The sequence below is a fragment of the Folsomia candida genome, unplaced genomic scaffold, assembly GCF_002217175.1.
Source record: "Folsomia candida strain VU population unplaced genomic scaffold, ASM221717v1 Fcan01_Sc020, whole genome shotgun sequence".
In the NCBI taxonomy this organism is placed as follows: Eukaryota; Metazoa; Arthropoda; class Collembola; order Entomobryomorpha; family Isotomidae; genus Folsomia; species Folsomia candida.
This window is the reverse complement of record NW_019091212.1, coordinates 3,191,612-3,243,534: the sequence shown is the minus strand read 5'-3', so window position 1 is coordinate 3,243,534 and position 51,923 is coordinate 3,191,612. Positions and strand designations below refer to the sequence as shown.

The following is a 51,923-nucleotide window of genomic DNA, read 5'->3' as shown; positions in this document are numbered from 1 at the left end:
ATCCTCCCGAATGGGTCGTTTGATTTCATCAGTGTTCACGTCCAGGCTAAAAATATTAGGACACTGGGTCCATTTTGCCCTCCTTACAGTTTCTTGCAGTATGTGAACTCTCTCCAGGGCGCTTGAAATAATATGTCGATTTGATACATACGTGAAGCCGTACCTCTCACCTCTCCCTGAAACTGAACCTCTGAATGAGTGAGCACAATGAAGAAATAACAAATGGGAAACTAAATGCCTGCATATTTAATCCAAAATCTACAAACTGACAAACAACTCTACCCTAGCTAAAAGTGTTCCCAGTCCAATTTGATACATGCAACGTGATAAGATTACATTTCAGTCGGGCTGCCTATTATTATTATGCTCGCACTCGGACGGGTATAGTTGGTCGGAGAGAGAGAGAGAGAAATCATGAAACCTTTTATCAATACGCACATCTCTTACGGGCGAGAGCTACGTACACAAAAAACTCAATTAATTCCTCCAGCCCGACTTAACTTTTACTACGTCTTGCATCATTCATGAGACGATAATAGCAACAAACAATTCGACCCCCGTGCAACAAAACAGGGAGAAACATAATATATAATAAAATGCAAATATGAAATATCCTCCTCCTTAATTCGTCCCCTCTGCAGCATCCAATTCATTACTGTGACAGAGAAGCGAGAAGAGGGATTCATCTGCCCCTCGGACGGATAATACCAGCAGAGCAAGGCCCGTTTGCCCGTTACTTATTTGAATCTGAATAATAGGAGTGTTTTACGGCGTGAAGGATGTGTTTTCTCGCTATTTTCGCCATCCTGGGATGGTAACAGACTACGCATGTGAGTGGTGGGTGAGCCAGCGCCTGAATTGACCCGAAATTCGGAAGGGGAGTTTGCCTCTCTTCTGGAGAATCTGCTGGAGAGTTAGTTGTCACTACTACTACTGACTATAGACACCTCACAGCACAGTCCGGGTAGCAGCAGGCCATACATATTTACAGCACGGCCAGATCATCATCAAATACCCATCACATTCTCATACCTGCCTCCAATCTGGCTTCAAATCCCTCTCCGTCGTCATAACTATTTACTCCGAGTCTATTTTCAGCCGTCTCAATTACACCCAATCAGCACACACATTTCCATATCGCGAATAACGAGAGACAACGATTTTATTACCCGAGCAATGAAGAATAATTGAGAAGAAAACCCAATTGCCGTCACACCTCTGTCTCACTGCCACTTATTACTATTTTACTACTCCGATTCCAATTAGTACTTCTCGTCACCAAGCGGTAATTGATTGTCTTGTCGCGTTAACTCGACTCCCATCCATCCATACCACTCAGTCCGTGGAAAGAAGCGGAGAGGAAAGGCTGAGGTGAATTGTGGATATTCACGTGGTGTGCATAGTAGCAGCAAAACTCGCTTAATTGCAGAAGTGCAGCAATAAAATAGAGACATTTGCACTCCCCATAACAAAAAGCAAAAGCCAAACCAGCAGCAGCACCACAACTGAACGCAACAAACAAAACAACACAAACATTGCTGACTGCTGCTGCTGCTTAATACATGTTTATGTACTTGTTAGTGTGGTGACGACTGCCTATGTTGCACTTCGACAACTTGGATGGACGAGATATTCCAAGAAATAAGAAGACCAAAAGTTGTAGTGAGTAAGCAGCAACGAGAGAGCGAGATACGAGACCAAGTTTTAGAAGTTAGTCAAACCTTGACTGAGACACAACTAACTGGCACTAAACAAAGTTGAACATTAAGAAAAAAGTTACCGCTTATGTTTCGTGTGTGTGCCTCGGTACGAATTAAGGAACTACATGTGAGGAAGAAATATAGTGAAAATACAGTGACTACCAATTTCTCTACAAGATTAATCCATTAAATGGAAATTGGTGGGCAATAAGTGTGAAAAAGGGTCAGCAAATTTAAAACCACGAGTAAACTATCGCCGAAAAGTGAGGGGGAAGAAATTCATAAGAATTAACTCTTCGTTTTTAGCGAAAACAATTAAACACAGATTAACCGAACGTGTATGTGACCAACCTGCGAATTAGGGACAATTTTGCTGTGGGTTGGGTACCATTATTAGTCGGTTTACTGTTCAATTGACCCTTATTCTCTTGAAGAGACCACTTATTCCGAGAAAAGCAGCACCACCAAAAACTTGGTTCTTTTAATAAGTGAAGCAAAATTAGACTTATTACAAGTCCAGAACGCTGCGAGGAGAAAGAAGGAGAAGACGACGATATGACCAGTTGGACACCAAAATTGTAACCGAGTGACACTCACCACTCTTGCAAAATGTTCAATTACTGTCCCCTCTTCAGATGAATGATATCGATTTTATAATTAGTTTCATTCAATTTGGCGAAATTTTTCACAATTGAGAATTAATTCGGTCCCATTTTAAGCAAGCCACACGTGTGGTTGTGGTGATACATAATCAAGCCAGGAAAACAATTATCAATCGATCTGTGTTTCTTGTGTCGCAGTATTTATTGGTTGGACACGGTGAGAAAGGGAAAGTGACATGAATGCATGCAAGACAAGAAGCCAATCAATTTATTTTCACCGAAACAGAGAATGAATGGCAAATTTGGGAATAATTTGAAAGCAGATAACATAAGTTATTAAGTCGACGGGACAAGTTGGAGGAATTGTTTGTATTAAACGACGTCGACGACGACGACAACGACGAAGCCACAGAGCATAATACGATCGATATACGTACGTGAAAGTCAAGTCACACACACACAGTTATTTTGTCTCATACATGAACTAACTACTCTCGTAGCTGGGTTTTTTTACTTTGCGGGTCTACTTTCACCAAGAGAGACGACTTTGCTTTGGTCGTCAGTTGACATCAGTTGACCACATTGGGAAAATCAGGTGTTGACGACGACGAGTATTAAACTTTCTCCACCGCGACTCAACTCCCACACCTCTTTCACTCGCCGGAAGTGATCTTCTTTATTATTACTCGCAAAGCCCAGTGGCGCAGTTCTTGTGCTGCTGTTCTTGTCCCGTTAAGATTGCGCTGTCCAGGATCACCCATCTGTGGCCCCTTATGAAAATGTCCAGCTCTGACTCGAAGGGGGCGTCGAGAGACAGAATGTCCAGTGAAGACATCGACATGGAGCTGGAGGACGAGGATCCCGAGACGTACATTGATACCTCAGACGAAGATATTGACGAAGAAGAGGAGGACGTCGATCTGGAAGATGACGGCAAATTGTTGCTCGAGCAGCAGCAGCAAAGACAACGCGAAGCTCTGCACCACCTCCACCAAACCAATCTTCTAAAGAACAATAAGACTGAGAAAAAATTATCCTTCAGTGTCGCATCCCTCTTGGGCCAGAAGGATGAGAAGGACAGTGATGACAGCAATACGGACAAAACTTCCTTGAGGTGAGATAAAAAATGTATCCAGTTTAAACTATTAAACGTATAAAAAAGTGACACATAATAATCCCACGTCTTCATCTAATCCAATCCAATGGCGACAAGCTGTGTAATCTTTTCACCCAAAAAGAACAGGGTGGAACATTACCTCCTTATAAATACATGCATGCATACATACATCCATAATAATATCATTCTTGGCAATCGTCACAATGGCGAGATTAAATCAACCCATTGTACACAAACATAGATCTTACATAGTAATCTCATCATCTAAACTTGATTTTTTCAAATTGACACTGCTCGAAAACTTATTTAGATTTCCGACTCGTTGAATCGGATAAAATGGGATTATTATGATTACGAGGGGGATGAATGGGTGGTGGAAAGTGGGGAGGAGGAATCGCTCCTCCTTCTTCTCAGTGTATCACATGATGGCCCATAGTGTGACTGATACAGGGTGTAATTCCATTATGGCATTTGCTATTCACAGTCCCATTCAGTCAATCCAGTCAAAAGCAAAGGTGTACCCTTGGTTGGGTCCCTTCCAGTCTGACAGGTATTGTCACCCGGCTCTCAATGTCAGGCAGGCAAAGAGCGACAATAATGGCAACATATGAACTGACTTTTATATACAGATGCCTCTGCATTGAGTTGACTTGACATTCACAAATATTTATTGCTCAGTCATCCCATGTTGGCATTGTTCCTTTTTGGTCGAGTTCGAGTAGCGCATATTACACAGGCAACGATACTCATGTACCTATACTGCCACCCTCTCCATTGTTCCTGAGGTGAGGTGACCGTAAATCGGGAAAAGATGATATCGACTTTATTATAATAAATGCAACAATGCGACCGAGGAGTCAACAGCTTGCCTCACTTCTTACTTGGCCCTTCAGCCAGATTATACATTTTCTTTAGTATAAATACGAAGAAAGGGTTCCATTACGTATATATGCCGACTGAATTATGATATTTTTTTCAAAATTACGATAATCACAATCTAATCATCAAGAATTTGTACTAATAAAAAGGTGATAAATTCATCATTTTTTTCCTTACCAGAAAATTCACTATCTCGCCCGTGATCTCATCACGTTATAACCTGTACTTATTTCCCCCCTTAATTCCAATATCCACTATTAAAAATGTTTACGTACCGAACTGCACGTCAGAATTGCACTCCTATTCAAACCCAATTTTATAGCGAGATAAAAATTGCTTATTCCCTTTTATAATAAAAAAATCCCTATCAGTCAGTCGGTCAAGTTATGTTGCGCATTGGTTTGTTATGTCGGGAAAAAAGGAATTAATGCAGAAAGCAGCAAGAAATTAAAGTCAGGAGACATGAATAATAAAACAGAAATAGTTATAACATGTCGATTGTCCTTTCGACAAAGGTAAAAAATAAGAAAGAGCAAAATTTTTGAGAATAAACTAATCAGATAAAGCTCGAGACAATTGGAAGTGGGTTGACTTTACTGCACCTATCGCATATCACATAATATGTACATATGTACGTCTCCAAATACCACGAGCCTTCTTGACTACAAATTCACTTGAACAACCAATAATGATTCAACCCAGTTCGGGGCTTCGTATTCCTTTTTTATTGAATAATCCAATTTCTTAATAATTAAATCAAACTAGGTAGTCAATGGGCTCGTATAATAATAAGTAAATAGTCCTTCAAAACTGGTGATGTACATCTAGGCTACTCGAACGAACTGCACAGGATCGATATTACCGATGCACATTTTATAATATTCAAAATAATAAGAAATTCAATTCAATATTTTCTCCTCCGCATTCGGGGCAGGATATGAGACAAGGCTGTTTATAGCTTTTTTAATAATTCGGCCGGGCCACGAGCGAGAATATTTAATACCGTCGTCTGACATGTATTCTCATCTTTGCTATTCCAGCCACGAAGAAAAACTTTTAGCCGCAGTTCGAAGAGCAAATTCCGCCTTCAGCTCAACTTCAGGGACTCCGGATCACAGTCCGACGTCGTCAAGGTCGTATTCGTCCCCAATTTCGCCTCTCACACCCACCTGGGCCCTTCCTCTACTCGGTTGGGGTTACACCTCGCAAGGAAGTAAGTTCAACTGTTCGTGTCACATTTTTTTAAAAAACAAGCTGTTGTACATAAAAAATTGCATATCCCCACCTTAAAAAATTATGAATGAAATCGCTCTCTCTCTGCTTCGCAATCTTTTAGATTTCGGTAGATTGCTAAACAATAAAATATGTACAAACAGTATCGCCAAAAGCCGCATAAAAATCTACTAAATATTTAGGAACTGCAAAAATAATAAAATAAAAATCATCTCCTACAACACAAGGTAGATAAATTAAATATTTATACTTTCACAGGCAACCCAGCAATAAGAGTGTGGGTACCTTTTGTTAGCAAAAATGTACCTGTATTATTATACATGCATGACAATTGTTAAAATCAGGACTTAGGAGCATCACCACCACCACCGTCGAGTTATGATTGGTCGCTGCGTAGTTGGTGAAACGGGATGAATGAATGAAATATAAATGTCCCATTGTTGTCGTCGCGCAGAATTATGAGACACTGAACTTTAATTGGGTAGCAGCAGTGTAAACAGCTCTTCATACTCGTACATATGCAAATATGTACATCGTATCCTACTTAAAATATGAGGTACACACACATTCGTGCGATTACGGAGACAGGGATGATGATCATTTAGCTCCCTGCACGAGATTCCATTATGCTGACTGACCAACACCATTTTAAATACTTTATTCAACATTTTGATGATTTGATTGTCACAAAATGCTCATAATTACACAAGTGGAAAAAATCCACTTGGCGTGCTCACATCTCATCCTTGACGGCATTATGTGTTCCCCCGATCATTATCACCTCTAGTAATTCTTATACCACGAAAAACTGTTGAAAAAGATTGATGCACACGTTTAGCAAGGAATATAAGAAGTAAAAAAAGTGAAAGAGAAAATAAGCACATCACAGAAAGAACGGAAAATCTTACTTAGCGGTTAATGATGATAAGTAGAAGATTCTTTTATATGAAATTATGATGACGTTTGACTGATCAAATTGTCAGAATGTTAAATATTACGATACGATATGGCTGGCACAGATTTCATGATAATGTTGTTGTTCCCCGTGTGAAAGAGAGAGAGAGAGCACTAAATTACGGAACGAATCACCCTTTCATGTTTCGACTGGTCCACTTAATAATATCGAGACGACGATTGTGTATACACAACATGGCATACAATTTAATTTGAGAAATTAAATGTAACAACAATCCCAATATTTCGTTCTTGTACTGATGAAGGTGAATGAACAATTGCTTCGAGAGAGGACATGGGCACAATTAAATTAAATATGTCCATTAAGTGGGCCAATCATGTTAATTACTAATTATTGTTCGACTTATTGCGAGCAATTATGTATTCAAGTGACCAAGATGAAAAATGCATTAATTACTCGAGTCGACAAGCCTTGGGCGTATATTTCTTGTTTGCACATACCTATGGGAAAAGCATACTCATTCAGTTTCTTGTCCCCTTTCTTGAACAGATGTCCTGCCACCAAGACTACCCGGTCCTGCTGTTCGGTGTCAGCTTCGTAAGCACAAACCGAATCGGAAACCTCGAACGCCGTTCACCACACAACAGGTTAATTTGAGAATAATTTTATATTTATAGCTTGAAAATCTGAAATACTTAATGACGCGATAAAAAATTTCGCAGTACAAATTAGGCTTAAATTAATGTTTTACTTTTTGCAGTTGTTAGCACTAGAGAAGAAATTCCGTGAAAAACAGTATTTATCGATTGCCGAGAGGGCCGAGTTCTCATCTTCACTTAATCTCACAGAAACGCAGGTGAGTGTTTTCATGACTTATCTTGATCAATATAAGAATTGGGATGAGTTTCTCAGCAATTTTAAAATCCAAAAAGTAATGATCTACCTTAAAGTAGTCTGACAAATAGGCTTCCGTCAATACGAAAGCAATCCCTCTGTCCCAATTAGTGCCCGTATTAATAAATAAATAAATACCTACACAAAGGTTTCCTGATAGACAGAGACAGAGACAAAACGATGCATACCTGTGATCCAATTGGGCAACAGTAGTTGCATATTAGTCAGCTAGCTCCTTAGTTTTGGGTATATGGATGGGATGTTGTGTTGTTTGAAACAGGAGGTATTAGTCATGACTGGTTATCTATCAAAATCTAGCTCTCATCCAGACACTGCTCATTTATCAGGAAGGCCAGTTTTTCATCTCGCTATTATACGTTCGTAGAAAGTGTCGGTATGCTCTTGATTAAATTTCCTTCATGGTGACGCGTCCCCACGTAAATAAAAATCGTCAACTGAAAATCTCGTCTCTCTCCCATTCGCAGTTCATGCAATTCATTTTCCGTTAAGTGGGTATTGTTGGTGGTAAAAAGCGATGAAAGAAAAGACGAAACACTTCGTATTCACGGCTACCTCACAACAGCACCGTTTTTCCAGTCGAAGAAGAAGAGACGATGCTGATAACACAATAAAGTCATCAACGACGTTACGTAAAGTTTATTTACATATGCACGAATTCTGAGGACGTGTCAAGTGGACAGCGTGGTGGTGGCGGTAGTCGATTGATAATCCTTCCTACTACCTGGTGAGGGAAGAAGTGATAACTTTGTCATTTTATTTAAGTCACACACATCTCTCTCTCTCTCTCTCTCAGCGTATGTATGTCCATGTCTAAATGAGTTAGCCGTGTCGTAACCACTCACGTTTACTTGGTCACGTCAAAATGATAAAACAATGGAAACATAAAGGTGTGGAGAAAAGACGGATGGTGTAATGTAATGGACCATTCATGCTTCTCTATTGGGCGCACTTTCTCGAGTAAATTATTGCTCACTTTATTTATTTATTTTTCCCTTATAACCAATCCACCATCCGAGATCAGCAACTTCATCTCCAACCGAGAATAATGTACAGTTCGGGCAGAATTAATAAGAAGAGGAAAAATAATATGTCACCGCTTTACCGTGAGCTTGTTCAACAACACATTTTAATTTAGGAGACTCAATGCAAACAAATTTATACGAATAGTATCAACGAGATTCTACTCGAGGTAGATAATCCCATTGAGGCGCAGTGTCACCATCATCCCTGTGTAGCTGTCAGGATGGAATGGAAAGAATGGCCACTTGAGAAACCAAACCACACATCATCCTTAATAAATAACAAGCACAACAAAAAGAGTAAACATTTTAGTATGCGAGTGAGCCAGGCTTTTGAACGTGACGGATCAATTATGTTGACAGATGTTGAATAATGTAATATGTAATATTGTTATTATTTGTGAGACCCACGAGTCGAGAGGCTTCGGAGATGCCAGCATTTTTTTCAAGGGACGGAATAAAATCTTCTTCTTGGCCTTTTCTTCCTCCTCCAAAAAGTATTATCTTTTTCCTCCATCACAATACGCGTGTCGTCGCGTTCTTGTCAACTTAAACGGCTCACTTCGCTTGACGCACAATTATTTCGATGTCAGCACGAGAAATGTACCCGCATTTGTGTGAAACTTGTCTGATTAAATTTTAATCATGTAAAAACTGCCAGTCAATCTTTTCATCAAGTTGGAAAATGGTGGGGATGATGATACGTTTTACATATGTGCATGCGTCCCTCTGAAGACGTGATTGCTCTTGACGTGAGTGCATATAAATAGGATAAATGTCACATTTTTAAATAGCACCACTCGAGATCTTCTTGTCCAAGACAGGGTTGAAATTTTAGTGAGAAATGTTATCTTAATTCGCTCCATTAGTGTAGAATACTTGAATATTTATTAGCCTTGTGTACCAACAAGCTTCTCGTAACAAAAGTACAAATTGTTGTATCAGAGAAAAACTTGGCTTAATTCACTCTGCATAACATCGTCAGTGGATAAATGGGAATGCATCATGTAATTTGTGGTGAGAGAGAGATAGCCTTCTTCTTCTCGACTCCTGGTCTGGTTTGGTTGGGTTTGGCTGTCAGTGAACAAGACAAGGTCCAATTGGAGATGACACAAATGGGAAATTATGGGGCACACTGCGTATCGAATTATGCAGTAGATTGATTAAATTGGATTGAACAAGAGAAAAAAATCTATTTTGCCCAGAGCTCTAAAATATTTGGAATGTTTTCTTTTTTTTTCTCCAGGTAAAAATTTGGTTTCAAAATCGTCGCGCCAAGGCCAAGAGGTTGCAAGAGGCGGAAATCGAGAAGCTGCGCCTGGCCGCGGCTCGACCCCTCCTGCCGCCATCCCTCGGAGGCCTCATGCCCCCCGTGGGACCGGCCGGAAGTCATTACGCCCTCCTCGCCCGGTCCGCGCATCTCAACGCAGCGTATAATCTCAACCAACTCCTCAACAACAAAATGTAGTCAGTTTACATTCATCATACATAAATGCAAATGTGGAGTGGAGGTTAATTTTTCTGGCATTATTATTACGTGGCCTACACGACCTACTTAGATACTACACATGATGACGATGACGATGACGACGACACATCATCATCATCATCATTCATCATCCACACATTAAATCCCCTCCTCCCCCAATGATTACCTGTCACGACCCCCTTAATTACTATTTATATTCTTGTGTGTCGTTCTTCGTGGCCGATTATTAAGTATTGATAACTGATCCTCCTCCCCCACTTCTTGTGCGATATGTGATTTTATTACTGCTACGATGAAAACTTTCTCAGTTCAGCCGACCCCTTCTTCCTCGTCCTCGCCTCTCCGTGATGCGATGATGCAGACAGTTCTCCTTATTGTCTCGTGTAATTATATTATTATTGCAGTTTTTAGTACAGCAAACATTTACCATTTAAATCTCAGTCACTCACTCAATAATAACTCGACACGCGTGGAAACTAAATCATCTCTCGGAGGATGACTTATTTAAAAAAATTAGTATATTTTACGCCTGTACCAAGAGCGTACCAAAAGAGTGGGGTTTGAAATAAATGCCAAATACAGTTAATTACTTAATTAATTAAATAAAACTCTACTCTCCTACGCTACGGTACGCTAAGTAATTTAGTGGGTAAAACTATTTTAGTCAGTATTTATTCTAACGAGTGTCGTAGATCAGGAGGAGGTATATAAATACTAAAATAATAATGTTATAATTGTTCAACCCACTCGGCAGGATTGTTTTTGTACGGAATGAAAAAGAAATATAGAGGGACACGTTTATTTTTTAAGAAAGGAATAACAAAATTCATGACGGGTTGTTATTCGTGTCATTTACTTTTATTTTACGGATCCCCCCAAAATGAGGGCCAGTCAGTCAGGATACATTCAGTCTTTTTTTTCGTGGTAGCCAAAATTCATTACAAACTAGGAACATATTTCAATAACGCGTATCAATTTGCCTCACCATCATCGTACTTGAATTGAGCACTCTGTGTCTCATGTTTCGATTGATTCCATACTATTTTTTCGTCAATTCAGTTTCTCCCCCAAAATTATAATATTTAGCAAAACTGTTCAGACTGTAAACTCCTCGACTTAAAAGAAATCTATGACGTATAATTATTAAGGCTATTAAATACTTATGAAGAAAGTTCCAATCCCACCCTATCCAATAATCTACCCACCCAACCAACCACCCACCCACCCACCAAGCATACTAAGAAATACCGTACCATGGCAAAGCAAGAGATGAAACCGTTTGAGATGTAGAACGAATAATAGCAAAAAAGTTGTTAAAATGGAAAATACCACAAGTACTACGCGCGCAATATTTATGTAGCAGGTCAGATATTATATGTAAGTATGATGAGGATGATTATTGTTATGATTCATGATGTGAAAATGAAGAGAAACCGTTTGTTTGTACGTTATGGAAATGTCGACGAGTTGTTGCAAAAATTTAAAAAGCAACAGAAAATAAAAGAGAAAGAATACCCAATGACATTTTTTGTATCCTGATTCATTCACTCATTTATTTATTGCAAAAAATTCGTACTTTATTTTTATTTTCGCACTTTTATCATCCACTTGAACATAGGAGACCAATTTGTTGTTTGGATTCATCTGCCTCATAAAAAAAACTTGATCATATCCACAAATCGATGATGTGAATGTGCTGATGGTGGGCTACTAAATATGCAAAAGTAGAATGACGAGGTGGAAGAGCTGACAGAATGGAATTATACTCCAATTAGTGATATATACGACTTAATTACCTTTCCGATACTTAAATCACTGCTCCCAAATTTCCACCAGTTTAACCACTTGTCATTAACGTGTCGTCGTTATTCGTTACTTTCTATAACTGGCTCAACTCCCGTGAAAATAAAAAATTATGCCAATTTTGTCGTGCAAATCGGCTGAAAAATAAGTATCTGGAAATTATGACATGTCTTTTTAAACCAACATCCCACAAGATTTGCTAAGTAAGCTCCTGTCAATGGTTGGTAGACATGAGGCCAATGTGTATTTGCTTACTACACTAAAAATGATTGGTCATTAATGCCTCAATTTAAATTATCCACTACACAGCTGCATCACCAACTCGTCCTGTGCAGTTTCTACCAATCTTTTCTTCAAAACTGTCAATTATCACGAAACAATAATTTTGGCAGCTTCTTCATCTTGTTCAATTTTTGTGTATGTATGCATTTAGTAGAACTGGCTGTGGGGAAATTACTCTCGTAGATATTTACTTATCTTGCTTATCAGACGGATCGCGTGTCCAATTCTGATCATTTTCCACTTTTGAATCAGACAGAGAATTTAAATAATAAAGTTTCAGTTTTAATTCATCGCAAATTATTGTTTCGTAGGTTCAATAAATAAGTTGGGTGTGGAACACGGCACAATTTACTTACTGTGAGAAGCATGCATGAGCAGGAGCAATTATTACTAATTTTTTTATAAATAGTTGCTCATCCCAATTCTACAGCAGGTAGATAATATGTACATGAGTTGCATTTGCATTTGCATTTAAATTCGCAAAAAAAGTTGGGTGATTATAATATTTTTTTAATTCGTGTAAAATATTATGCCCCACATTTTCCTTCTCTTTAGACTACCATTCAGCATTTACTATTATTCAGTTATTAATAAATGGCACTAAATCAGAGTTGATTTATCTACTTATTTATTATGATTCTAAATTTCTGTCTATAAATTTTGTTTCACTTTTGCATGAATTAAGGTTATAAATGGTTTGTCATTATCGTAAATATTATGGACACATTTATTGCATTGACTTGACTTTTGTGACCTCACAGCAAGTCAGGAAAGACTGATTATGATGGAAGGCAACGCACAACCACCACCACCACTGACTAAACATCAATTAAGACATCTGCTGCCGTTTCAAGTCACACACATCACAATGAAATGCGAAACATGTTTGACGTCTCGGGGTCTAAATTCGTAATAAATAAAATATTCCACGTTTTCACGACTCCATACAAAAAAATACATGGAATGGACATTATGTAAACTTTGTTGTATACATAATCCATATGACATCGGCGGGTGTCCAAATTTTGCTAATACTTGCAAAAAAATACTTTTGCGCAAAAAGAAATTCACCAAATATATTTTTTGCGTGTATTTAGATTGTCCCAATAAAATAGAGATGTTGGCATTTGAGTCAGTCAGCATATTTTATTTGGAAATTATTCACTTTTTCTGCAACTCGACAGACAGAGAGACAGGGGTTAAGATCAGATAATGAAATATGCATTTGTTCGGATGATAGATTGCAGTTGGGAAGAAAGGAGATGGAAAATCGCACTCCCATGTTCGATCAAGTTGTTTGTTGTCCTTAATGCTGCTGCAAAACTGGAAAGGAAATAACAAAACTGCTCCCGTGTTACTTCTCGTCTGCACTTCTTGCCCAGTTATAATAATTAGTTGATCAGTTTGTGCTCATTTTTTATGGACCAGAAGCCAAGACACCTCGGTTGTTGGATGGGCTGTCATCTCCAAGTCGAATCATTATTTGTACGCTTCTGTCTGTGTGTGAAAGACGCAGCGAGTTCCAAGTACGATAGCTATTATTATTATTTTGCTCCCATATATCAGGGCAGGGTGAATTGTGGATGGAGACAGGCTAGTTAAATGAGCATCTCACTTACTCTCCCAGTTTTTCTTGGGTTCTTTAAGTGCTGACTTTTCTGAGCTGATACGGTAGCACTGACACTGACTGCAAACAAGAAGCCTTATTCCTCCCCAAGAAGACCAAGACCAAGAAGAAATCCAATATTATATTATTATTGAGAAAAACCAGTTTGTTGAAAGGACATTCTTCTTACGCTGAATTTATTGCTTTTCGATTAACTACGCCAAATGACCACAACAAGCTACTTGAATTGAAAACCGTCTGTTGTCTCATGAAAGCATTTCCCAACTCAGTTTCTTCATCTCTTCTTCCTACATATCTTTATAGCCAGACAAATATGTATGCATATAATGGCGAGCAATCAAATTAATCCTCCGTGTGTAGTGGGACTTTGTATACGTATAGATGGACACGAATCAGTAAATTGTATACCTGCGAAACCAATACTCGTAAATTTCGAGAATATAAAATAAAATCTGATTGATAAAACTGGCCCAGGAGGGGTTAGCGATTTGGGTGGCTTAGTTTGATAAGTTTGACTTTTTTATGTCATTCCTCTTCACTGCAACATATTAAACAGAGGGAGAAGAAAAGGACCAGTCTCATCGTCAATTTGGAAATAAATTTGTTATTGAAACGCCCAATTGATTTACAGTATTGCATTCTTCAAATTATTATGTACACGTACGTACGTACATACGGATTCATGACCATAATTTAATTAGAGGACAAAGAGAAATTTAAACACGGATTTAATTAAGAGTCCTTTCCTGCAGGAATAATTATCATTCTGTCATGTGAAGAAAATGAGGCACGTCTCCTAATCAGGATCACAATGCGAGTGAATGATGATCTCACCCATTCGCGAATTCAGTACACTAATTAAGTTGTGATTTGTATAATGCACACTAATAAAAAAGAGAGAGATGCATAATATTTTACGTATACGTACCTCTTTGCAACCACTGAACGCTGTTATGTATGTGTACTTACACATACGTATTTATTATGCATGAGTAATGTCTACCTCGTCTAAATACAGATACTTTTGGGCTTGGTCTCAAATTCCCAATCATCCATCTTCCTAAATACCAAAACAACAACAGGCCTTTTCTTCGGAGGAGCAGCTCAACCTTAAAAGTTTTTCTCGTCTTGACGGGTGACTTCAATCAGCCAGGTAATTATACGTGTCAAGAACTGGCTGAATTTAGAGTCATGAATCGAATACCCACCTCATTCGTTGCACCACCTCTACCCTAATCAGCCATTTGTTACATAACCATTTGTGAGAAATAAAAAAGGCTAATGAATTTTCGTTGAAGTATAAATTCGAAAAGTTTTCATATTCATTAATAAAAGAAGGGGACATAAAATTAAATGTAGATCTGTAACCAATAAATTGATTTTATTTTATTTCGACCAGTTTGATAATATACAAGTGCCCATAATAATTCGAGTAGCGAGTGGAATTGTTAATTTGTCGCTTGTTTGTTTCAAGGTCAGTGTCTTCCTTATTCTTGCTCATTAAATTTTACAGCTTTGCCCCAAGTCCAAATAATAACTCGACACGTTAAATCAATAACTTGAATCACGAACCAATTATTATGAAAGCCAACGCCATTTTATTGTCTAGTTAACCTGCCAAGGTATATGCACAAAACCAGTAAGAGCTGTCACGCCTGTTCCATCTTTCGTATGAATGAAACCTCTCCTTTTCACGAGTGGGTGATATATGTACACAGTTGCATATTTAGCTTGTGGTGTATAGTATGCACATTTAATGTATTTGCATGCATATGGCTTCACTCAGCAGAGCAAATCATTAATTGGCAAATTAGTATTTAATTAATTTGACACATTTTGCAAGCCCCCGCAAAAAATAATAATTGCGGATGTCGTGTTTTGTGTGATGGTCAATTTAATATATTTATGCTTGAAGCTATATAAGTACGTAGGATGGAAACGAGTATACTTGTTCTTTAATCAAGTCTAACAGGATTCCAATATGGGAGGAATTTGTCATGTCAACCAAGAAAATGACACCACGAGAGGCGATGAACAAGTCTACTCGACTAAAACTGTCCGTCCATGGAGCTTATGTATGTGATGATGTGGTGGTCAATCATCCACCACTCATCGAGTGATTGATTCGTCTCCTCACCTGCATCGTCAACTCACCAGCAGTCAACAATCGACTGGTTATATAAGCGAGGATGGATGGCGAGTGAGTGGAAATAATAATAGTAATGCTGGTGGTGGGGATAGGACCTTAATTGCAAAATGATGTTGATCTAATTGGCCTGTTTAAAAGATAGGAGACAGAAAGAGCCGTGCTGCAAACTCGACTACATTACATCCATGTAATTCAAATCCAACTGCTACCGTATTACCCGTTCATTTTATTTTATCTCTTCTCCTTCTTTGTTGTTCGACTTCTCGTCACTCCAGTTCTGACTTCTTCTTGGTCGTGGTTGTCGTTAAGGGGTGGGAGCTACTTTATGTGAACAAGTTCTGGTTTGTCTGTCCGGCTGAGGTTTATCTTTCGAAGTTTATTTTTTTCGAATTCTATTTTCGGGAATTGACATATGGCCAATTTAGAAAGTGTTAATGTAGGTTACACCCCGCTTATCTAGGTGACCATACCGTCTATATAAACACTTCTTTTGACGAAATATCGGGCCAAAGGTCGAAAATTTATAAAATCAATAAAATTACGCAATAATTTAAGAAATTAAACGAAATTAAACATGTAATTCATAATTTGTATTGGATTTATCGGACGACATGGTTGTTGTGATAATGCAGATATTTATTCCTAGCTTTCGATACACACTAGTATCATCTTCAGGGACAATATTGGAAATCGAGAAAACAAGATTGATTTCACTCACAAAACTAATCATAAATTATTTTGTTATTCAAAAAACGGTATCGTTGTTAGGGGCGCTTGATCAGAGGTAACATTAGTGAAGACCAGATTGGATTGAGGTTCATGCCGTGGTCTTGATTCATGGCGTCAGAGGTTTTACGGATGTATAAACTTTCAAGAAATTTTCTGTGAAAATTTCGCCGTTCGGGTAGAATTAGACTTGCTGAGTCTTGGTTGATATCGTGGTTGGGATTCTCCATGATGTGTAGTGCCACCGCTGATTTTACATTTTTCTTCTTGACGTCATTTAGATGTTCTTTTACGCGTTGATTAAGCGGACGGCTTGTCTCACCTATATACATAGAGGGACAAGAGCATTTAATTTTATAAATTCCTACTTTATCGGGTGGTGGATTCTCCTTGTAGGAACATATTATTTGTTTCATCTTTTTTCCAGTTAAATATCCGAACTCGCAATTTAGGTTCTTGCGTAAGTAAGCCGTTAATCGGTGGGTGAGGTTAATCGGTGAATGTAATTCATAATTTTACATTTCCACTTCCGCTACTTTCTTCCACCCGTGTTAGCAAATGGTTTATTTAGGTTCACCACTTCCACACCAAGCCCATGCCTACGTATGTATGTACATGCATCCGTTTACATCTCTCACCTTTTTTTCTCGTGTCTATGTTCCTACAGTGGATTGAGAGATAATGGATAATAAAACTGTCTTTTTCCTCACTTTACCAGAGATGCACTTTGTTTTGACGTGAGGGGATTAGCTACACAATATGTGATCTCAAGTTTTTATATGGCATGAACCACTTTCTTCTCCCTCCTCGTTACTTTTTACGCGTTTCATTTCTAACCAGGAGATCATATCAGGTCCTTCGTTTGCAATTATTAATTGTCATTAGCTAATTGTCGGAAATATGATGGCTGAAGAAGACCCAAGCAAAGTTTGGGGTGTGGTAGGTGGGAGAGGCAGACATACAAACATGAGTGAGAATAAGGGTACCAGAAGCAGGGCAAAGTGAGAAGTACGAATGTACGTATGCAGGATGACGATTGTGCAAACAAAAGTCGGTGGTTGCTACATATTGCGTGGCGTGTGTGTGTCTGAAATGAGAGCAAGATGGCTTCTTCCTTTTCTGCCGCTACCATTCCGCCACTTCTTCATGCGGATGAAGTCTTGGCTGGGTGGCTGGAGTTGGCTGGAGTTTGTGGAGGCTGTGGAGTGGTGGAGAAAGTGAGTGAAAATTTTATGGAGGGACAGATTGAGCCATAAAATGGTGTGTGTGAGAGATAGGGCTCAATTGAAAAGGCGAGAGTTGGCAGGTCAGAGCAGACAAAACGGGCGGTGTTCATTTTTTACAAGGGAGCCACTGGGTATTGTCGAGGGTTGCAGAGGAATATCGTGATTTGGGAAGAGGTTCTAAACGATTTCCGATGATGAGCGTTTCCACAAAGTGCTTGTAAAGTGTTGGCTGAGAGAACCTCTATAAATTGGATATCAGCCTTGTGACAGTCGGAAATTGGACTTTCTAGACTTTTTCCCCGGGTGTGAGGAGGAAATGAGTCGAAACTCGGGTTTTTAAGCAATCCTTATCACCACACCCTCATCTCCCTCCTTCTGCCCTCCATCCACCACCACCACCATCACCCTCGTCCTCTCCACTATTCCACGTCTGTGTCACGCCACCATTACGCGACAAACTTCTTGATGAGCACATAATGACATAATAATACCCTTCAACCAACAACTTGGTCCGATGGTCCATCACCTCTTCCACTACGTCATACCTCTCCATTCACATGAGTTCCTCAGGACAGCGACGCCTCTCTGCCAGTCCCAAATAATTGTCATGTCTTCAAATTAATGCACACGCCACTCCTACCTCCTCCTCCTCCATCACGGCAATTGTGTCACTCACAAATTTAATTAGCAGCCACTCAAAATTCTCTCAAACCACAACAACAAGTAATAGCAATAATAATAATAATGTACCACCCGACAACAACAAACAACCTTTTTAAAGTCGCGTCTTCCTCTCTTTCACTCAAAATGATGACAACGACCACAAACTTTACTCGGAAACTCGTCATGATTGCAATTTTGCGGCCAAAATTTGGATCAAAGCCAGTCTCAGACTTAATAAATAAATACATAAATGAGAAACATGAGACGGAATAAAAGCAAAATGAGCACCACCACCACCATTAATTTTATTATTATATAAGAAGACGGGATCGACGACATCGACAAGGCACACACGTCTCCTCTGATGATCCATCCATCCACCCAAGTCCAAGTCAATAATAATTTTTCGTAATGAAATGATTGTTCTGTTTACATTTCCAGATGATCACGATGAAACGGTTCGTTACATTAGACATCAATATTTAGAATGTGATGCTGCATAAAAATCCACTTTGGTGGGCTGCACAATCCTGCGATAAATTTCATTAGGAGGAGAGCTAAATATGATAGCCGAAGCCCCCAGTGCGTCGCAGGGGTCCTATTATTGCCCAATCAGTCCGCCCCCCGCTGAACTCCAGTCCGGCAAGAAAGCTCAGACCCAGACCAAAATCCTCATCATCATCATCATCATCTGTGCCAGATTTATATAATAATAATAATATTTCCTTCGCTGTTAACGTTTTTATTTATCTTGTCCACTCTTAAATAAATGGCCAGCCAGCAGCAGCCGCAGCAGCCTCTCGCGCGTTCATCCCATACATTTTTTCATCTATGTACGTATCTATGCAGTTCTGACTATATGTTCACCCCTTACTTTTATATATCGTCGAGGGACATGTGTTGAATTAAGAAACGAATTAATTACTCTGTCCAATGAATGTAACATGTGACGTGATTCTTAAAAGTGAATAATCTCGAGTCATCCATCACTACAAAGCATAATAATAATAATAATAAATTGAGATGCGATGTGCCATTTTCATTCAAATATTGATTGCTAATTGTTTGAGAGTTAGAAAGTGACTGATATCAGGAATTGGTTGAGTGAAACAATAATAATTCGGCTGATTTCATAACGATAAATAATAAATTATTGTTGCCATTATTGCTTTTTCTCTCTCCTATACTCCTATCGTGAGTCAAATCTTGTCATGGGCATGATGATTCTGTATTTATATCGCTATCCATTCCTCGTTTATTTGTTAGTAAATTGTTACATTGAGACTAAAAACGTATGCACATACGCACGTATGCAATAATAAAGGTTGAGCATGACAGTGGGATTGGATTGGATAACTGCATCAGAGGCAGGGACGAGATTATCTTCTCCCCTTTTCCTGTGCTTCCTGTTAATCAAATTTTCGATTCCTGCCCTGATATTGCTCGACTCTTGCAAGTTAATCATTCCTTGCTTATTCATTTGCTTGGGTGGTTTGAAGTTACAAATGTTCCAGTCACAAAATCCACTCCGTCATCATTCCAATTTTCCGGCTAAACCAATCCTCCTCGACGACGACGACGACGACCTGGATTCGTATCATGTTGTTTTTGAAACAAATATATGTTGCAGCAAATAACCGATTATTGGAAAGATTACTGAAATTGAAACCAAATATGACGAGTGATGGGAATCGATGAGACAGAAAATTTAAGAATCATCCTTAAATCGTTAATTTGTCTGGAACAGATAGTCCGGCACGGATTTGTATAAATGTTGCGTGATGATACATTGCTTAATCAGGTAATTTATTTCCTATGCATATTGTGGGGAATCACAAGTGGGATTCCTTGTGCTATTGGCTGGAGTTAAATATTTGGATAAAATCAAACCACATTATTTGTCCGACATTGTTTAAATGAACGAGTCGGTGAAGAATGGGAGTAAATAATAAAAGAAGGAGTGGTGGTAAATAATGTATTGTAAATATGTATGCGTGCATTCGGCCGTATTAAAATGCAGATATTTTTTAATTAGCTGAGGGTATGGGACGTCTCCATTTCTATCCCCTCGGTTTGGTGACTCTTTTATTTATCACCACGTACTGTATTACCGTATAATACGGCAGACATTGTAAGTGCATACGGACTTCAACGTGGGTCTGTGAAGAAGCCAACGACGAGATAAAAACCAGACCTGGGGCAGATTCTAAAAAGCAATAAAATTCTGAGAACAAGTTCAATCAGAAATCTCATCATATTTTTTGATCATTGTGTGTGTACAGTGAAGGAGTAGTGAGCAAAGTGCCTTTTACCAGCTCAAGCCAGCTACCGGACTTTGGAAATGATTAACAAAGATTAAAAGATTGGATTGAATTCACTTCTCCTCCAAATTTGGTTAATTCGTAAATGAGTCGAAATTAAAATGATAAAGTGAGCGAGACTCGCATAATTGATTTCAAAGGGAGATGGAATTGATGGAATTCTCACAGAGGAATAATTAGCATGCACACTGAGTATTGGATTGATTGTTGATTTGATGAGGCTGTTGTGCTAAGAGGTCAGGCTGATAAGTTTTCGAGTAATGAGAGCCACGACGGTGTGCATTACATAATAATGCCATGGAAGGTACGAGTGGTGGTGGTGGTGGTGTTGATCGAGGTGCGAAAAGAGGTAGCCGATGATGGCAGTTATTACGTACATACGCACAGGAACGGTGGTGGCAGGGTCGAGAATAATTATTATTGAAGGGTCAGAATTGATATACATAATAACACGAATGGATTTTGAGCCTGGCCGTGGCGAGGTCGTAAAGCAGAGAGGCTGGAGTGTAGTGGAGGAATGCCAGAGTAATTGGGAGGCAAGAAGGGAAAGTCAAAGTGACCGCAGGCGATAAAAACGGCCCTAATCTGGACCATGGATCCAAACACACTCGAACGGAGAGTAGTATGGGCAGGTGTTAAGACCCAATTAGTAGTGAAATATTGCTCTGGATGAAACTGCCACAAAATGGAAAAATGCTACCGGTTTTCTTTCTGGAATGAATGTGGTGGACAAATTTTGAGTCGAGAGCCTGAGAAAAGGAGACATTTGGGGACCTCCGAGGAATCAGAGCTGCAGAGTTGAATTCAAATTGCTCAATTAAAGTCTTACGTGTGGCCTGAAGCCATGTCCTAGCTGACTGCCCAGTCAAATGAACATCATTTGTTATCAAAGTAGTTCCTCCACTCTGATAAGATCCATCTCGGCTCGTTATCCTACCTGACCAAGCCACCGAGAGGCTGAGGAGAGAGAGAGAAGTCGCATTTATTTATTTATTTATCTCGGGGGCAGTCCAATCCAGTCCGCTCGGATGGAGAGATGGATGAGGATTTGGATAACAGGTGATGTAGATCTAACGAACTGGATTTGTTTGTGTCTCATTTCATTCCTCTTCATGCATGCATTTCTTCTGCTCCCTTTCGACCTACTCGACTCAACATCATGTATATAAATCGAACCACTAATAAGAGTCGAAGCAGTCAATTTATTAGTGAAGTCGTCGTCTCTCCCTGCGCCAAGAATAATGAAAACTGATCAAAGTCAATTAATCTTCTTTTCTCGGAGAGAGAAGGAGGAGCAGGCGATCTAAATAAATACGACTTCTCCTCAACCTGACATACCTTGATGTTGCCGTATAAGGCGAGTGGCTAATTCGGACGTTATGACACTCAACATTACTGCTTCGCTCTTGGTCTTATTATAAGATTGGTTTGGATTATTGAGACGAGTCGGCCACCAGGGAGGGGATCTCCGGGAGGGATTCATGCTAAAATTTGCATCAGCCCATGTGGGGGTGTTGCGTTGGGGGTCAGTGTTAAAGTATGGGCCCAGGCTCGTTGACAGGCCCACCTTCGAGAGACCAGCGGGACCTCGGTAATCACAGGGAAAAGGATGAAAAATTGGGCAAGGGAGGAAGAAGAGTCGTGATCGCGGAAGAATTATTATGGTCGGCGGACAGGGCACGGCATGAGCTCATCTGCTCATACCTCGCATTCACCATCCTCGTCCTCGTCGTCGTCGTCTTAATAATAATGTTATCTTCCTCGTCGTCTTTATATAAGCAAAGTCAAACGGCACAAACTTTAGGTGGGCGCATGAGTCTGTGGCCGCGTGTGTGTGTGTGTCACCAAGCTCTAGCGAGTGGACCGAAATTCTTTTTCTTTTTTGGCTCCCCCGAGGAATGATGATCGTCTCTGAAATTGAGCTTCTCGCTTTTCTACAAGATCGGCGCAAAACTATATAAACTGGAAAAGAGAGAGCAGCAGCACTCCCCTTTTTATCTCCCTGTCTGCTTCACTGCGTATTCTATAGCGACAAAAGACCACCAATTTATTGATTCTAATCATTTAATTTTTCTAGGGTCGCAACATCCCAACGTCTGTCCAACACCCGTTCCGTTTGTCCTCATCGTTTATCCCACTTTATTATTGCGCTCTCTCTCTCACTCGTATCGGGCTGGTGGATCCTCTCCGATTTTTCTTCTCTCTCCCCCTCGATCATGCTCAATTTTTGTCACTTCTTTATTTACACCCCTCCACCACCACCACCAGCGAATAATATACACGCGTTTACAACGACATCATTCCCAATTCATTTCATAATTTAAAAAGAACATTTCAAAAAAAACATGACGGCTTAAAGACTTTCTCAACTTTCTTGAGCTGATTAATACAACGTGGGGCTCCATTCCAGCCAAAGAGAGAGAGAGGATGACGATGATGGACGTGAACCGAGGAGAAGGTGCTCATTACACGATCTCTCCTCAGAGGAGGTGGTCATAAATGATTCATTTCCTTGCCAAGATAATATAAAAGTAATCAATTGTGCTAATATGCTCAAGAGGTCAGCGCTAATGCCTTCACAATTTTCCCATGCGTCACTTGACAAGTTATCTTTACGTCGGTGATGAATGGCACTGCTTGAAGCATCCATTCACCACGAGAGATGAGATTTAATTGCTCATCTCCATATCGTCTCTATAAAACCTTATCCTCTCCTATGCCCACCTGACCTTTTGGCCTTAGCCATGAGAACGAGAGGGTAAAAAGGAAAGGATAAAACCGGAAAAAAACTCAGAGTGGATTGGTCTCTGGCGTGGCGGTGGTGCTGCGATCCCATCATCAAACACAATATTATTATTACTACATAAACCGAGTTTAGTCTGCTTCGCGTGGAACAAATTTTTATGATGATATTCTCAAATGCGCGGAGTCGGCCCTTACAATTAACCCCAAAGCAATTAGAGCTCCATCCATTCACTCACTCACGAGATTCCCATCGCACCACGGTCTCTCCTATTCGTGATGGTGGTCAATAATATAGCCAACCAAGATCTGAAACAGGTTTCACTCTCAAATGAAATTATGACATTAAGATAATGGATATCAACAATTCGGACGACTCAAAATCTTGGGGGGTGGTTCCGCCTCAACCGCTTTTCCACATCGTCGTCGTCTTCTTATTACGGTTCACTCGTGGAAAACTTGACTTTGATCTCGGAAAAGTAAGGAAAAAAATTAAGTTTCCACGTTTAATCTTTCCGATTATATTAAAATACCATCAAACAAATTAATAACGCTTTTTATTTATTTCTGGGATGATAACAATTTTGTACGTATGCATTTATTTGTTACAAGTTGTACAACCTTGTCATCTCCTCTCGTCAAAATTTGATGCCGCAATAATTTTCCATGATAAAATGACTCTGTCGGCATTTCCTCCTTCAAAAGAGATGTGGTGAAAGATGCACAAATTTCGTATTCCGACCAGGCTGAATTCGTGGACTCCTGCTGACGTGGAGAAATATGATTTTACACTAAATGAAATAAAATAAAAAGTTAATCCCCTCATAAATACGTATTTGTATGTGTACAGTGATACGTCATGAGAGGCATTCTCTCATCACTTGACACTCGTAGTAATAACGTACATACATACAACTAAATATGTACGTATTTACTACCACTACCACTCTTTTTCTCCTCCTTGGTTCTGCTGGCAGACGCCAAAAAAGATGATGAAAAAATAGAGAATGGTTCGCTCCTTGGTCGGAAGGATGGATGGATTCGAGAAGAAGAAGAAGAAGTAAAATACAAAAAAAGTTGAGAAAGCAAACCGCATAATAATATCCCAGCCTTAAAGAAGAAGCCAACAGTTGAGTCATACAGGGAGACTCATCATGTCAGAAAACACATTCTTTTCCTTGTGTGATCTTCATCTCGTGTCCCGCACCGTTCTTCTTCTCTTTTTTCCTCCTTTCTTTCATTCACTTGTCAGCACCTTTTCTCCATTCCTCCTTCCAGTCATCCATCAAAATTCTCTCTCTAGGTATATAGTTACATAGTTAGACTGCAAGTGGTGGTGCCCTATAGCGCATTCAAGTGGAAGAATTCCGCGAGGAAAAAAGTAAACCAAAACTTCAAAAGTTTGCTGTCTCTCTGGTGCAAATTACTGGTAAATACATACCGAAAAATCCTCCTTCTTCTCGGTTTCCCCTAAGTTTTGCACTTTTTCATATCCCTTCACATAATAAAAACGGTAATCTGCGCACACCCACTCCTACTTTTTTGAAAGCGTGTAACGAATTAATTATTGCCCTTATTTTGAACTGGTCTTGGTGATGGTGGGAACGCAACAATTATCCCAAACGGGGAAGGAATTAAGGATTTTATTTTGCCCATAAAAATAACAAACCCTTCAGAGAAGAAGAAGACGGGTTTCAAAAGTGATGATTGAATTTGTACAAAACGCCTACGTTTAATCCCTCTCGTAAAACTTGTCTCTCATTCTCGACGACTCGGTGGTGAGAGTTGACATATACACACAAGCAGAATTTCAGGTTTCATAAAATTAATGAATTCTGCCTTGCCTGCCTAATCATATTATTATTGGGAGACGGGTGACCATCCATCATGAAGGGTCCGTCCGTCCGTCGGTGGTTTGTTTTAGTGGAGACTCTCCACTGGAGAGGATACAAGCGTGGTGCCGTACTTTTCTTAGTCGTGGTCATGCTTGTTAAATTAGTTCATCGTTCTTCATACTACATAATCTGACCTGATGATACTTGAAGATTAGTTCACTTAATTTACTAATATTCCATTTTTTACCCGTCCATATTATCATCATCGTAATCATCATGTTTTCTTTTCAAACAACCAACAAACTGTAGGTTGGAACGTTACTGTTGTCAGATTGTGGAGACGGCGCACATAACTCTACTTCGCCAAGGTGGCACAGTAATTATGAGAACATCAACCCTCCTCTTCTTCCTCTCGCCCATAATCATAATCCTACAAAAACAACATTTTGAAAAAAATAAAGAAAAAGTCTTTTGCTAAATGCTAATTCATTTCCCTAATTTTACAAGATTTTTTCTCCTTCTCAGGATTTAAGCCCATTTCTCAGAAGAAGAAGGGATTCTTTACGGGTAAAGGTAAAAAAAAATCAGTGAATTATAAAGCTCATCTCATCTCATCTCATCTCACCCAGACCCACCCAGCAGTTGCATTTTGTCCTGATTAAATCTCACAAAAAACTAATTAAATCAGATTCACCACCCAACCCTGAATGTCAAAATAACATAATCTAGAGCAAATTTATGGCCAAGGATGAGTTATGCAGATTCAGTTCAACTTCTCGTTAGCAAAGTCTCACTTTATTACGCAGTTTGAGAGATGATATTATTTTATGTTGGTGTAATTAGCATAAATAATATATAAGGTACAACAAGAAATGATAATAAACTAATCGCAGGCCAGAACGAAATCATAACTAACGAGAAGACGAATACACACACATACGCGTTCGCGGAAAGGAATTATAATCTTTCAAATTGTTACGTTTTATTGTGACGTTGTATTCATAATTCATCCATTTATGACGTTAATTTCATTTAATATACATAATAAAACTGAGCCTGTTTGAATAATGATAAAACCATGGCACTTGTTGTGTATCTGCGCATGTAGATACACAATCTCTACCCATAATAATATCTAATATCCCGCCATACGTAGTTTTGCATAAGCTCATTTAGGTTAAATACAATTCATTACACAACAAAAGGGGTACAAGTTGTTATTAAATTATTAAATGATTCAAACAATGAATGCTAATTCAGGGAAAATTTAATAATGTTGTTGTTACGAAGATGTTTGGACGGACGGATCGTTACCCAACTTATTTCGAAAAGTTTGCATGATTAATTACATATTCTGCTAAATCATGCTGTACATAAAACAGGATCACACAGAATTTGCTACGCATTTACATATTTCGTTAAAATCGCATTTTCCAAACAATTTCTCACTTTACTTTCTTAATTGCTCTTAAAACCAAGGAGGGGACGATGGACATAATTTCTTTCGACATAGTTTACCCCGGAATTGCCTGCCAATTAGGCACATTGTTTGACACAAGAGAAAAGTGGGTGCTCAGGGAGATGCATGTAAAAGTGAGTGAGCATTTGTTTCCAAACTAATGGGACTTGTCATGCCGTGTCTCTCGAGATCTCTCAAGTGTTGAGGAATGATGAGGAGGTCAAAGGGTAAGCTAACATGTGTGAGAGAAGGAAGTACACAAGAGTCAGTGCATAAAAAAGAAGGAATGTCCACCACACCACCACCACCACCAAATCACCACTTAAATTTACCAGGCCTAAATTGGTCCTCATTTCCCCATCAATTTGAAAAAGACTATACGCAACTCTTTCTTCCCGTCTTTCCCTGGCGATGCGCAGGTGGATGGTGGGTCTGACTAATGAGGACGATTAGTAACTCCTCGTCCTTTCTCAGAGAAGAGCTGCTGCTTCTGCTGGAGAAGGAAATAGGGGAAAGAACAAATGAACCGGATCCCACGAAGAAAGAGCACGACGACGATGCTGCTGCCATTTTACACACATTATTATAAGCGTTTACGTAGTTGGTATGGTAGGAGACCACTTAGTGTGCCCAGTAGTGGCATCGTCATGTACGGCAGAGGAGGAGGAGGAGGAGGGTGGTGGTGTGGAAAGAGATGCGTGGGTTGAGATTTTCATCCTTAATAATATTCCATTTCCTTCCAGGGTAAAATTCGGGCTTTATTATACGACGACGTTGTCCTCCTTATAAGTAAGGGAGCAGCGAGAATGTGAAATATGTGGCCCGCTAATGACTTTCCTTCTGCCGTAACCAAAATATTTTCCTTGCCTACTCTCCTCTCAATTTTCACATGGGCCGGGAAACCATTTGACACGAAAGCAATTAGAGGCTTTTTTCTCATCTCTCTTTAAAGATTGGACAACAAAATGTCACATCGTTGAGAAAACATTGTCGTTTCTCCCAAGAAATGTGATAGGCTCCACACAAAAACTCATTAGCGACTCCTTTGACGTCAATTAGTTTTCGCTATATTAACGTAAATGCTCTCTCTCCTTCACCCCCACTGTTACGGAAACAAAGTCATTTCTCAATCTCAAACCTCTCACTCACATCACAACTCCAATTATCACTATAAATAAATACACCCCAAAAACGGGAAACTTATTCTTAAGTACGGAAACACGTTACGTCACACGAGATTGTCCTCTTTCTCCTCGTAATGCATGGCTGGCGGACGGAGAGCCATCCCCGAAACCATGCATCATTATCGGGTAAATACATAGCTATGTATTTTTAATTTACTTATTACGGTTATTTCGACTCATTAGCAACTAATCCACTTAAGCAAACTAACTAACCCTCCGTCATCATCATCATCCTCAACGGCTGAACTAATCTCGGGGTAAAATTAATTAAAAAACAAATGATAATATTTCCATCGTGCGCATTCCTAATCCATCTTCCTCTCTCGACGAACCACACACGTGCAGCAAAACCAATGGGAAAGAGGCAAACAATGCGTCGACTTTGTATGTATTTATCATGATGGCAATAAATCCAACATTACTTTTTCTCTCTCTCTCTCGGAGAATAAAATCTGTATGCATGAGTTTTACGTCCTCGTCGTGATTTATTTATTTGCACCAAAGCAAACAAACAAACAAACAATCTTGGGAATTGATTGTTTCTTATTCTTCGTCTTGTTGGTGAATAAATACTTGTTGACGTCTCACCCGTGTGTGTCTGGTACTTAATTTCGAAATAATACACATGTCCGTCCGTTCGTAATTTTTTATGGGTACGCACATGCATCGCCATGATTTCGAGAAGTGAGTAGTGGACGTGGTGGCGAAGGATGAATTACGCATTAGTCATACGAGGATATTGTGCTGCATGTGGTGATAAAGTGTCGCTGCTAACTAAATAAGATAAGCCTTTTTATTGTGACGCGTGCATTTTTCTTGCCGTGAGCTTCCTCTTTTTTAATAATCGTAAAGTAATAAAACCGGATTGATTGAGATATGAAGACTAATTGGTAATTAGCCAATTTATAACGTATGCAGTGTTTTGACCTTAATTTATAAAACGTACTGACAAAGTTGTGATGTTTTTAACGGGAAATTCTTTTCAACCACATTCTACTAGATGGTTGTTTTTTTCTCCTAATAATTTAAGAGGTTTTGGCTAAATCGTTGTTTGAGCTGTCATCGTAATTAATACCCAACAAAATCAGGATCAGTAGCAGGAGAGCAAAAGCAACTCAACAAATTCCTCTCCCTGGCCCAGAAACACTTTCCTAATTACTCGAGACATGTGATGATGATGATGATGATGCAGACAAACTATTATTAATACATGTTCCGTGCAAATTATCTGCTTTCTGGTTCACAAATTTCTGTCATGGGTCACCCACACGTTGCGTTGGCTAAAAGGAGTACGTTTTTGCTGCTAAAATCACACCCAAATCGCACTTTGAAGTCTACCCTAATTGAACCGTTCGTTTTGAAGAAGATGTTGACTTGACTTTTGGCTGTGACCCAAAACCGTTTTGGGAAGGAAACTGCGTGATTATCCACTTATTCCGTCTCACAGTCTACTCTGGTCAATTTCTCTGCCTCCTCCATGTCGAAAATAGATAGCACACACTTTATTAACTGCAACCTCCTACTAAAGAGCTGCTAATTGGTGCAATTAATTACGATATAGCCAGCCCAATCTGCACACATAGATATGTACGCCAGCTACGAAAACATTCCTTTCACTCGACTCCATTTCCTTAATACTTCGGTAGAGTTAGCCATGCTTTTGCATATTTTTTCTGAAACCCAAGACTGCCAAATATTCCCCACCCTCGTCCACCCTGCTAATAAGCGTTATGATGGGTGGTTTTGGATGATTGAGTGTCTCCGGTCTGAATGGAGGAGGAAAGGAGGAATCAATGAACAAGGGATAATGGGGGCGAGATAGATAAGAAGGCGAGATAGACTTAGCCAGAGAATGAGAAGAAGAAGGAGAGAAAGTTTACCAAAGAATCAGCAGAGACGTCGTTTTCCTCTCTCCTTTCCCTCGTCGCCCGTAGTAAATCCATCCTCACACCGAAAACCGTACAACCTTCTCATATTACTTTATTATATTAGAATGGCTTCTTAAGCAGCCTTGGAGTGAGAAGTTTTCACTTTTTGGTCCTGTACATGACTAAACTCGACTAAAAGTGGTGGTGGTTGGTGTGCTCGAGGTCTTTATTCTCTCTCCTGGTGATCATTTCCTCTCCTTTTTCCTTCCTCGCGAGTCGCCCGGGAGGAGGAGAGCTTATCAGCTTGAACAATAATTAAGTTGGAATAATAGCTTAATTTGCAAGTCGATTATATGCGGAGACGGAGAAAATCATAACCAGTTCTCTAGAATTCGGGATGAAAGGATCGGCTGAGGATCCTCCTCCTCCCAAAACTTTCCCCACGTTCACTTCCTCTCCAATCCTCCTCTCCCACTTTCAAATACCCACCAACCACCACCACCACCCCGATTAATGCTGTTCCTCACACTTCATGCCCAGATTTATTATGCAGTCATATTATTAGCTCTGGCTGGAAAAGCATATGTGCGTCCACACATTATTATTACTTATCTCTCCGTCATCATGCATCACGAGCGACGACGACTCGTTCCTGAAATGAATTTCCTAAATTCAAATCGTGAATTACATCTTCATTTCGTATCATTTTCCTGCCTCGCACCCACCCACACGTGAAATTAAATGAAACCTTGAGAGTATTACACTCTCTCCCACGCATAATAATTATGCACGTATTTTAATTCGCCTCGATAAAAAATTAATCTTAATACTTTTTCCATAATTTGTATAATTATACGTCCCAACTAATGAACGTTTTGTTTCAAATAAATTGTTTTTATGTAAAAAAAACTGGCAGATTAATTGATTCAGAGAAGAAGAAGGTCCTCATTTGAGCCGTGTGTGTGCAGTTGGTTCGCCATTATTCTTGTCCTTCTCTATCTCCTGGTTGGGAGGACGGGGGACAATATATTTGGTGCAGAGGAAGAAGATATTTGGTCTTTTGCTCGTTTGTTATCTTCTCTCTGCTGACTGACTGCGAGAGTGACGTGATGATGTGGCAACCATTTCTCTTGAGAGAGAGACGACGACGACTCTCTCTCTCTCTCCTGTGGTTTGGTTTGGCGTTGCATTCATATCGGATTACGAGAGTCAACTGACTGACGACTCTGGCACAATTTTATTGTCTCCATTGTCATTTTGATTTTAGATATTTGTATTATTCTTCTTCCCACCCCGGCAACAGCGTCAAATCATATAATCCAGTCTGCTGAGCCTGCCACCACCTCCTCAGCCTCCGCCGCTACTTTTCATTCATTATTATTGCACTGCATTGTTATCATTTCCCAGAGCAAGAATATTATTATTATTATTATTCTAATCGGCGATCTGCCCGAGTCGCAGATAAGCCGTTATTGGTTGGGTGGGGTATCTGTGGATAATATTGCACCCAACAGCACCCCAACCAAGCAACCACAGTTTCATTTATCTCATTTTTTGCCCCCAGCTCATAATAATGTCGATGAGAATGATGATCCCTTGCACGGGGCAGATATGTACATGTACTGGCTTAGGGAGAGCATAAATCGGGTAATTCCCTCATTTACATGAACATTGCTTAATTGCTTGATTTATCATGTTTTATTATTTCTCCGCACTGGTCGACATGGTGGGATTACGCTTGGGAAAATTCAATAACGTGTAATTTTTTTCGGTGCATGTCGTGAGATCCGTAATGGTGTTTGTATTGGCAGAAATGAAGCGTGGTAATGGTGAAAGTGTAGCGAGAGAGCTATTAGGCGACAAAGATGATGATGACTGACACCGGCAACTCATTAGGTGAGATTCCTCCCAGATTGGTTCGTCATTGGGTCATTACTTACTCGGTTTAGCTCCTGCACCGTGGTGATTGAGAACTGTTGAAATATTCGACATTATTATGACTCTTGTAAAGAGATGGATGAAGAAGAAGAAGAAGTCAGCTCTCAGAGTTTAGTTAAGTTTGACAGCTTTGTATTAAATATTATTGTAGCTGGATGGATGGAGTTTTAGCAGCAAGAAAAGACCAGCATTAGGAAAGTATCAAATTCGCTGAGACGGCATTATTACGAAAGTATTTAGAACTACTGCGTACCTATTTAGTACACATGCATATAGTGCATGAGAGGACATAAGCACTTCTAGCGGCATATAGGACAGCAACACCGTTCGTCGTCGTCGTCGTAAAGGAAGTGCAGTCAAGTGGCGGAGATAAAAAGATTGAGGAATGGTGATAAGCGCTGCCTGGTTTGGTTGCCTGGTGGGTATCGGTGCCAAAGCAGGGAATTAGATGACACCAACCACCACCGCCACGTAAACGACTTGTGAAAGGTCTAATGACTCTGAAGCATGTGAGGAATGTTTCTCCAACTCTCCCATCTGGGCAGAGGCATCATTAGTAATGGCTAACTAGCAAATATTTATGCCTAATTATCCACTCTTTCTCTCTCTCTGGGTAAGTATAAGGAGAATGAAACTGAACTCTTTCCCGTCCTAAATTAACATTTAGCTAACAAAGTAAACTTATAGGTTACAAAGTACTTGCAATCATCGCGACACAATGTCAACTGTCGAGAAGTACTTTACCCACACTTCCCAACCATCCATCCAGATCCAGAGAGGAGGGTAGATCCATAGCTGAGCATGCTTATTATTGAGAGCTCCCTCTCTTAAAAAGTGATGCGGAAGTCGTAAGAGAAGATTCGTACATATATTTTGACAGAGACGGATTGGATCAATTTCTGCAGTTTTATGCTTCAAAGTCCTTGATTATTCTGGTTCGCTTTCACCGTGGTGATCTTTTACCCGGTTGATCATCGTAATTACACAGATTTGCATCACGCTAGATTATTTATTCTCAACCCTCATTAAGTTTCATCTTTCTGTCCCATACTTTTCTGTTAAATGGAAATTAGCCAGCTAAAAAGGGCTCCATTTCGGCGAAGAAGGATCATCTCCTCTTTGACGAATTGGTTTTTGGTGGTGTGGCTGGTTTGGTCGAATGGCTCTTGAGCGGATGAAGATGAGCTGAACCAAGTGGAGTGTGCATGTGAAGGAGTTCATGCAAGTCGTAAAAGACGAACAAATGAGACACTTACCAACCATAACGTTTGCACGGATCATTTACTTTGGCCATTCTCACCACACCGAAAGAAGAGTTTGAACCAACAGAAGTCTGGCTGGTATTAAGGGTTTACTTTAATAATATGGGAGAGTAAGTGAGCACTGTGTAATGAAGAGCCATCATGGTCTCCCACTATGTACTATCTCCTGCGAGAGGTGAGTGAAATATTGGTAAGCTGTATTTCAAGATTGTGTAAATAAAAAGAGAGAAATCAAGTGAGAATTGACTGCTTTCGTTCCGTAGAGTTTTTTTTATAAGTGTTACGTAACTTTCCAATCCAGACAATTTTTTGTAGCTGAAGAGCAGTAAACTACCCACTGCATAAAATGGGGTTGTTACATAATAGGAAATAAAGACGTAAAATTCTGTTTAAAAAATGTTAATCGGTCAAACTCCTATATTTAGAGATCGATATGTACACATAGTTGTCAGAGAAATCGGAGGGAGACAAGGGTGACTCTACGATGTGAGACTTTCGCTTAAAGTGATCCGGTTAGAAGCCTAGCCCAGCACCCCAAAACCAAGGAAGGAACCGGGACGCAGCGCAGTGGTGGATATTTAAGCTTTCTTCCTACCAACTTTACCTCTCTGGTCCACAGAGCGTGCCCTCGTCAGCAAACTGGCTTTGGGGTACCGCAGTTGATGTATTTTAACAAATTTATACGCAATACGATAATATATTTTGAATAATTAAATAGTAGTGTCGACCTCCATAGTTTTGCGAGGTGACATTTATTCTGGCCAGGACATACATATAATTATGTAATAATTATTACGCATTTTAATCAAAATAGTCATACACGTCGTCATCATCACCGGTTTCTTCGTCAGATTCCAAGTATTCCCAAATAGCGTCATCCTCAGCTAAGTCGTCTCCTCGATCAATTCCTCCTCCACCACCTCCCCCTCCCCCTCCGCCATCCATATAGGTTCCATTTTTCAGAAGTGATGCAAAAAAGGCATTAGACGACGACGATATCATTCCACCAGTGATGCCGGAAGTAGGATGCTTGTTTACTATTATGGGTACATTGTACGGCGTCTGAACTTGACTGGCCAAGCTGACCATGTCAATCTCCTCCTCGTGATCGTCACAATTCCTTATCTGGCTGTATTTCAGGTGAAACCCAGACGTTAAATTCATCGCTTCCATTTTCTTCTTATACTCTTGATAAGGCGATGTCTTTATCCGCAGCGAGATAAGATTGGATCTGACCCGAGCTGAAAAATGTGGTCATATTTTTTAACTACAATTTGTACACTACTACAAAAAACTAATTGCTTAGCTCCTCACCAAAAACTGGTTTGTTCACAGTTTCTCCTCCGCTCGGGGATAACGTTCCTCCACAAAAACGATCCTGGGAATTCAAAAGTTCCAACTTTCTCTTATTCACAGCAGCAGCAACAGGCGAGCGACGTTTATTCGGCTTCGTCGTTGTGGCTGGGCGACGACGGCGAAATAGTAATCTCTTCTCGCGTAGATTTACAACCGTGGTGCCGTGTCCGTCGGGGATCATCACGAAATCCTGACCACACGCAGTCGTCCCGGCACCCGACCTGCCCGTATCATTCATATGCAGGTCAAAACTTTGCTCATTCATGGTGTTGAATAATAATGGAAATGAAGAAGCAAACCACAATGTACGAGCATCACCTCAACAGCATCTCCTTGGGGGCAGTTATACTCTTCTTTACCCGAAATTCTCCCGGGGCAGAGTCGTACCGAATGCCGCAAACTCCTTTTCCAGACCGGATACAAATCTGGTAGTTTTGTCCGTTGAGGTAGCGACCGCCTTCAAAGTTGAACGACTTTATTGTCCCAACTTCAGAGAGGAAGAATTGTGTACACCCCTCGGGAGCTGCAGTAGCGAGGAATATTAAATAAAAGAATGTTTGATCCACATACATAATTTGTGCACCAACCTTTCAGCACGTTAAAGGCGGCGCAGTCCATTTGTGTCAACCAGATTCCAAACCGGTACGGTTTCCCTTTCAGGACTGAGACAACTTTGAAGTCAATGAGGGACGTGTTGCCACCCCAGGGTTCCAAGTGCAGATAAACTAGAGGGTTAAAAATATAGAATATTAAAATGCATGTCCCACTTTCACCGTAAACTCTGTTAGGTTTTAAGCATTACAATGTTGATCGTTATTCACTCCACAAATTGGAGAAAGGCCAGTCGGCCAAAGTGCACCTTCCACGGTTAGCGTTTGGGACAAACATTCTCCTCTCGTGGGTGGGAGAAGCACTGTATCGACGAGGTCGACACGAACCTGAGCATTACATAATTGCACTTGCATTAATTAAACAGAAAAAATAACACATACTTTAAATTCTTTGAAATTTCACCAGAAATAATTTTTGTTTTATTTTATTTTGGCTTTATTTTACCTGACAAATATCATGGCTTTGGATGACCAAGCGGAAATTGCACTCGCCAGCAACCTCATCATCTCTGGGATACTGTTCGTTGACAAAGTTGATCACCATTTCCCTCCCAATGTCGCCACATCTGTAAACTAAGCCACTCGTCTCACGATTACAAACTTGAAAATAATTAATACTTATTAACACATATAACTCACACCTTTCGGACTAGGAAGTAACCGCCCACTCCTTTTTTGCACTTCTTGTTCTTGGTGTGTGACTCCTTTCGAGTTTTGTAAATTTGCACTTTTTAAGTCTTTTGGAACTCGAACTCTGACAACGTCCTCACCGCTCACAGAACTTTTTACATTATGGAAACTAACTAAAATGAAAATACGGATGGCAATATCAGAGTAAAGGTGAAACATGCGTCGCTGCATGTTACCCAATTTTTTTGAGAGAAAACACACCCTAAAAATTTTTAAAAGTAAACTTTTAGACAGAATTCTTCTACCATGTCAATCCGCAGTGTTGAAGTAATTGAATGAACACACACTCTAGAAAAGTGGGATGAACATCATTCTTCCCAGGATTGTTTTATTGTCGAGTCAAATCCTAGAAAATCTTGTTGTTCGAGTAAAACTGTAACAATGACATGTATGTAAATACGACGTGTGTATATGTATATGTACCCGACGGTGTATATATCGCGTCACGTTTCAAGTTGCATAACCCACTTTGTTCACACTTCTTGTGCAATATGTACATACTTTGAGCCGAATTAAGCCCGCATGTGGTCAACAAAGTGGAAATTTTGCATCCCTATTTATATTACTTTGCTTAACCAAACTAAATAAATTGTTACGAGTAGTCCTGGCTGGCTTTCTTGGTACTCGATGACATTGACTCTACGGTACTGCACATTTGCATAGAAATCTTCTCCTCTACGGTCTACGCTTCATGACTTTGAGACGACGGAAAATAAATAAAACCCAAAAAATCAGAGCAATTCTCTGTGGAACACAGGAAACCCATCACAATTACCTACGACGAGTCGAGTCTACTACTCGCACAAGTACGAGCATGCATTGTCGCCACGCTTTTTGTTACAGATACCGTTCGTTCTTCAAAGCAGTCCACCAACAACAATATGTGTCGGCCTGCCTGCACTACTCTTTTTCTCGTCCAATACCGGTAAACTATTCCGATCCATGCATCAAGTAGTAAAACACATAAAACGAATCAAGGCAATTTGAAATTCCCAATAATTTTTTGTGCAAAACTTTGTCTATATTTATTCTGTCTTGTTCCTTTTCATCTACCTAAATAAATATGTGTGTATAATTGTTACAAAGATATAAATCATTAAGTCGCTGTTTGATGTTGTGTAATTATTTGACTAGAGTATAGCAATCTCAAATTAAGTTAAAATCTCAATTATCACTATTATTCGTGACGGGGGATAAATAAATATCTACAATCCAGGGGTTTAGATTAGACTTATTTCAATAAGTACATATTAGGTATATGATGACTAGAGGCAACCAGAGTTTAAGGCGGTGATGACGCTGATTATTTTTACTGTAAGAACAATACAACCTTAATTAACTAATTATGTAAAGATTGTATTCATCACTCTTTTTATGAGTTAATAAGTTGTTCTCTTTTTTACAACTATTTAATTAATATTATCACTAATCATCGTAAGTACGTGAACATTTTTTCGTATGAATATTGAACAATAATATTCCACTAAGCTATGGACACACATTTTGATTCGATCCATGTGACCTTTTTACGAGCACCAGGATGGCAACAAATTTATATCATATTTCATTCCGGGGAAAAAAATACTGGATATTTATTCCTTCCAATTATTGATTTCCTCCAAACATTTACTTACTTCCTTAAAGTGAAATAAATATCATCATGGTTTTTCCAATGTTGCGCGAATTTTCGTATAAAAAATATAATAAAACATACAACGCATCGACTGCCGTAAATATACGAGTTTTATTTAGTGAGTATTTGGTATCATCTTCTCAGGCAGCACAAGTTGCATACAGTATGTAACAAAAGTATAGCTACGATGACATATTTTTTATCTCGACATGATGCCGTAATATTTCAACTTTGAAACTCCGTACGAAAATGTCAAAACTATCTGCCGACAAGTTCCTCGTCGCCGATTTTTAATTTCGCAGATAGGTCAAAGGTCAGGATTATTTTTCTGAAAAAATTTGAGGCGTCGAAAAAAAAACTTCGTGGATAATTTTTTTTGAAACTTGCAATATTTTTTACTGGATACGGCATGCGTTTTGAAGAATAATGAGCCTTGTTTGGACCGTGTACGATTTTTTTGACGCCCACAGGAATTTTTCGCCAAAAAGAGGTTGAAGGTCTAAAATCGCCGCCTTGGCGAAAATTCAAAAACTGAAATATACGTTTGCATATAGAGGGTCCGGATATGCAAACGTATATTTCAGTTTTTGAATTTTCGCCAAGGCGGCGATTTTAGACCTCCAACCTGTCCTGGGCGAAAAATTCCTGTGGGCGTCAAAAAAATCGTACACGGTCCAAACAAAGCTCATTATTCTTCAAAACGCATGCCGTATCCAGTAAAAAATATTGCAAGTTTCAAAAACAATTATCCACGAAGTTTTTTTTTCGACGCCTTGAATTTTTTTAGAAAAATAATCCTGACCTTTGACCTATCTGCGACATTAAAAATCGGCGACGAGGAACTTGTCGGCAGATAGTTTTGACATTTTCGTACGGAGTTTCAAAGTTGAAATATTACGGCATCATGTCGAGATAAAAAATATGTCATCGTAGCTATACTTTTGTTACATACTGTACGTAACACGGGAGGGGAAGGAGAGGTGTCAATTTGTTGATACATGATACGAATACACGTCGACTTTTGTCCCCATAAAAAAAAGATGGCAAACAAAATTCTACGAAATGGGTTTCACTTTTTGTGTACGCAGAACTGGGTCGTGTCGTCCTGCTGGGCACACAGCTTTTGCTACAAGCTGTGTGAATCTTGAGCCGATAAGGTTTTTGGTAAGACTGGCAGAAATAAACACCTCTCCTCCCTCATCCACGGTAAAAGAGACATTATTAGAAAAACAGTGCGTGCCGTATATGTGTAACACCATAGTTTTTATCTCGTTAAAATAACCCCACAACTAACAAAGCTAGACGGATGATTCGTAAATAATGATTTGAATAAGTCGTGGTTCATCCGATTCCACCATGTCGATGTCGAACTCGTCTTCATTTTCCCAAAACTTTTTCCAAATGCTGCCTTCCCGTTTCATCGCTTTCGAACTCATGGCCAGAGCTTTCTTCAACTCCTTCAGGTCTTGAAGCACGTTCACGTCCAGGTTTATATTGTCCCCGTATCTGGAGGGTGATCACATAATGAGATCAGTTATTAGAACCTTGATATGTCACGGGAGCTAAAAATAATAATGGATCAAAATCTACAAAAGCCTACCAACAAGTACTTATACTGAAGAAATGTTAGCAAAAGCTGGGAAATTAAATGCTCTAGATTAGTCGAGACTACCAAATGGAACTACGCACGACGACACAATTGTGTAACCAAACTGCCAAACCAAGAAAGCGCAACTAGATTTATGCCATTTGTAACAATAAAGACGCTTCTGCCAGCTCAAATCTTATTAAAAACTGTATTTTTAAGCACGTTTCTCCCAATAATGCACTGTTTTTACGAGTTCAGATTGACACAATGGTGTTAAAGCAGCAACAAAACTTCCCATTACGTCGAACTGTTGCCTCTGCTTATGCAACTTTGCGCTCACCACACTGCACCAATATCTTATTTAAAACAGGATTTAAGAATTCGGAAGAGCAGCTCGCCCATCATCATCATCGTCGTCATCATCTTTTACGCGAATCTGGTAAGCAGCGTGTCTACTGAGATACAATGAATTCTACTGTTTGTGACCATTTGTCGGGCTCGTTATCTTCATCAGCGTAATAAATAGGGTGCATTATTGCTCCATTTAATGTGCACTTATCTACTTTACGTACGAAGAAGGAGAAGGTTTGTATATTTGTGTAGCAGACAAGGATCAACGATACACCGGTTATTCCTCTGCTGCTACGAACTCATAAAATAAAATATAACTGAGCTAACTAAATAAGAGCTTGAATGAGTGAACAATGACAACAACCGTACATGGCTCGCCCAGTATTTCCTCCCATCCTAGAGAGAACATTAGTACAGATTTTTGACGTATTTAATCATGTGCAAAAATATTAGCAATATTTTTTTTAGTTATCACACATTGATAATGACAAGAACACTTATCGATAAATCGATATAAAAATATAATGAATTTCTTCAAAAAATGGGAAATTTACTTTTTAAGTGACTCCGCCAATGGTCCCGAAAGCCCTTGCAGACGAGAGGACAGTTCTCGCATCTTCTTCCAAGAGTCGGCATACTGGATTCGCACTAATTCAATGGCCGTCGACGTCAATGCGAGTCCGACCATGATGTATATCGTGCAAAGTAACATGTACGTCGTCTTTTCTGTGAAAAGGAAATGGAAAAGCAGGATTTCAAATTTATGAAAAAACCGAGATAAAACTACAAACCACAAAGAAAAGAGTGAACGAGTGGGTAAGAGAAAACACACATCATTTCGCAAAAGTGGGTCTAAATTGACCAATATCTCATCCCTTTTTTCTTTTGATGGTGAAACTATATGGAAATTTTTGGGAAAAGTTTCACGAGTTATTTCACATTGTTCTAGACACGGCTTTTGTCCGTCGTGTGTAAGGAATAAAAACATTGAGAAGATAGCCATATACATATTATGTGGGTTAGTTGGAGGGTTTCACGCCGGATATATTCATCCGCTTCTTGCTCCACTTTGGACCAAGAAGAGACTTGCACTTTCTCCTTCTGCTTGCCACTACTGACTCGGTTTTTTCTTTTACTTACACAAGAAAAAAACCGCTCCACAGGAGCAAGACTCAGACAAATAAAAGATTTTGCACAAAGTACAACCATACAGATTCATCGGTGGGTGCGATTTCCCATTCCATTCTGGCTGAAAACTTCAACTTTCCATGCAATACAAGGGTTGCATAAGCACCAGGCGGAGAGGAGATTTCTCCGAAAACTGCATCTAAAACCCGGTGCACGTCTGTACATAGGTAGTAATGCGCTAAAAAGTACTCTAGAAAACTGACCGGGGCGCCATGCAGGTACAGCATTTCGGCCGCTCTCATAACACATAAAATGTGTCATGCTCCATAGCTTCTCATATTTGTCATCATCCTGATTCAATAATCACGCAGAGCTGTCAGGGTCACTACTTCCGCTACTCTCGCAGGATTAGAGTAAGCTTATTACTGGCACGAAAACTGTTAGCCGGTTCGATCAACATGTAGAAATGTCGGCGGAGAGATAGAGAGAGAGAAAGTGACACAGAGTCACGTACGTGACATGAAAGTGGGATGAGTCGTAAGGAGAAGACGTAGACGAAGGAAAACAAACAGAGCTTCCGACCCAGACAGGAACTTACCAGGCACTAGATCTCCAAATCCAATCGTGGTCATTGTAATGAAACAGAAGTAAAATGAGTCAAAAAAGCTCCATTCTTCCCAAAGCTATCAATAGTACAAATTAACTTGAATTCCATTAAATTTATGTGTTTATTACGAGGGCGACTTACCGTGAAAAAGTATCCTCCTGCTGAAATGTATAGGAGCAACGACCCCACAGCGGCCCCCACGGTGGCAGATTTTCCTATACACAGCCACACCACGAGTTAATCTTGGAACGAGATTCAAATCCTTAAATTATCGAAACTTTTCCAACTACGATTACGACTACTACTTGCATTGCGTTGCATTGCAGAACGACTTGCACTACGACTACTACTTCAACAGCCATCATTACATTACTAAATAGTTTAATACGAAATACTGCACGGCACTACTACTTTCTCAAATAGTGCCAACGAAAGCCAGACTACGGAAACAATGAGAAATAATTATGCATATTGCGAGCAATGGGAATATCGTCAGCAGAATTGCTTGGGGAGAAAAAAAAGCCTGGCAGCTTTTTCAGGTATGATTGGCCCCATAAAGACAATAATATTTTGTAGTTTCGTAATCCTAACTCAACAAGAAGGAGGGGACCACAGAAAAATAATGGGTTTCCTTCTAGCATGAAATAAATATGTACATACGTGATGAAAAACAATGACTTCTTATGTAATCCAAAGTCTGAGCTGGATAAATGTCTTTATATTTTTTTCCTTTACTTTTTTGGTCTTTGTTCAGAGTACAAAACATTCATTTCGAAACAATAAAAACAAGAATGCAAGACCTCTCCATGAATCAAAATGAACAAAACCTGACGTACATACGTAAGTGTCTGCCATATTTAAACATAAGAAAGATGGATGTAAACCTAACGTGATACTTTCACCTCCACTGAAAACATGTAATAGTGACACCCTGCCGAGTAACGAATAACAAAAAAACCAACAAGTATCTGACTCTTCGAAGGTACATTTGTAATTAATAATTATTAAGAGAATTAGCTTACTACTTTACCACTACAAAAATTATGAGAGGCATGAGATGGGAAACAATAGGCTAATAAATAAATAGGCCTGCTGCTGGTGGAGGAATAAGAATAGAGCGGAAATGCCAGCAACATTTGTCATAATAAGAAGCACACAAGATATGGTCAATAAGGATACAAAGCAGCTGCTTCTACAGCCTAAAATTCAGCATACAGTTGAGAGAACTTTTTTACGTATTAAATGCAGCGAACGAACGAGCGAAAAAGAGAGAGCATTATTACAAAAGGGAAAAGAGATGACAAGAAAGAATCTCAATTTTAGTGTTGTCACCGGAAGGAATCTCTGCAATAGTGATATGAGCGAGCCCACCATCAAACATATCCAACCAACACCACTACCACCACCATCACGATGATGATTACTTGTTGTCGGGATGGACAAAAGAACAATTACTCTGTCAATGTCAACATTTTCTGATTTTTTTTTCTTTTTTTTCCTCGATTTTGTCGAGGATTAAGTATAGAAATTTATATAGAAATAGGAAAGCGAGTAAGAAGCACAACAATCATGCAAGATTTCGTACCACCGAATTTACTCAGTTTCGACGACGACTTGATGATTTCCTTGGGGAAGTGGCGACGACAACTTTTGTAGGAGGAGGAGACCGCGGAGGCCATCAATTTCCCGAGATCCGCTATCACGGTAAGAGTGAATGGAATTCCTATCAAGGCGAAGAAGATGCAGAAGACGCGACCCGAATGAGTCTTCGGAGCCATGTTTCCATACCCTGTCAAATAATGGGGACAACAACAACAACAATTATGCACTGCGGTATTATTACAAGTCATAAACACATAACAGTAACAACAGCAAGTGTGAAATACCGCCAGACCGACAAACCGACTAGACTGGGTCAGGTCAATCTCCTCACTTACTCATAAGTTTAGAAACTTGCGAAATCCACAAGCGCACACCCGCAGATTCACTTCTACATATCTCAGTATTTGCACAGCGAAAAATAACTGCTGCATTATTTAGAATCATGCAATGGAACCCTAGGTTAGAGGACAATTGAATTATGACGCGAATAATTCAGCGAATTATGACGACGACAATGCAACTGCGAGCGAGTATTGTCCGTATATTTAATCCTGACAGATTACCAGCCAACTCTGTACACATGAAAAATGCAGATATTTACTTTTGCCAGTGCAGCAACTGGGCCATTCTCATTTTCTTCCACCACTAATATACTTTACTATGTGGAAATAAATATATAATAAAAACTGGGACAAATTGTCATCATTTTTATTTCCATAATGTGCAAAAGCTGGCTGGTTATATGAAAAAAATATGGATTTGCTCAAGAGAATTTGTGCAAATTCTCGGACAGAGAAAGTTTTAAAACTTTTGTAAAGCAGGAAAGTTTATAAGATATGTGGGTCTGGATATGCATACAAATGGGGACCAGATTCCTGAATTACATCACAACCACAGAAACCACGAACCACCACTTTCACTTTTCCTCATTCTTATTATCCATCCATCCATTCTGCTGACTGGACGACGTACATATTCCTTTCACTGGTAATTTGTATACCCTTTAACCTGCTGACTTGGACCAAACTTTCTCCCCCGCGTGTACTTTGGTTGGTACAAGTCTCGTTTGCTTTTGGGCACCCACTTTCACGGCAATAACTCATTTCACTCAATTCAATATATCTCCACGGGAGCGTAGTGGCTGACTTGACTGGCTGCATGAATGACAATCAAATTCTGGTCTGTGTGTGTGGTGACGTAAAATGGGTAAGTAAATTGATTGTGGTGGCCTGGCTGGGTCAAAATATGCACGCGGGTGTCCCGTTCTATCGGTGTGGAATAATACCAATAAAATTATATCGCCTTCCACACTTAACCAAACCAAGCCACCAAACGGACTAATAATGAAATTTAGCTTGCTTTAACTGGTGGATAGAACGACATAATTTTATAATGTCCTTAACATTGATGATAATTAATCACACGAGCTGAAACTGAAAAGCACTTGCCTATTGTGGTGAGAACAGTGGAAGCAAAGAAGGCAGATTGAATGTAATCCCAGTCGGATTTCACTTCTGGATTAAGCACGGACATTCCCTCCGAAGTGACTTCTTCTATTATTTTATCGTAAGTTTCCAACGCCAGAGAGAAAGTGTAGTTTAAGTCGTCAGCCTGTTAATATTATTGGGGGAAAAAGGTGTTTCAGTTTTTTTCATGGAAATATGTAAGCAATAAGGAAGAAGGTAAACTTACCTCTAACGAACTACTTAAAACAGTGCGGGTAAAATTGGTCCGTCCTTCTAGCAGTAAATGTTTGAGGGTGGTCTTTCTATCAATCTCATAAGGGCCTTCCAACGTCTGGAACACCTGTGACCAATTAATCGTCCATATCTCAGACTAAATATGTACTTCCTGTCATAGGCATAACTTCAAAGAAATGTCACTCTCTCAAAATGCTGCCAACTTTGCTCGTGCTGTCGGAGTTGGGTTGTTCATTTACTCACATGCTCACGTAATAAATATCTACTTTACTGTACCTAGTAAACCCAACCAAAATCATGTTTCGGAACGAGGGGAGCTCTATTATGCCCAGTTTAATACTACCCACTACCGAATACTTCTGCTATTATTGTGCAAGCGTTTTAATATAACCAGGGTTCAAACTACTTGCTTAATATGAACATAAATTGTGCTATGAATTAACGCATTGTTTATACATTTATTATACATACATTAGCATAAAACAAATAGGCGACCTGCAGGTGTGAAACCAATATTGCGCATTCATTATTTCTGTGAAGTTGTGTAAGGATTTGAAATTACTTATTGACTGAATCTTTATATTAATGTCACTACAAGGATTAGAAAATTTAAACAGGCCAAAATATATTGCTTATCACTTGTACTTGAACAAGAAACTTGCAATTAAAATTATAGCGACGGATGAATTTTAGAATGGCGTACATTAAATACAGGTGACTGTTAAATGTGACTGAAAGCCAAAAAAGTAATATATTTACAGCTTTCACTTTTGTAAACTCGAAGAGCTCGGCTGACGAAAGAAACTTAGAAACCCTGGTCCCCACAGCATATCCTTTAATAAAGAGGAGCCAGGTGCAGCATGACTTTGTTATTTTTTTGCAAATTGCTCTTAAAGTAATGGATTCTGGTGAACCTTTTAAATTTCCGATATATTAGTTCACCTTGCAACATCAAGACTCGTAAAATTTGCCAAAACGAATGCCTTTATTTCCTCCCTTCATGAATATATAACGTAAATTGAGGAGTAGATGGATTATATTCTGCCGGAAAATCAGGGTGTGTCCCAAATGTTTCCGCTCTTCTCTACTTCTGTTGTTCCATCACCATTCACTTTTTAATCCACCCGGTTTTGCATTTTGTTTTGATTTAGCAGTGAAACCAACTTTGCAATAAATCGTTTCACTACATTCCCCTCCCTCCACCTTCTCGACTGATTTAGTCATTCAGCCCTCCACCAACATCGGCAGCTAATCCTTGTTTCGTGAAATTAATGAAGTATAATGTAAACCTAATTGGGCCATTGGCACGCCGATCCTGGGATGGAAAACATGCAACCATGCAGCAAAGTGCGTCGAGAATATACATACTTATTAATTGGGCTGCGATCAAGTTTCGAAATGAGTAATCACGCGACAAGCAAATTCTGATGGGATTATTAGTTTGATATTTTCCGTTTTACAGGATAAGGCATTGGATCCATGGGACGGGAAGGGATGTAGATAATTTTCAAAATTTATCACGGTCATCCCAACTGCGAGTCGTAAATACGTATTCATCTTTGTCTACGCAGTTTTTTTAGTAAAATGCCAATTTCCACTTGACCTAAATGATACTTTGTAAGCAAGAGAATGACGTTATATATATTCGCATACGCAAGTCGAACCATTTCCTACATATCAGTCGCCCATCCATCATCATAACTCTCAAGAAAAGTTTCCCATTAAATGAATCTAATGAGCGACAAAGACTTTCTTTCACTGAAAGCGGCGAACAAACTTTTTTCTCAGATTTTGTCACAAATGTTTTGCATCCTCAATTAATTTATTAGCCTACTAAATCCTGAGATTGGTGCAAATTGTAATTTCCCAATTTTTGTATTCGCTGCTTTTCTCGCTATTCTCCTCCAAATATTAAAACTAAACCAAGACTACGATCAGCACCAGCATCATCTCGACCAAACCCAATCCATCCAAGAATCAATTCCCTAATGGAAGCAGGAGCTATCTCACAATCCTAAAAAGAAGAGGAAATCTCTGGTCCAGTAGTAAAACAAGGCAGCACGCTCATTCCTTCATTTTTAGGTATCCACCCTCCTCTTTCCTCCTCTGGATGGATACTACTACACATCCGAGTGAGTACACAGTTAAAAAATTTGTATATTTCAGAGACAGTAAAAAATAAGGGAAACCTTCAATTTGTCGCAAGTATCAAAGCAGCCGATTTCTAATAAAGTTCGAGGAAATAAATCGGCAGCAGCAGCACTAGTTAAACCGTAACCTGGCACAGGGCCACATTTTCTCTTCACTACTATAACCATAGCCGACGGTAGTTTGTTGTGTGTGATGTCATCATCGTCATCACATCACCAATCCAAGAGTGGAAAATGTGTAGACAATGACGCAGCAACTCTGCATCTTCCGGATGAAGAATGAAAAAATATGACTCGGTTTCCTTCTAGGAATGAGGAAGCCAACAAATCACGTACAAATCTTGCTGCATACAAATGTCAACGAGGTGGTTTGGCATCGTCTCGTATTTCGTGGGTCTCATGCACCCCGACACTTTCTCTGTCGCTTTGCTTCGCCATGAGTGCGTTGCAGCACGGCACAACCTCTATTTTTATGTCATGTGCTAATAAAACTTCAATTGGACTCGTCCCAATTAACGACTCACTGGATGGATGCGGAACAAACCGACTCCCACAGCTGAGACGGTTTCAAGATGAAAGTCATTCTCTGCCTCCGCTAATAAAGTTGAGCACTGCGAGAAGGACGCGGAGGGAGATAGAGGCTGAATCTATAAATTCAATTGATTATGGGATGATTTTCTCTCAGCCGTGAATGCGAAGTGGATGAGTTCATAACCCAACTAGAGGAACCAACCAGGGTAAAATAATATTAAAACTTTCCGAGAATTGGACTGAAATCAAGTAAGTAGTAAATAACAAGAAGACGAAAAAACTACGCAGATTTTTTAGTTATAAATCTGTAGTGGAAACTTTTAAATGTTCTCAGAACTTAATTGAGCGCATCTGTGACAAGTGAAGTAGTAAAGTTAGCAAAATCAGGCCCATTCGCTAATTTTTTTCGAATTCTTACTACGCAATGCATAAGAAAACAGAATTTATAAATAGTACTAAATGCATTTTTATCCAAGTACAATCGCTGTTTTCGGTCACTCTACTACTGGATTATGCAACTAATTTGTTGTGTGCACGGAACAATACAAGTTACACAAAGTTGTAACCCTACGACCGACTTCAAAACCACCAAGCTCCAAACCAACCGTAGGGAAAAAATCTCATCGCGAATTTCTACTGCGGAAGTATGGCACAGAGCAGTAATTGCATCCATCTGCAATGAGCGGATGAACGAACCTCCTCCTGAGGGTGGCATTCCAGAAATACAGATTCCGTACGGAATGCGTTCTTCTTCAGTTTAGTTGTTCTTTATTATTCCTTAACGGAAACAAAGTGAACCAGCAGAAAATAAGGTTATCTGCACATGGATACATTCTTCTTCTTCGTGCTTTAAGCAGGGCGTAGTAGGTGTGGTATGTCGGAGCCAAATTCCCTGTTTCCTCCTTGATTTACACCGGAAATAAAACCATTTTAATGTATGCGCGGCACAAGTCAGACACGACACACACGAGGGAAGAGTGAAAGCATAATGTGTGGAAATGTGTTATCTCAGTCTTTATGCGGGTGCAAGAACTCATCAACGCTATAAATATTGTTTATGTGTTGTATTTATTTTGCAACATTCACTCTCCTCCCTCCTTAACCTTAACTCCATCTCGCCCTCTGACTCCTCTCTCTCGCTGTGTGCATTATCTAATCCCCAGCTATCAGTTCAGGGGTATCTCTCTCTTGAGAAAATCTGAGAAAATGTCGCAAAAAATCGGCTCCGTGGTGAAGGAAACCACACCAGCAGAGCCAGACCACATGTGTGTGTTTGTCTGGGTGTGGGTGAGATGCAGTTGGGGCGATTCGTCGTACTTATTATTGAAATTTCTGAAAAAAAGTGCATGAAAACTGCAATAATCTCGCTACGTATGAACCAATATTTCCGGGTGTTTCGTAACAACAACATGTGGGAAAACTGTTATGTGAAAAAGTATTTTGCGATGATCGAATTCTGACAAACAAAACCTCGAGACATCTTGCACTTTGTTATTTTTTGAACAAAATGTGCAGTTTTAGTCTTCAAACCAACCAAAAAGGAACCACAACTGGATCAAGCATCATTTTTTTTCTTTTCAGCTCACAAATTTTGCTTGAACTCATAAGAACGAATAATACAATGGAAATCCAAAGGTTGACAAATTTCTTTGAAAAGGCGGGCAAATGGGTAATAAATTTCTGTCGGTAAATTCCATAAAAAATATATCTAATCAGTCCAATCACTTTGACTTCCGTGAATTTTTTCTCCCCGTTAAAAATAGCTTTGAAAAATAGACTCCCACCTCCAAAACTGTGTGCACATTGGTACATAATGCCGGCTTAAAATAGATGATAAATTATGCATGTCCCTCGTCAACAAGGAGTAAAAGCGACCGGAGACGAGACAAAAAATCTGCTGCTGCTGCATCCCTACGAAGAAGAAGAAGATAAAACGAGATAAAGCCATAAAACCAATCCTTACATATGCCAAAGTGCGATGATATGTATAATTACGTCACCCGTTCCATCGTCGTTGCATGGGTCGTGGTGTGAAGCCTTGTAAAATAATTCCCCTGCAATATTGTGCCGATAGATACCCCACCACATTTCATTCCTGACATGTTTAATGTCTTCATTTCACAACAAACGAAGCAGTTCTCCCTCCAAAAAACCAACCAACCTGTCCGCATGTTTATTTCGACACAGTCTTCAACAACGTGATGAATGGCTTGATAAATTAATGCTTTGCATTCACTCGCCCCATTTTTCTGGCATGTCGTATGCAAAAGTAACCATGTTTCCTAGCCTTCAATTGGTTTTATTTCGTTTTATTACCAATCTCACAATCTTAATTGAACTGGGTGGAGCTTTAAGGTATGAGGATTGAGAAGAAATGTATAACAATTTGGTAAGAATAATCATTTGTGGCATGACATGCAGACCGCAGGCCAGAACTTGCATGAAGAAAGCGGAAACAAGACTGGAAGGATTTAATCATGGTGTTTAGACTGGTTGGAAATATGTGCTCAGTATTAAAACATGATCGTTTTATCAAAGTTGCAAGTAATATTGATAGTCATTCGCGTCTAGGATGCATGCGAGGACCGCATGACTGAGAACATTGACATTTCCCGACACTTCCACCTGGTTTACAAGTCGATCTTCTTCCATAGCACTCGAGTGACAAGCCATTACTAAAAAATGGATCATAATACTGCGAGAAAAGTTGGCCATCCACTCTCGGGAAGGCATCCTGCCTGACTCTGAGACTGCATGGTTATTGTCATCGTAAAGTGTCACGACACTCTTAATTGACATTTTCTTTGCCAAGTGACATCATTGTCTTGACTGGCTACACAAATCTATCCTTAATTGGGTCGAACTACTAGAATTTTTAATATCGTGCCTACCACCAACTAAAAGCTACATTCCATTAAGAAATATTACATGAAGTGTCAAGTATTCTCTTAAAGTCCGATAAGTACTTAACGACTAGTTCCACTTGCCAATCTAATTCCACCCGTCATCAAAATCGTGTAATAAAGTTCAGCCCCAGGATATCAGCCATTTCCACAATCGAATTTTGGTCAGAGTTTGGTTAGAGAAACGGAATAAAAGTGTGTTAAAGGGTGTAAAAATGTGTAAAAAAAACAGTTGATAAAAGTTGGAAATGTACTTAATTCTCTAGGTTAAAAGGAATTTTGTTTTACAAATCTACACAGATTTGCAATGCGGCACCGTGAAATAAATAAAAGAGCTCTAGAGCTCCGCAAACAGTAAGAATGGACTACATCAAACCACCACAAAAGATTACCCATGCTCCAATTCCAGTGTAAATGATAAGGGCCACAAAGAGTCCGAAATGGCCAACAAATACTTTGATACGATTGAAGAAATGTTTTGTTGAGCCCGGTCTGACTTTCACTTGCTTTCTCCCGTCCAGCTTCTCATCGCCGTCTCCCATGTCGACCTTTCACTCGCTCTCCCCACTTCAATCACTTTCTCTCCACACTGCTTGCACAAATCGCTTACGGCACCGACCACTACCAACACCACCACCAAGACCGCTGCCCGACTGGGTGAGTGATAAGATTAGCCAGCTTTCCACTTTATTCTACCAGCAATGAGGACCAAAAGGCATAATAATTTGGATTAAGGCTTCTCCGGTTGAACCTCCACCACACTCAAGTCCACCACTCAACTCTTGTACTCAACTATCACCCCAACTAGTAATAAGACACTTGGTAACTCAAAAATTCATGAAACGGGAAAAGAACTCTCTCTGGATTTCAGAACTCGACGACGAAGGGATATGTACGTTCCTCCGTTTGAGTTGGTTGGATGGAGGCGGAAACGATACGAGTTTCTTGTTCTTCTTGTTCTTCTCCTCCTTTGGTAATGAGCGTGGTTGTCCTTGTCCTCCTCGTCGTGAGCAAGACTGCATTCGTCGAGATAAATGACTTGTTCCACTGCAAGAAGAAGAAGAAGGAGGAGGCGGCAGTGGTGTAATCACAATTGTGGTTATCACGACCATGAAACAAACGCCAAAGTGGAGAGAAATATACGAATCTGAGAATAGCGGTGACAGAGTGGTGTCGGAACTGCGAGGGTAAATTTGGTGACACTGACTGTGTGATGATGATCTTCTCCTCAGCAGTGGCAGCAGCGGTATGAGACCAATGGGTCGGACCGATCTGCTGGGAAAATCGGGAGGAAACTGTTGCAAAACCAAACTGAGAAATCTGTCTCACAAGAAAGAGCAAGTTTCTACCCTGATATTTCCACCCGTCTCGTCTTCTCCTTCCCGTCTCAATTCTCAAACGTTCGCCTCTCCTCCTCCTCCTACGAATACAAGGATGCTTGCACGTGCTCCAGAGAGTAGAACACTAGTAGCGAGGAGGAAAAACCAGCAACAGAATTTCATACTCGGAAACATTTACTCTCCAGTAGAGAAGAAATTTTGCAAACGGACTCTGCTGCCTGGCGCATGCACGATCTTCTCATTATTACACATTACACAGTGAAAGAGTTTGCAATTCTTTAGCTCGTACTGAATGCCCTGCTACCAAGAATGTAGTGGCAAACTCGTAGGCATGAAGATAGAATGAATGAATTTCTTTATTGCGGTAAGGCCTGTCGAGTTACAAAAATAGGTAGAAATTTATAACAACAATAACAATTTGAGTTCCGTTGTTAGTGGTTTTAGCTAATGTGTTCAAAAATTTTACAAAATTTTTCGCAATAATTTGCACATAATGTAGTGTTTACAATATAGTATTTAGATAAACATAGTCATAAATACATAGGGAGGAGAACGAAATTTTGGTGATTTTTATATGAATTTCCTAGCAGACAATTCAGGAATCCATTCAATATTCCTCAGGTTCTTCATTCCTTATTAATGTCCTGCTTTTATAGCTTCTACCATGAAGGAGGTCATGTCCTTCTGAAGATAGACAATATGTTGCAATGCATATACAACGCTTGGACAAATTTGTAAGCGGGTCAAAATTTTTGCATGTCAGTGATGTGCTTTTTTG

General features: G+C 39.6%; 3 protein-coding genes across 5 annotated transcripts; 1 reads left to right on the top strand and 2 right to left on the bottom strand.

Annotated features, from left to right (window-relative positions):
• Window positions 1–910: 910 nt before the first annotated feature.
• LOC110858238 (homeobox protein MSX-2) lies at window positions 911–11,392 on the top strand. Its single transcript, XM_022106919.2, has 5 exons — window positions 911–3,416; window positions 5,339–5,511; window positions 6,997–7,094; window positions 7,208–7,303; window positions 9,628–11,392. Exons 1-5 carry the CDS (start codon window positions 3,076–3,078, stop codon window positions 9,847–9,849), a joined length of 930 nt encoding a protein of 309 aa, XP_021962611.2. The 5' UTR covers window positions 911–3,075; the 3' UTR covers window positions 9,850–11,392.
• Window positions 11,393–33,653: 22,261 nt separating this feature from the next.
• On the bottom strand, window positions 33,654–37,470 carry LOC118438397. Its single transcript, XM_035858589.1, has 7 exons — window positions 35,564–37,470; window positions 35,368–35,495; window positions 35,114–35,249; window positions 34,899–35,036; window positions 34,630–34,834; window positions 34,270–34,532; window positions 33,654–34,196 (listed from the first exon to the last, which is right to left on the bottom strand). The coding sequence occupies exons 1-7, from the start codon at window positions 35,781–35,783 to the stop codon at window positions 33,757–33,759; spliced, it is 1,530 nt and encodes a 509-aa protein (XP_035714482.1). The 5' UTR covers window positions 35,784–37,470; the 3' UTR covers window positions 33,654–33,756.
• Window positions 37,471–38,119: 649 nt separating this feature from the next.
• LOC110858101 (TWiK family of potassium channels protein 9) lies at window positions 38,120–51,263 on the bottom strand. Of its 3 annotated transcripts, none has more exons than XM_035858545.1 (9): window positions 50,198–51,263; window positions 44,214–44,327; window positions 43,970–44,132; window positions 42,517–42,708; window positions 41,061–41,134; window positions 40,911–40,995; window positions 39,739–39,910; window positions 39,554–39,580; window positions 38,120–38,751 (listed from the first exon to the last, which is right to left on the bottom strand). In XM_035858545.1, exons 1-9 carry the CDS (start codon window positions 50,345–50,347, stop codon window positions 38,544–38,546), a joined length of 1,185 nt encoding a protein of 394 aa, XP_035714438.1. In that variant the 5' UTR covers window positions 50,348–51,263; the 3' UTR covers window positions 38,120–38,543. The 3 variants fall into 3 exon arrangements, with proteins under 3 accessions (XP_035714438.1, XP_035714437.1, XP_021962457.1); XM_035858544.1 differs by having other exon boundaries at window positions 42,505–42,708; window positions 50,198–51,261; XM_022106765.2 differs by lacking the exon at window positions 39,554–39,580 and having other exon boundaries at window positions 42,505–42,708; window positions 50,198–51,254.
• Between the last annotated feature and the right edge of the window lie 660 nt (window positions 51,264–51,923).

Coding starts and splice junctions, on each gene's coding strand:
- LOC110858238 (XM_022106919.2), top strand. CDS start 3,076: ATGAAAATGTCCAGCTCTGACTCGAAGGGGGCGTCGAGAGACAGAATG. Junction 3,417..5,338: donor ACGGACAAAACTTCCTTGAG/GTGAGATAAAAA, acceptor TTGCTATTCCAG/CCACGAAGAAAAACTTTTAG. Junction 5,512..6,996: donor GGGTTACACCTCGCAAGGAA/GTAAGTTCAACT, acceptor TTTCTTGAACAG/ATGTCCTGCCACCAAGACTA.
- LOC118438397 (XM_035858589.1), bottom strand. CDS start 35,783: ATGCAGCGACGCATGTTTCACCTTTACTCTGATATTGCCATCCGTATT. Junction 35,037..35,113: donor AGTGAATAACGATCAACATT/GTAATGCTTAAA, acceptor TTAACCCTCTAG/TTTATCTGCACTTGGAACCC. Junction 34,197..34,269: donor TGTGAACAAACCAGTTTTTG/GTGAGGAGCTAA, acceptor CACATTTTTCAG/CTCGGGTCAGATCCAATCTT.
- LOC110858101 (XM_035858544.1), bottom strand. CDS start 50,347: ATGGGAGACGGCGATGAGAAGCTGGACGGGAGAAAGCAAGTGAAAGTC. Junction 44,133..44,213: donor TTTTAAGTAGTTCGTTAGAG/GTAAGTTTACCT, acceptor TAATATTAACAG/GCTGACGACTTAAACTACAC. Junction 41,135..42,504: donor GAAACTGAGTAAATTCGGTG/GTACGAAATCTT, acceptor GGCTGTGTATAG/GAAAATCTGCCACCGTGGGG.